Consider the following 67,859-nt stretch of genomic DNA (forward strand, 5'->3'; position numbering starts at 1 on the left):
AAACTGCAGGGAAGACAAATCCTGGTTCTTGCTGGATCCAGAGCACCACGTAAAACGAGGCAGCAAGCCTGGAGGTTTGATTGGCCCATTGCATTTCTGCACAAACATGGGGTATTGGTTTATTTCTGTTACTTTCGGCATGAAATCCACTGGGTTCCTTCTTCAGGGGGGGACTGGTGACAGGGACCTCCTGCCTGTGACTTCTGCTCTCCCTGGTCAACAGCCATCAGCTCCTCCAGGTCCTGGATGAGTTCATCAGGAGAGGTGAGGAGCTCTCTGCCTCTCACCCATCCTGCAGAACCTTTGGCCATTTCATAGAAGACAAGATTTAACCAGGGGGAGGGTGGAGCAGCAGCAGCAACTAAAAAAAATAATAATAATAAATCCTTTGGGGTTCAGGTTAACATTCATCTGAGAGATGGAAAAAAGGGGGTTTCCTGACAGCAGGAAAATGCATGTTAGAGTTTTATAACAAGCTGCCCTTCCAGTTCTCTAACCACGTGGAAACAGCCTTGGTTGACCTCTTAGAGGGCTCTTTGCTCACTCTGTGAAGATCTTCAGGGTTTGGGAGCCCAGCTCTGCCACACTCCTGACTTGCTTGTCAGCACTTGCCTGCTCCAGAGGCAAAAAAACCCCAGCAGAGCTTCTGGGGCAGTGACAGGAGGGGAGTCCCCAGTGTCCCCAGCCATGGCTGTGGCTCTGGGTGCTGTGGGGCTGCTGGCTGCTGGGTCAGGGAACCAGAAAAGGGGTTTGGGGTTAAGGGTTTGGGATTTCCCATTCCCCACCTCTGCCAGAAGGAAAATTCCCGAGCAGCATTTCAGTGCAAAGGGCAGGAGGAGAGCAGACAGGTCCATGATGGCATTGGTGGGCAGGAACCCTGGAAAAAGAAGGAAGAGCTTCAATCTAGCCTGGGAAAAGAGGAATACCTGCAGTGGGCACCCAGCTGGGGTCCTGGCTGTGGGACACTGGGGCTGCCTGGCACTGCCAGGGGCCACCTCTGTGGCACAGGGGCCAGGCAGGGTGACAGCAGTGACAGCACTTCCTTCCTCCCCATGCTGTCAGCTCCTCCCTGGGGATGGCTGAGCTGAACCCTGCTGCCTTGCTTCCCCTTTGGTCGGGTTTTATAATCAACACAGATGGGCTTGGAGGAGTTGTGTGCATTGCTCACAGAGCTCCTGAGTGTTTGGCATGGCTGGGACAGGGCAGAGAACACAACAAGGGGCACCTGTGTCCTTTGGGATGCTCCAGAGCTGGGACAGGGTTCCAGGCCACCAAATCCCCCTTATCCTGGGGATTTGCCTGCAGAACTCCTGGGGGACTTCTCCTGCAGTCCCTCACTGCTTTAACACGGAACCAAAGTCTGATGTAGGAGGACATTTTCTTCCTGGTGCAAGTGACAGCCTGGCTCTGCCAGCTGAGGTGCAGAGACTGGGTCAGGGCTTAGGGGACATCCCAGACTTTGGTCCTCACCAGTGATGTGTGACACCCACTGGAAGCCAGACCCCCAGGTGCATCCCTCAGGCTGCCCAGGTGAATAAACCCCAGTGTGACAATGTCCCTAGGGTACAGCCTCTGGGAGTTGATCCCCATGTCCCCAGCCGTGGTGCTGGTTGGTGTAAGGCCAGCCCAGGCTGTCCCAGCACTGGTTGAGCTGGGACTCAGCCCTGTCCTGACCACATCAATGCCAGACTTGGGGCAGGGAGCGTGGCTGGAGAGCAGGGCCAGACCTGTCCTCGACGTGGCTGGACCCTCCTCCCACTGGGCTGGTGCCAACTCTGGGCTCCCAGACATCCTCCCCTGCCCTGCCAGGTCCCTGGATGCAGCTGATGGGGTTTGGTCTCGTGCCAGGGCTGGAGGGGAAAATCACCCTTTGGCCACATCAGGAATCACTCAGAGCAACCCTGCTGATCCAGCATCTCCCTCTGATTCAGGCTCCCTCCTTTCCATCCTCCAGCTCAGGTTGATTCTCTGCTGGCTGCTTGTTTTCTTGTGGGAAGCAAATCCTTACTCTTGATCCCCCACCCCCAAATTACCCCTGATGCCCCCTCCTCTGCTCCGTGATCCCTGGGGGTACAGGGTGCTGCCCACACTGGGATGGGGATGCTTGGATGATGAGGAGCACCCTGACACCCACCCAGCTCAGCTCCCCCCCCCCCTGCCATGCCCGTGCCATATCCCTCCCTTTCCTTTTTCCCTTCCCTCCCAGCAGCCTCCAGGCTCCATCCATGGTCCGTGCAGTTTAATCCCTGCTGTGTATTGATCTTTCTCCTCCTCTCCCATGGATCATTACCAAATGCTTAACCCGAGTGTGCCTCAGCGCTGCCGTGATACCTCTGCTGGCAGCAGCACAAATCCCCCAGCTGATTGTTGTGGGTGCTATTTTTATGCTATGAAATAATTAACCCCGTTTCAGTGTGAGAGCCAGGGCCAGAGGGACAGGGTGCTGGCAGTGCTGTGCCCATTGTGCCACCTGGGGGTGGCCGTGCAGGGACAGAGCCATGGGTCTACTTGCCTCTTTCCAGCAGGTGTTGGAGAGGTTCTTGTGGTCCTTTCAGGAGAGCTTGGAGGATGCTCAGGGCAGAAATCCATCCTGACTGCAAGCAAGGCGAGGGGCAGGGAGCAGAGGAGGTGGCTGCTCTCTGGAGAAGGACCTCAGCACCATCCTTATCCTGGCAGGAGAGGTGCCCACAGACTGCTGGCCCTCGAGGTGCACAGGAGCCCTGTTCCCATCACCCCCTCCCTCTTCCCATCACCCTCTCCCATGCTGCAGCATCTCCCTGTTCCCATCACCAGGACCTGCCCTTGGAGGCTGAGGGGATGGGAAAAAAAAAAATCACAGCCAGGCAGAGAAACTCCCCCCGAGGTGCCCACTCACTGCCACCACGTGCTGGGACACATCTGCTGCTCTTATCATCAGCAGCACAGGCTCAGCAGGGTGGTGGGGACACAGCTGGCATGCAGCCACCTGGGTATTGTCACCTCCTTGTTCTGGTGGGACCAGGGGAACCTCACCCAGCTGGTGCCTCCGTGCTGGTAGCATCGAGGTCAGCCCAGCCCCAGCCCCAGAGGGTGGGGGGGTTGAGCATCACCTCTTCAGGCTTTTTTTCTAGGAGATTGCTAAAGAGGGAGGGGGAAGGGGGGGAAGCAAGGTCTAAAAATAGCTCCCAAAACTTCCTGTGCCTCTGGCAGGTGGCTGGGTGGCTGCGGGGGCAGGAGGCAGCTGCGGGGCTGGGTGTTTGCCCATTGCCCATGGGGTGACCCCAGCAGAGGGAGGTCCTGGGGGGGTTGCTGGCCCCTCTGCCCTCTTCTGAGTGCATTCGGTGGCACTGGCTTTCAGCCAAATTTTGCCCCAGTCAGAGGTGCTGGGTCCTTCCCAGGAGAAAGGCAGGGAGGAGGCAGAGAAGCTGAAGGCTGGGCTCAACCCTTATTAGCCACTGGAGAATCCAGCAGCGGTGCAGAGGCAGCTGGGGCTGCTGCTCTCTGCTCACAGGGATCCAGCAGGGCCGGTCCTACAGGTGATGGGGGTTTTGCAGGTCCTGCAAGGCATGGAGAGGGGGGGTGGGTTCAGTGCTGGTCCCCACCGAGGCATTGCTGGTGTGTGGTGGGGACCATCCCTGGGGGTGCTTTGGACAGGGGGGGTCTCTCTGCCAACACCAGGGGGGTTTGGGCATCACCCACAGCTGAGCAATCCCCGTGGGGGTCTGTGATGGGCATCAGAGCTGCTGCCCTTTCAGTTTTGCCCCATGAAATCTGACAGGAAGGTCTCTCCTGGAGCAGAGAGCTTGTAGGATGGCTGGAGAGTAAAAATCCCAGTGGGTGCCATGGGAGCACGGCCACATCCTGGCATCCCCTCAGAGCTGGCCCTACCTGGCCGTGGCAAAAGAAATCCTGGAAATCCATCTATTTACCAGAATCCTGGAAAAATCATCTGGAAAATAAAGCAGGTTCAGGTGACCAGAGCTGCAGAGCAGTGCTGGGCACCCAGGTGGGGTGCCAAGGTGGGGTGGGTACCAGCAGCCACACCAGAGAGGGGGGGAGGACACTTTTGGGTGAGGAGGGGAAGGTTTGGGATGGGGTTGGGGATGGCAGTGCCGTGACTGGGTTTGGTTTGGGGTGTTGAGAAGAGAGGAGATAAGAGCTGAGGGTCCTCGGGGGTGGCAGGGGAAGTGGCTGCGTCCGGGTGATAACGGGCACGTGCCGTGGATGGGCACCCGGCCAAGCCCCACGGGACCGAGCGGGGGTAGGGGGGGGAGTGAGGGGGGTGCTGGCATCCTCCCCTTTCCTCTTCATCCCCTTTTCTCCCCTTTTCCACCCGGGCAGCCGGCAGAGACCACAAGCTGGTTTCAGTCTCCGGTGCGATGCTGAGCCCGGAGCTCCCTCTGCCCGCAGCGCTGCTGAGGGAGAATTGAATCAAGGAGACGGAGGTTGGGCACCTGATTGCGCTCTATCACCTTTTTTTTTTCTTCTTTTTAAGCGTGTTTTATTTCTTGTTTTTTAGTTTTTTCTTTCCTGAAGAAGTTTTAAAAAAAAAACAAGAAAAAAAACCCAAACCAAACAACTTTGTGAGTCCCTGCAGCCGGGCAGGCAGGGCTGCCACATCCATCCCTGACTGGCAGCACCGGTGCTGTGGGGGGCTCTGCCTCAGCCCAGCCCTGAGCACACACCCCCTGCCCACTCCCTCACCCCCCTGGTGTCCACGGCCCCGGGGACACGCGTGGCAGGGAGTCACCGGCTCTTTAAAGTGGCCGCAGCTGGGTGCCGGGGACTCATCCCCTCATCCCTCCCGGGCAGAGCCGCTTCCTCCTGGCCCCGCAGCCCTGACCCACGGGCCCTGGTTCCTGTGGCTGCTGCTGGGTCCTGCCGAGGGGTGGGCAGCAGGAGAATGGACCCAGCCGAACCGCGGTGGGATCCGCTCCTCTCCTGCCGGCCCCGCGGCGGGGAGAGCAGCCGGGCCCTGCCGGGGCTTTCCCAAAAAAGGTCTGAACTCTTCGGTTGAGTTTGCCACTTCCCTCACCACTCCCTTTCCTGTGAGAGGATGTGTTCGGACGCTTTTCTTTTCTCTTTCTTTTTCTTTCCTCTCCCACCTCCCTGACCTCAGACCCGGGGATGCTGCCCACCCCCTGAGCCAACCGGGGTCACCCTGGCAGGGTCCCTGCCATGGCCAGGCTGCAGGTATGGACACTCCGATGGTGGCCCCCCAAGTGTCCCCTCCCCTCCTCCGGGTCCCCTTGGCACAGGGGGGGGTGGGCACGGGCTGTGCCGGGGTTGCCCCACTCGGGGTGGTTTGTGCTCCCAACTCCGGGTGGCCAGAGGGGGATGCCAGGCTGCTGGGGACATTGTCCTGGTGCTTGGGGACAGGGGGGTGCATGGAGGATGTGGCATCTCCAGGGCTGGTGTTTGCCAGCACCTCTGCTGAAGCTCCTGCTCTGCCAGGGGTGAGCATGGCACAGGGTGCTTGTGACCCAGAGCCCCAGCAAGGAGCACTCTGGTGGAAGGGGACCTTTCCCTTCCAAAGCCATTTTGGGGAGCACTTCTCCTGTCCTCCCCACTCTCTGTTTGGGGAGGAGATGAGGCAGGGATGTCACCCAGTGGCCAGAGACTGCCAGGATGGATGCTGCAGCCACCAGGCAGCCATGGCAAAGGCACCTGGGGGGAGCTCACAGGGTTCAGACAAGGGTAGCCTTTTGGGGTGTCTCTTCTCTGTGCTGGTGAAACGTCCCCTTTTCTGTGAGCCTTCCTCTTTTCTCAGCCACACACTCCTGGCCTTGCCTTCCCCCCAGTGCTTGAAGGCTCCGCCACCCATCAGGACTTCCTTATCTGCTGGCCCTGGGGCAGCTGACCCTGCCCCAGACACAGCCAGGGGAGTGGGATGGGGTGCTGAGGGGTGGTAAGGGGTGCATGGGGCTGGGAAACAAGCTCTGTGAACCCAGAAGGCAATGGCATCACTCTTGGGTGCCAATCTGGAACACACCGACTTTGCCCTTCAGTGCCACGTGCTGGAGGGATCCTTTGGAGCCCCCACAACTTCCTTCTCCTCCCCATGCCCCTGGGTGCAGCCCATCGAGCCAAGGTGTCCCCAGGTGGGTGCTGCAGCACCCAGGCTGGGCAGGGAGCTGATCCTGCTTCCTGAACGGGTGCTGAATGCACCCCACAGGCTGCTCTGTGCTGGGGATGCTGCTCCATTCTGCTGCCTCCCCAGGGCTGGTTTGGGCTGAGGTTAAGCACGGGAGCAAAGTGCCTGGAAGACTCCCAGAATGATGCCCATGGTGCTGTCACCATGTCCCCTCATGCCACCCCTCATCTCCTGCTTCCACACCCCCTTTGCTTTGGGGTTTTCCTCCTGCTCACCCCGTTCCTGCAGCATCGTCACCGGTTGCACCAGTATGACACTGGGGTGGGCCAGGGGATGTCACTGTGGTGGGACTGGGGATGTCACCGTGGTGGGACAGGGGATGTCACCGTGGTGGGAAGATTAGGAGCCAGGAGAGGAAGGTGATAGGGCTGGGGGATGCAGAGGAAAGGGCAAAAAGCAGGGTGTTAAATGGACCTGAGGGCAGTTGGGTGCAAGAGAGAGTGGAGCCCTGCTGCTGCTGGGGTGGGTGACAAGGTTGCAGCCATCGTGCCAGCACTGGGAGCTATAAATAGGGACATTTGGGAGTGAAAGGCAAGCTCTCTCCTTTTTCATTCCTGCAGAAGTGATGGGAGCCAGCAGGAGTCTTTGGTAGAGCCCAGGCAAGGAGCTGATGGAAAGCACTGCTGGGTGATGGCTGGGGACAGGGTGGGCTGCGCCCATGGGCTCAGAGGGGCTCTGGGTACAGCCCTGTCCCCATCTGGCACCCACTCCCTGGCTCTGTCCCTCTTGCTGTGTCTCAGACTCAGGGTGGTGAGACCCAGAGCATCCTGAGACAGTGCTGCTGGTTGCTGGGGGGGTCCAGGGGCTCTGCAGCACCTTGCCCAGAGGTGGGTGCTGAGCCTCAGGAGCATCCCTGCTCCAGGCTGGGACAGGCAGGGACAGGCAGGCATAGAGGGGTCCATTCTGCAGCAGAGTGCCAGACTCAGCCAACACTGGCACAGGGGGAGTTTTGGTTCAGCACCAAAGCTCTGAAACTCCCCGTCCCACCCACTCCATTTCCTCCCACTCACATGGTGCCCTGGAGTGGCTCCAACTTCCCCATCCCGGGCTCCAAACGCTTCCCCACAGCACAGGGCATGGCATGGGGGGGTTGGGGAGGGGGCAATGGACCGGTGCTGAGCCCTGTGCCCTGTCCAGAGGGATGTCCCCAAGGGATGTGTGGGGTTGGTGAAGGTTTCAAGGTGCCAATCCTCTCCCTTCCTGCAGGCTCCACCCAAGAGGCGGCAGGGACATTAACCGGGGGGTCCCAGCAGGGCTCACCCCGAGGCTGGGAGGAGAGGAGAGCAGGAGGAGACCCCCTGGAACACGACTCAACCCCCTCCACCGTGTATGAGGCTGGGACGCAGGTGAGGTGGTGACAAGTGACTAAAAGGAGACAAAAGTAAATCCCAGCAAGTCACTCACCGGGATCCCATGGTTACCTCCGGGTGTTTCACCAGGACTTTTTACCAGGGTGTGTGGTGATGGGACAGAGGGGGATGGTTTAAGCTGGATTTAGATTGGAAATTAAGAAGAAATTCTTCACTAGGAGGATGGGGAGACCCTGGTTGCCCAGGGTGGCAGTGTTGGATGGGACTTGGAGCAACCTGGTGGGAGGTGTCCACCAGGAGCAACCTGGTGGGAGGCAGGGGAGTGGCACCGGTTGAGCTTTACAGTCCCTTCCAACCCTTCCATTCTGTGATTTTCCACGTGGGGGGAGGATAACTGTCTCCAGGCTGCTCACCCCCTCCCTGCCCTGCTGCTTTTCAGAACGCAGGACCCGCGTCCTCGGTGCCACCCCTTCCGATGTCCCGGCATGAGACTTCACCGACATCCCTGCCACCCGCCAGCAACCACCGCCCCAACGCCTGCTGCTTCTGCTGGTGCTGCTGCTGCAGCTGCTCCTGGTATGTCCCCAACACCCCCCAGCCCTCCTGCCACCTCCCCTCCCTCTGCTTGGGACAGCACCAAGTGCTCCTGGCACCCGTGGGCTGCCCAAACAGGGCTCCCGGTACAGCTCCCACCCTTGGGGGCTCCACAGCCCTTTGGTGCTGATGCTGGGTTGGGATTTGAGAGTAAAACAGTTAGGAAGGGTGTAACTGGTGTTCTGGAGCAGATGGCAGCAAATTCAACCTCTGCATCCCCAGTTTACCCTCCCTGGGTGCTGTGCAAGAGCAGGCAGTGGGGTCCCTGGGCAGGAGGAGTTTGGTGCCAGTGTCAGGCAGGGCAGGGAAGGGCAGGGCAGGAGGAGAGCTGGGTTTCCCTGCCCAGTGTCACAGCTCAGTGCCCCAGAGCAGGAGGAGGGCTGGGTTTCCCTGCCCAGTGTCACAGCTCAGTGCCCATCCCTTGTCCAGGGTGCCCTCCTGGGAAGCTCTGCCCTGGAGCAGCAGGTGCTGCCAAAGCCAAGGACATAACCAGCCACATTCCACGTATCCCAGACTCACTGAGCATCCCCTTATTCTCTGGATAGCTCAGGTTTTGAAGACCCTGGCTGCTCTTCTCCATCCTCAGCATCAACCCACTCCAAGGTTGCTGATGGCTTCAAGCTTGCAGCAGCTTTGGGCTTTACAGCCACCAGCAGTGCTTGGAGGAGCAAACAGCATCCAAACCCATCCAAACCCATCCAAACACACAGAGCAGCCCCAGCACCCACCTCATGCAACCCCCCCAGAGCATCCTTGGACCTCCCCCATCATCTGATGCTGTCTTCTCCCCTTGCATTTGCAAGGGAGCAGCTCCCACCATCACCTGCCCCAAACCTCTCCCTCCTGGCCACTGCCCCAGGCTGGGTCACCCTTCCCTGGGTCCTTCCTCCATCTCTCCAGGAGCCTTTGAGCAGAGATGGGACAGAAATCCCTCCTGAACCCTACTCCTGGAGGAAGCTCTGCTCAGTGCCAACCATTTTTAGGGCTCAGGCATGGTGGGCAGTGAGCCCTGGGGGTGACAGGGACAGGGACATGGCCACAGCTTCACCCACACCACTTTGCACATTCAATTTTGGGTGAGTGGCCAGGGAGGGTGTTGCAAGCAGGAAGCTCTGTGGTCAGTGCCAGGAGCTGAAATTTGAGGGAAGTTGGCTGGAGGGAGCTCTTCCCTTGTGCCACCAGCACCCCTGGGGGTGAGGGACAGGGGGGACAGGAGGGGACATGGGAACCCCCAGGTTGTGGTGCCACCATCCTGCATTCAGCAGCACCAGGAGCTGGGGTGGCACCAGGGTGTCACAGGGGACAGGATGCTGAGGAGGGGATGGAGATTACGGGGGGCAGGGCTTGGGGAGGTCTGGGGGGGTCCCCAACACCCCTGACTACCTTTCCATCTCCTCGTTAGGAACGAGGACAGGGAGAGAGCGTGGAGGGCACCCCGGGAGACCAAACTGGAGACCATCCCAAACTGTGAAGCTTGGTGAGTGCAAGGGCAGCACCATGGGGACAGCTGGTGGGCACCAGCATGGCACAGCATGGCACAGTCCCCTCTGTCACCCTCCGTGACTCCCAGGCCTGATCCTGCCCGTTGGTGCACAACTGGGCAGTGGGATCGGGGTGCCAGGGCTTGGTTCCCAGTTCCCACCAAGAAACAGGGAGCCTGGAGCCACCTCTGCCAATCTGGCTCTTGGACCAGGGAAACTGAGGCACACAAGGACCTCAGCAGCTTGCAGACCATGGCCCAAGGGCCAAACCTCATCACAGGGAGTGGGTGCTCCCTGCAGAGCATCCCCAGAGCAGGGAGCCTGAGGGATGGGTCCAGCTGTGGGTGCTCCCTGCAGTGCCTGGCATAGCCAGGTCAGGGGTGAAAAGTGCTAATTAGATAATGACTGCTAATTAGATAATGATTAGGTAATGAGTATTTGCTGGGAGCAGCCTCCCTCCCTCCCCAGCTGAAAGGGATGCTGCAGCCATCTCAGCCTCTCCCAGCAGCTCAGAGCTGCTGCTCCACAAGGGAAAGGACTTTTGGTCCTGTTTGCACCAAAAGAACATATCAACTGGGGAAATTCAGCAGAAAACCAAGCCCACACTCCAGCCTGGCTGAGCAGAGCCAGGACAGACCCCAGGAGTGACCTCCCAAAGGCTTCACGAGGCTGGAACCTGAGCAGGAACCACCTTGGTGTGAGCACAGGGAACATCTTTGGGATCAGCACGGCCAAGCTGCCCAGGGAGGGAGCCCACAGTCCCCCCCGGGTCTGGTCATTAACTCTGTCCCTTTGCCTTCTCCCCTGGGACCTGGCAGCACCAAACCCAGCCCGGAGGAGGTGCGGGGCTGGGCACAATCCTTTGACAAGCTGATGAAGAGCCCGGCGGGGCGCAACGTCTTCCGAGAGTTTTTGAGGACTGAGTACAGTGAGGAGAACATGCTCTTCTGGCTGGCCTGTGAGGAGCTGAAAACTGAGTGCAACAAGCACACCATCGATGAGAAGGCCAGGGTGATCTATGAGGACTACATCTCCATCCTCTCACCCAAGGAGGTAGGAGGCAGAGCCCCTCTGGTGGCTCCTGGGGGTGTAGCTCGGGCTAAGATTGGTTGGATGGGTCTTGAGCAACCTGGCCCAGAGGAAGGTGTCCCTGCTCAGGGCAGGAGGGTTGTAATTCAGTCATCTTTAAGGTCCCTTCCAGCCCAAACCATTCTGTGGTTCTATAAAAATAGGGCTGGGGGTGTTTTGTAGGGGAATGGCTCTGTCCTGGCTGCACTGATTTGGGGATGGGGTGGGTGGGGATCCAGGGTGACAGGTTTGCTTCATGCTTGTGGGTGGTGGTGAGGAGAACATCCCCAGTCCCTCCCTAGAAGCAGCAGGACCCTGGGATGTGTTGTGCTGTGGGGACAAAACCTGAGGAGGGCACCAGTGGGCTGAGGAGCTGCTGCATCCCAGCTCTGCATCCCCAGGCTGGGAACATCCCAACCCACCTCCCCCTGCCCAGCCAGGGGATGCAGGACCAGACCCTGAGACCTCCCCAGTTCCCAAACATCCTGACTCTGGTGCAGGTAGTGACAGGAGAGGAAAGTGACCTCAAGCTGTGTCAGAGGAGTTTTAGATTGGGTATCTGCAGAAACTTCTTCCCTGAAAGGGTTTGCCAGGCCCTGACACAGCCTGCCCAGGCCAGTGGTGGCATCACCATCCCTGGAGGGATCTCAAAGCCATTTAGATGTGGTGCTGAGGGCCATGGGTTAGTGGTGAGCTTGGCAGTGCTGGGTTAATGGTTGGAGCCTTGGTGATCTTAAGGATCTTTCCCAACCAGAACAATTCCAGGATTCTCTGAACCTCCAGGCTGGAACGTGCTGTGGTCTCCCTGTGTCTGACCACCCTACCTCGCCCAGGGGTGGGTTCTGGGGGGCTCAGCCTTGGGGGGGGGCTCAGCCCTGGGGATCCTTCAGCCCTTCCTGTTTGTCTCCCTGCCCCCCAGGTGAGCCTGGACTCTCGGGTACGGGAGGTGATCAACAGGAAGATGCAGGAGCCCTCCTCGCACACCTTCGACGATGCTCAGCTCCAGATCTACACCCTCATGCACAGAGACTCCTACCCCCGCTTCCTGAACTCTGCCATATACAAATCCCTGCTCCAGAGCATCTCCCGCTCCTCCTCCGAGTCCTAAGGACACCCACAGACCGTGGGGACACTGCTGGGGACACCAGTGGGGACACCAGTGGCCAAGGGTGGATTGGTTGGGGGTTTGGTGCCTGCCACTGCCTCCTCCTCCTCCTCTCCACCACCCTCCCTGCCAGCTCACCCTCAAGTTTTTAGCTTTTTATCCTATGAACTCTCACCCTACGTTCTGGGCCACCCTCCAGGACTGTCCCCAGGGCTGGTGGCACAGCTCGGGGTGGCTCATACTACTGAACCCCTGCCCTGTCCCCACTGCTGGCTGGGGATGCTCCTGGGAACGTGCTGGGACCCAGCACCCCCCAGCTCCACCTGCACCCCCATTTGAAGAGGTCACTTTATCCCCTCTCCCCTATACCTGGGGACTTGGCACATCCCCCTGTCCCACCAGAGACCCAGTTGGGGACTGGTTTGGGGTTGGGGAGGTTGACAGTAATTGAGTTTGTTTTGTTTGCTTTTTTTTTTACTTATTTTAAATGCTTTTTTTTTTTGGTTGTTGTTGGCTTTTACTGGAGGGGTGGGAGGGGGGTTTGACAAGTGTCTCTGTACATATAAAAACTCATCAGGTTTACATTGCTCTGTCTGGTTGAAGCAGCCCAAGGGGCAGGGGGAGGCAATGCTGCTGCTGCCTCTTTGCATTCCCAGTGGATCCAGGGTGGGCAGCAGCTTCCCTAGGACCTCAGCACCCTCCTCTCCAAAGCTGCCTGAGGGACCTCTGGAAGGGCCAGAAGGGACCATGAGGATGTCCTGGGAGGGTGGGCAGGGGGTACCCTCCAGCTGCCCCCTCAACCCATCCCCATTGTATACTTGTCACCCCAACCCCAGAGCATCCTCAGCTCCTGGACCTCAGGGAAGGAGAAAACTCCTCTGCCCTCTGCAGAACCTCACAGACACCAGGAGCCCTGGAAGCAAAACCTCTCCACTGCTCTCCCACCAGTGAGGAAGAAGCCCAGGATTTGCCCTGGTCCCTGAGGGGCAGCTTGGCACCAAGCAGGGCTCTGTGGAGGATGGGGAACATCACAGGGAGGTTATTTTATCTCTAATGTATGGCTTGAGGAATGGTTTACTGGAGCCCCAGCACCCAGAATCAAAACATTCCTGCTTACAGCCCCTGCCTTCAAATGAAACCAACACCAGGGTCCTGCCACCCAGCAGAAAAACAACTGAAGTCTTGGCTTTTCCTGTCCCAGAGCTGTCCCTGGTTTCCTATTCCTCCTTCTCTCTTTATCCCTTTCAAAGAGAAGAGCAGCACTGATTCTTTTTATTCAAGATACTTTTTTAAACAAACAAACAAAAAAATTCTCAGCTTTTTTATATTTGTTTCCTTCCTTCCTCATGGCACAACTGGGTGGAAATTCCTGTCAGTGAATTCAGTTTTGTGGTTGTCAAGCTGGAAATGCAGCTCAAGAAAATGTATGTTTGAGAGAGACCAGAGATAGTTCCTTTGCTCAGGAATGTTGGTATTGTTGTTATTTGGCTGTTACTGGCAGGTTTTCCCACCACGAGTGCCAAACCTGCACTGGGGAGGTTTCAAGTTCTGGATGAGGGGTTTGCTCTGGGGGTCTCTCCCATGGCCTTGGAGGTTGAGCATCCCTGAAGCTGTTCAAGACCCCAGCAAGCTGGTCCAAGCCTCTCTGCACACCATGGAGGTCTCTACCCAGTGAAGACCCCACTCTCACCAGTTCATTCACTCTCTTGCTCTACTCCCATCACCTTTCAACACCTCACAAGTGAATTTTAACCTCTGAGCCACACTTTTCCCCAGTGCCTTTCCCCTTACTAGCTCTGCTTGCTGTTATCCTAGCAAAGAGCACAGGAAGGTGCCCTGAGTCACTTTTCCCTCTCTTCCAAGGGTTTCCTGCTGCTTGGAACCCTTCATCCCCAACTCAGGATTCTCAGCAAACTGCACCCAAACCCCACTCCCCTCCTTAGAGGAACCCAAGAGAAGAAAGGCAACAGCAACTGGTAATGAGCTGGCTCCTGCTCCCAGCACACAAGCCAGAGGGCCTTGGCCAACTCTGGTTTCAGATCCTGAAGCTTTTTTTAAGCATTAGGACACTGTTCCCTCCTCAGCCTGGTTTGAATAATCCTATTTGCCACAAGACTCATGAGGCTTAAACAAACTTGTCAGCGTCTTTGAGTCTTTTCCTTCTTGGGAGATTTGGCTGCACCCCATAACGTGCAAGCCCCAAGCAAAGGATCCTGTTTGGGATCTCTGCCTCTGGAGGAGCTCAGCCCTCAAAGGGGCTGGGAGCACATTTCCTGCTGCTTTCATGTGGCTGCTTCCTCCCCTCCAAGGTCTCTGCTGAATGCCTGCTCTCTGGCATGCTGAAAAGCCACTGGAAATACTTGGATTTTTGCTCAGGAAGTGGGGAATGATGCCATGGGAGAGGGGACTGCCAATGCCCCAGCACAAGAGCTGCAGTGCACAGCACTGTCCCCCAGATGCTGCATCACCCAGTTTAAGGCTAGGAAAAGGAAAGCAGGAGGATTTTAAGTTTTAGGCTGAAAGCTGTTGTGAGGACAGGCAGGATTTTCCATTAAATTGCAGTTACTTCCCAGCAAGAGCCTGACCCTGCAGGTCCCACTCAGTCAAGTTGGCAGCTCTGGGACCCCAAGTCTTGCCCTGCTCTTGGTCAAAACTCAAGTTCAACCTCAGAGCTAAGTGCTAACAGGTCCCACCAATACCTGTAAATCCCTACCTGTCTCCTCCAGGTCCAAACCTCTGAAAAATTTTTTTTTTTGCAGCATTTCACCTCCTCCTGAGCTTCTCCAGAAAATTCAGGCTGCCTTTCAGCTGTCAAGCTAAGAGCAGAGCATAGACAAGCAGAAAAGTGCCTGAGATTCCCTTTTAACACTCCCACCAGCCAGTGGAATCCCTCCTCCTCCTCTATGGATAGCTTCTCCCTGTATTGGAGAAGCTCCCTACTCCCCCAGATCAACAGTTTGGGGGTTTTCTTTTTATATGTCACCCTGTCCCTGCACAGCTCATGCTGGTGACAACATGAGGCATCACTGCAAAACCAAATGAACACTGCCAAGCATCTGCTCTGTGCCCCAAAAGCTGTGTTCCATCATCAGGACCCCACAACCAGGGGGGGGAAACCAACACTGCCCACCCTAGGACTTGACCCAGGAACCAGCATCCCAGGACCTACAAATGGTTTCTCTCTTTCTGGTGCTCCAGGCACTGCTCAGTCCTCATCCACCTGGACATTAACCATCCATCAAGCTCCCATCCAGTTCCACACCATAAAAAAAAATAATAAATGCAAAGTGCTGCCCACACCCAGCTCAAATAAAAGTCAGAAACTGACAAAAACATTTAATTAGTTTAGAAGGAAAAAAAAATAAAAAATAAAAAAAAGTGACCTTACTTGCTTAGATGAGAAAAATAATGACTAAAAACGTGTTTAGTGAGCCCTCCTGCCAACCTGTCAGCCCTCAGCTGGGGCTCTCCTGTGGGGCCCAGGCAGGGACTGCTCTCTCAGCTGGTGACAATGCAAACTCACAGGGACACAGTTAAGACAAATGCCGTGGGAGCTGCTGGAGGGAGGTGCACTCTGAGCTGTGTTTGGCTGCTGCTCTCAGGCCATGGCACATATCAGCAGAACTGCAAGAGAAGGGAGTTTAAACCCCAATTAGAAAAAAAAAAAAAAAAAAAGAATTAACTGGCTGCCAAAGGAGTTTGTGGATCATGCACGTGCTGGCCTAGAAGAAGAGTGGGATCCAGGTGATGGTTTTGTTTCTGCAGCTGGCAAGGGCTTGGGGACCCTGCAGAGGCAAGGCTCAGCCCCTTGGGGCAGGGGCCAAGCTCAGCTCCTCTTTGAATCTCTCAACTGTGGCTCTTTGGCACTTGGGAGCTCTGCCACTTCTGCTCACCATGGACCAGAGATCTCTGCTCACCCCGAGCTCTGTGTGCAGTGTGAAAACAGCTGGTTTAAAATCCTGACTGATGAGAGAGGGGGACAGAGGGAGGATGGAAAGCACTGTGAAGCTGGTGATGGCAGAAGAGAGGATGTGAGGAAGAAGGAGGCAGGGAATGCACAAGTGAGCCTCGACCCCAAGCTGGTCTGCAGAGATGGGATGAACCCAGGAGCTCTCTCTCTCCTCTGTGCTGGGAGGAAAGGTGACTTGCTAGAGCTTTTGGCAAGCACCCCGTGAGGGCAGCAGCTCTAAGGGCCTGCAGCAGCCTGGGTGCAGCCACCCTAACACCCCTCAGTGCCAGTAATATCCTTGGTGTGCTACCTTCCAGCGATTCCCACACTCGTTGCACACGACGAAGGTGGTCATGGGCTCATCCGAGCTGCGGGTCTGCACCTGGGGGAGACAGGAGGGAAATGAGAGCTCAGCATCCTCCATGGCCCCAGGAAAAGGGTTACAGGGAGCTCCTGCTGCCTCTTGGCCACCAGGGATTGGCGCTGGGGTGCTGCTGTTCAGAAAAAAAAAAACCAGGGAGAGACATGGGAGGGCAAGAGGAGCTTCCCTGGGAAGGAGTTTGGTTGTTGTTCCATGAGCTGAGATTTCCTGCACACCTCTCAGCACCTCACTGCAGTCTGAGGATACCAGAGGGAGGTGGTTTGGAGCATCTCCCCGCCCACAGTGTTCCCAGGAAGGGACAGAGCCTGCAGTGAGATGATGACAAAACCCTCAGCACACCAAGCACCTGCAGCACCACTAAAAAAAAAAAGCACTCAAGAGCAGTCCTATGTCCTGGCCTCCCAGGAGCATGATAAATCCCAGGAGTTATCAGGTTCTGCACATTTCCAGTCTGGTTTAGATTTGAGCCATTAAGGAACTCTGGTATTCAGCCCAGATGTGACTGCTGCCTCTGACTGGTTCTTGCCAGAAACAGTTTCACAGCATTTGAATACCACAAGGCAGATCCACACTGAAAATACTGGTACCCCCTGTGCAAGCCAGACAACAGAACTATGTCAAGGGGTAATTATGGTGATCTACATGTGTAATTACCCAATATGCAAGAGTCACAGCATTTGCAAGATGCAAATGAAGCATGTTTTGCAAACAGGCTGGTGGCTGAATTCTGTAATTCTCACCCAGTGTTACTGCCCAGCTTCCTATGCTTCCACAAACATCAGTTCCTCCGCTTGGAACTCGCAACACCTCAGTCACCAAACAGTGATTTCACTGGAAAACTAATAATAAAAACCAGAAAACCTCCTGAGATTTCCATTCACTGTCATCACCTACCCTGATTCCAAGCAGTTGGCTTCCACTCTGCTGCAGGTGGAGACCAAAGTCCCACACGCTGCAGAGAGGAAAAAGTGCAGTGTTTCCAGCTGTCTTCCTGGGATGCCTCTGGCCCCATCCAGCCTGTGGGATGTGAGGCTGCTGCTGAGCCAAAGGAAAATCCCAGCCCAGCTGCCTGGCTCTCAGCTGCCTTTGTACGTCACGTCCAGGAGTACAAAAGAGTTTCACTCCTCTGTGTCTGCACATCCAGTTTGTGTGCACCCACCCAGCAGCAACTGCCTGTTTGCTTGGTGCATTTTTGGGTATCTGTGCATTCTAATCCACTGACTCACAGCTAAGGCACATTGATCTCCAGATGCTCTGCCCCAAACACAGGAGCTGAAAGGCACTGGGAATGCACGAGGCTGCCAGCAGCTGTCCACTGAGGAGAAAAATCCCCTCTGCCTGCTCCCATCACACTGCTCTGCTTATTCCCCAGCTTTCACCTTTTCCACTTTATTTTAAGTAAGTTGGGATCTGTCCAGCTGCAGCTTATCTGCATTCTTCATTTGCACTTTTAATGCCACCAAGGTGCCTGACTCAGTTTCTGCAGTCTCTCTCCTCTGCACCACTCACCTCCTTTCTTGTCTGGATCCCCACGTTCCCAGCACCTGCTTTCAGCATGCAGGTTGAACATGCCTGCTGTGCAGCAAACAAGGAAACTTCCTTGCTCTGCACAACCCTTCTCTTGTACAAATGAGCCAAGTTACACAAACTCCCAGGGAAGATGGGTGCAAAACCACTGTGCACGTTTTAGAGAGCCACAAGTGGACAAAAAGCAGTAAGAGCTCCTGAAAGTCCTGTGCAGGGCTCAACAAGGCAGAGGTTTTAGGAGCTAGAAAACTAACCTGGGTGTAGGTGCAGTTCTTCTTCTTGCATTTCCCACAGGTGAAGAGATCAGTCTGTGTCCCTCCTGTCTTGGCCATCTGGTGCTCCCGGATTGCTTCTTTCGTCATGGCTTTCCTGATCTCCTTCAGCTCATTACTGGCCATTTCCTTTCAAAAAAGCAAAAAGCAATAAAATGACATCTGTCCCACTCCAGTGGAAACTCAACAGGACAGATGGGTATTACCACAGAAAGCCTTTCATTCCTGGTTCATGGAATACCAACAGATCACTCTCCACACTGCAAACCCCATCCCTACCTCCTTCTCCACGCACTCTGCTGAGACATCTGCAACCCTGGCAGATCAGCCCCTGGCTTCAGGCTAAACCACAGGACACTGTAAAAAGCTTCCTTACCTCTGAGGTCATCACTGCAATCTGCTCAGGAGTGATGGCCCCACACAGCACATTCTTTTTCAGCTCAGGATTTTTGGAGTCCTTCAGGTTGGAGATGCGGCTCCTCACGCGGTTTTTGTATTTCATGTCAGTGTTCTTCACGTCCTGGTATATGCGTGCGTGGCAGTCAAGGAGTCTGAAAACCAGCCCAGAGGCCCCCAAGCACTTTCTGCACTACTCAGGAAAAGCAGGGAATGCTCCCTGATGCCAGGACACAGCTGAGGGTGGAGGAACCCAAGAGCAGTGCCTGCTCTGAGAGGTTGGTGCTGACCCCAGAGCACAGAAGATTTAATTTTCACTGTGCTGGAAGTAATGTTTCTTTTCAGCTATGCTCAGGTTCTTCATCCTCTTTTTCTCAGCAAAGCTGCCACAAAACTCTCCTCTAAGAAATCCTCCTACCCCACAACCCCCTCACCAAGCAACCTCCTGGCTCATCTCAAGCCAACATGCAATTTCATCCTTGTTTCTCCACCATTCCCATTGGTTTTGCCTCCACCAGCACACCCTCCTCAACAGGGAGGCAGAGGGAAGCTTCATGCATTTGGAAGCAGAGATAAGGGCAGGACAATCTCTTTATGAGAAGGACAAACTGGGGATTATGGTCCAGTATGGTGCAATAACCATGTTCATCAGACCAGCAAGGGGTCTGCCCTCAGCTCCCAACTCTGCACTGGTGGCTCCGTAGTGACCCAGAACTCATCCAAGCAGAGCTGAAACCAGAGCCAGAACCCTGGCAAGCAGAGCTAGAGCAGAACACTGATGCCAAGACATTAAATTCATGGCCTGGAGGCAGGCAGGGCCTGTGCAGTAAGGATATATTCTTCAATCTGAGCTGCTATGTGCTCACAGTCAGCACCAATGGCAATATAGTCATCTGGAAGACAAGAGAAACACAAGGTCAGTGCCTTCCAACCAGGCAAGGGGTCCCCAAGCTCAGCATTTCTGAGACAGAAATCTAGATAGTTTGCTGTTTTGATGCTTTGACACCAAAGAGCAGCCCTTCAACCTTTAGAAAAGGGCAGGGATGCAAATGGATCAATCCAGCCTGCCTTGGCCCTTTCTCTCTGGGAGATGGACTGCACTAGACAAAGCCAACAAGAATCTGGTTCCCAGAAGTTTTTCCACTACCTTCTTGGTAGAGTTGGAATCAAAAATGGATCAGCAGGAATTCCCAGGAGATCCTGGGGGCTGTGGGAAGTAGCTCTCCCCAAACCAACAATCTGGCAAGGCCCAAAAGCATTTGGGGCTAAAAGCTTTCCTTGTTCTTCTCAGCTCAGGACTCTGCTCCTCCCCTCTTCTTTCAGACCCCAATCCATCAGCACCATGTAGAGTGCAGTAACTGGGTATGGTAACCAAGGCCACAGAGCAGGGCTGAGCTTAGGGAAAGACCTGAGGGGACCATTTCCCAGGCTTCAGATGGAAAGTTTCTTTTTCTAAGAGTTAAATAAAGCATTTAAATGCAGCCTCCATGCATGCAGAGGAAGGCAAGCAATAAAGACTTTGTGAACTTCTCCATCTGCCACCTCCATTCCTTGGCTCTAAATTAATAAAACTCTGTAGTTCTTAAACCCCAGTTTTCCAGAGGGATCTGCAGGTTGGACACAAGCATGTGTTCAGCTTGAGGGGTTTAAAACCTGGCTGAGCACCTGCAGGTGCCTCATTTGAGATGGCACAGCCTGAGCACAAGAGAGCCCTGTTCCACCCCAGGGCCAGACGACCACAGTGCAGGGGAGGCTAAGAGCAGATGGATGGCAATAATCCTTTGAACAAAGGTGCTGAGCTCCAGACAGAGGACTCTCAGGACACAGGAGGAGCTGGGGAGGACTTCAGGGAGCCCAGGGTTAACCTCAGCACTCACCATCAGCCTGCAGAGCTGTTGTCAGCATTTCTCTGCATTTGTTTCGGACAGCATCACAGGTGATGGGTGCTGGGGGGAACGTGGTGATCTTGGGGGTGGTCGGAGTCTTTGGAGGCTCCTGCCTTTTGTTGGAGCTAAAAGAGAAACTTCAGAGGTCAGAATGGCTCCAGTTGAGGTCACTGAGAGAAAGGCTCAGATGATTGTGTTGCACAGGGCAGTTTGGAAAAATGAGACTTCCCAAAGGACAAAAGGCAGGAACCTAGAAAACATACGTACAAGAGGCAAGACTGAAGGAATTGCAGGGGTTTGCAGCAAGAAGACTTAGAGGAGACAAGACCTGAAATACCCAAAAATTGTTACAAAACAAGACAGTAAAAAAAAAAAAACTCCTCCATACTTGCTAGGGACAAAAGCAACTCTTACTCTTTGATTGAGAGTAAGTTTCAAACTGGAAAAGTGAATTATGAATTAGAAACTGTGGAAATGTTTTATCCTGAGGTTTTTATAAGGTGGTCATAGAAGATCCTAGAGAAAGGTCTCTTGAGGACAGCTTGGGCAGAGGTTGTGCTGTCCTGGGGAAGAGGAAAAGCTTTCCTGAGAGCTCTTCCAGCTTTAACTCCTGTCTCATTTTGGAAGCAAGGTGACATTAAGGTCTCCCAGAGCAAAACACTTCAAGTGAACTCAACACTCAACTTCACCACATTCCATCCTTAGTGTCAGATCTTGAAACTGATATTTGCACATGAAATACTTGATTTTCAGAAAGGTTCTATCTGCAAATGCTATTGACTTAAGTATTTAGATGTTTATTCCCTGGAGGTGGAAAAAAGCTGAAGAAGATACATGGTTTTCTTACTTCTGATAAGTAAAGAATTATTTGCCTAGAGATGCATGCCCAGAGATGACAACTGCTGACCCACTGATTACATCAAACAGACTTCTCAGCCATTCCAAAGCCTGCACAGAAAGTTGCTGGGCTTTAGAAGTTAGTTTATAATTAGAATAGTTGGGAAATAAGTCCTCAAACACACCTAGAAGACTGATTTCAGGAAATCCTTGTGGTCCACACTGTTCCTGATGAACAGGAGAAAGAGCTTGTGAGTCTATCCAGGCAACAAAAGTTTATACATAAAAAAAATAAGGCTATGCTGGAACAAAATGGTGGCAAAGCAACAGCCAGGGACTGCAAACAGAATGGGAAGAAAATCCCACAGAAGAGCCAAATCCCAAACCTCCTGATAAAAGCAGTTTAGAGACTCCTGGAAAAGAAAAGGCTCCTGTTGCCAAAGACAGAGAAATATTAGGCAGAGCCCATTAAAAAGTACTACACTAAGAGTGTAAAGTACCCCAGCACAACAGAATCTGCTTTGGATCAGAGTAATGCAGCATGGAACTTCCCAGGTGCCAGCTCCATGCTCAGAGCCCTCAGGTCTCACAGCTCCCCACTCCCTACAGAGAATCATAGAATGGGCTGGGTTGGAAGGGACCTCAGAGCTCATCAAGTCCAACCCTTGATCCACTCCCCCCGTGGTTCCCAGCCCATGGCACTCAGTGCCACATCCAGGCTCTTTGGAAAGATCTCCAGACACGGAGAATCCACTACTTCCCTGGGCAGCCCATTCCAATGCCTGATCACCCTCTCCAGAAAGAAATTCTTTCTCATCTCCAACCTAAACCTCCCCTGGCACAACTTGAGACCCTTTGTGCCCTCTTGTCTTGCTGAGAGTTGCCTGGGAAAAGAGCCCAACCCCCCCCAGCTCCAACCTCCTTTCAGGGAGTTGGAGAGAGTGATGAGGTCTCCCCTGAGCCTCCTCTTCTCCAGCCTCAACACCCCCAGCTCCCTCAGCCTCTCCTCACAGGATCTGTGCTGGATCCCTTCACCAGCTCAGTTGCCTCCTTTGGACCTGCTCCAGCACCTCAATCTCCTTCCTGAGCTGAGGGGCCCAGAACTGGACACAGGACTCAAGCTGTGGCCTCCCCAGAGCTGAGCACAGGGGCAGAATCCCTTCCCTGGACCTGCTGGCCACACTGTTCCTGAGCCAGCCCAGGATGCCATTGGCCTTCTTGGCCACCTGGGCAAGAAGGGAGGGATTTCTACATCTGTGCTCCAGAGAGCAAGGCAAGTTTCAGGCCAAGAGCTATTCAAGTATTTCTCCCTGAGAGCAGAGAAAAGCCTAGCCAAAATCTATCAGACTAAGTGGCTGAAATAGCTGGATACAAGATGACCTCTGCTGTCCTGCTCTGAACCAGCTATCACACCCTGAGCCTCCCTGCAGCACAGCCTTGGCTTCCAAGACTCTCCACTGCTAGTAAATTACTTCTCTTTTCAAGGCAGATTAAGTAGTTTATTCTGCAGCACTGGAAAATAAACACTCCTGTCTCTAGCAAGAGAGCCTGGCTCAACAAACTCCTGCTGGTCCATGCTGCTCTGATCCCTTTGCTTCTGTTCACTCTGCTCCAAAGGGATGCTTTGCCACCCAGAAAATGGAGGCTGAATATGTGTAAAGAGCATCAAGAAGGAGAAAAAGGCCCTGCAGGAGCTGCAGCACATCCTCAAAGCCCAGGGGAGCACAAGCAGAAAGCTCCACTCCACACACCCCCTGCTAACTGTCTGACAAAGCAAGGAGTCTGGGGTTTGCCTCTCCACCTCCAGCCAGGATCTTGTTCTGAGTGGAATTATCACCAGGTTCTGCCTCCACACCAGACATCCCAGCAGGCTCAGCTCATTTTGCTCATGGAGAAAATGCCCTTATGCTCAGAGAATGTCTGACACTTGTTCCCTCCAGGCTCTGTCTTCCCTAGGGGCAATTTTCCAAAGATTAAATCACAATTAATACATAATTCCTGCATTAATACACATAAATCAGAATTAACACACACTAAATCAGAATTTCCCATTCTCTTTGAACTGGAATAGTGCTTCCTGGCTTGAGCAGTCCCAGCCAAGTGGGTAATCCCTGCCTTCCCCTTTTCCCATCAGGAAGAGCTGGGATCTGATGCTGAGAGGAGTCTGCAGCCCCTGGGACAAAGCTTTAAATCACATTTACCCCCTCCCCTTTGATCCCTGACTTGGCAAGTGCAGCCACAGATCCTGGAAGCAGGATGAAAAGTTCAAAAGGTGGCAAAAAGCAAGTGTGCAGCAGAGGTTCTGATGGGTGGACATCAGGCCAGAGTGAGCAGGGGACTTCTGCTGGGACTTGTCAAGGACAAAGAAATGGAAGTTTTACTCTAATGAGGTAGGAATCCATCTCATCCATCACCTGGGATTGCAAAGGCCAAAAATAAATCTTCATTCTAAGGAGCTCAAAGTTAGAAATAAGCAAAAATATATAAGAAGGTAAGACACAAAAAAAAAGAATGTTTTACAAATAGAAAAACTGACACATAAGAGTAGAAAACCAGGAAATAAGATTAAAGAAAACAGAAACCTCACTAACCCCAGTGTATTTTGGAAAGGTATTTTTCTGCATTACAGTTTGCTAACACCACCACACAGATCATCTCTGAAGAAGTCTACACTTCCCTTGTTTGTGACCAGGAATGTGCTCATGCCTTATTGACAGCTCAAAACACTTGGAAACAAAAACTGATGTGAGGTGCCTTAAGAAAATTCAAGTTCAGCATCATCTTTGGCTACAGGGAAGCATTACCTTTGCTCTCTTGAGTTACCAGTCTCCTTTGAGGAAGATGTTGGCAAGGACAGGCTTTTCTTCTTCTCCTCACTCTTCTCCTCAGAAGCATCTGTGTCCAAAAGAAGAGAAGGGAATACTGAAGGGTTCAGAAAGGTTCTGATGCTGCCACCCTGCAGACACTCATCAATGTCTTCTCTGCACAGTGCTGGCCTAAGGAAAGTTCCTATTCTCCAAAAAGAATCAGAAGAACCTGGTGATCCTCCAAGACCTTTTGCTCCCTCCTAAGTAGAGACTAATTCAAACAAAAGCTTCCCTCACCAACCCAAAGAGCAATCCCTTCCCTGCCCAGGAGATCAGCCTCCTCACAAGACATGCCTCATCACAAGTGTTGCTTTCAGACACTCTGCCTGCTGAGGACAGATTAGATCAAAGTTCCCTAAAGCACCATTAAAAGCAGCATTTCCAGCCAACACCACCTCAAGGGCCAGCACTGGCTCATCCTTCAGGGAATTCAGTCCTTCTGGGAATCCAGCCTCTCTGTTTCTCATGTGCTGCTGAAAGCCAAGAGCACAGCTCTGGAGAGGACTTGCCTTTTACTGCTGACCCAGAGGGAAACTGTCTCAGCCTGGCCAATACACATCAGGCCTGAGGTGTCCATCAGGACAGGAACACAGTGCTCCAAACACCCCTGTACTCTGTTAGGAACTGGAGAGTCCTGGGGTGCAGGCTAAAACCAGCTGCACATTTCACTGCCCCTCACAGACCATGTCCCTCTTGGCTTTTTTTCTTTTTTTCTTTTTACACACAGCTGCCCAAAAGATCTGTTTGAAAAATAAGGAATTTGGATTTCACATTGGGGTACACAGAGGAAAACACAGGTTTGCTGGAAGGGTACAGGAGAGCTATCTCAGGAGCACAGGTGCCCCATTCTTTTATCACAAAGGTAACCATAAAGACCATATTTGTAATCCCTCCATCTGTAATTCTGACATTTATTGGTGCTATAGAAGTGTTAAGATTTCTCACAGAGAATCACAGCCTTCTGCTTATCTCCATCCATCACCCTGAAAGCCCCTCCACCAGGATTTGTCCACATGGATTTGTCTACAAGGTGTTAAACTAAGGTCCTTCTCCACCCTGTCACCCAAAATCATTCCAACTTTCCCTTTCCAAGCTGCTGCAGGTGTTGTATTAATGCCACACAGCACCAGTGGGGCTGGAGGGGCCAGATATTGCTTCTACAAATAATGCTGCTAATTATTATGTGGACAGGTACATGTTAAAAAGAGTTTTGAAGCTTTCAGTTCACTTCCAAGGCAGAGCCAGCTGGTGGGTTGACAGCAGGAGCTAAATGTAGCTGAATGCATGCTCAGAGACAAAAGCTGAAAGACAGAGGCTTGGAAAGGCTGATTTGCTGGAATATTCCATGTAGGGCAATAGAGAAGCTCTCCTGAGAAACCCAGCCAGCTCCTTCACAAGTTGAATCTGACAGGAAGGGGCTGATTTCCTTACCTAGAAGTTTTTTCCAAGATTTGATGAGGGATTTGGCAAGTGATATCACTTCTTCATCTGTGCTCTGCTTCCTCAGTGCATTTACTGACATCCCAATGCGGGTGGACTGCAAAGTGAGCATTCAAATCAATCATTCCAGAACAGAATCATGAGTTGTTACTGACTGAAACAACCAAAAATCAGCATGACAAAGTCATCAGTGCCCAAGGATCTGCAGAATGATTATCTCCTTACAGCTCTGGATGGGTGAGATAACACTCTGCAAATTCCTGAAGCCTCCCAGAAGACATCCCATCCCCTCCAAATACCTCCCAGTGACATTCAAGCTGAGGGTGAAAGATTCCAGACACCCATCTGAATTGTAATTCTCTTCACACCTTCCCAATGTCCTGAATATCACCATTACAAAGACCTAAGAAACTTCTCCCACCACTGCTCCCTTTTTTTTCTTTTGCTACTTTAATCTCCTCTCCCTTCTCTTTGAAACCTAAGACAGGATTGGAGCAGTTACCCACATTTGCCTGATCAGCTGTGCACAAGTTTCAAGCAGCAAATGGTGGCCCAGAGCTCTTCAGTCCAAAACTGAAGCTCAGTAATTTTTTTTATATGTTTTTTTTAATACTTTGAGGCAAGAAGTGAAAGGAAATCAACTGAGACAACATTTTAGACTCCTGCAGATGCAGACTGCAGCTTTCTGCCCTAACCCTGCAACTTACCTGCAGTAAGTCCAAAGTCATAGGCATAGTTTTCAGTTCTTTCAGTAAATCCATTGCACCATCCTGGGGGGGAAAAAAAGAGAGAATGAGTGCCCCAGCTTTTAGTAAAGAAATCCAACAGCTTGGGAATAAATTCAGAAAGTAGAATTCAAAGGGGAAAACACCAACAAACCTCATTTAACACATGAGCAAGATTACTGCAGGGATTGCTGTTCCAGACAGAAAATAGATCCTGCAATCTGGAGGCACCCAAGATGTTGGAATGGGCAAACCAGAAGAGCTCTGGAAGGCTACAGATCTTTGCCAGTGTGTTGTACAACTGCAGCATGAGCTAATTATCCTTACCTGGCCAGGTTAACATTTTTAACACCTGAAAAATGCACTCTGAATCACAACTGTTTCCCCAGCACACCACGTAGCTTCCAGGAGCACTTATCAAACTCTTATCAATCATTGCCAAGAGCCAAAGCTAAAAGTATCCTCTTTCTACAGCATGAAACTTCAGGTGGTTGTTCCCTGGTTTTCATCTTGATACCTCCCTCTGCTCAGGACAAGAGCTGAGAGTAAGAGCAAAGCCATCAATCAGTGAAGCTGAAGGGTTGGTCACTTGAAACTCATCACATGAAGTTTCCTTATATCAGCTATACATCCCAGGACCCAGAAAAACCAGAATTCTGCCTAGGCAATCTGTAGATACCCAAAATTGGCAGTGACCCAAGACAAATGGCAGGGAGAAGAGCACTGGCCCAATCTCCCTCCAGCATCCCCCAGCCTGGATTGTGCCCATCTCCATCCAGGGGGCTCTTTCCTCCCATCCCCCTGCTACCAAACCTTCTGGTGGTCACACATCAAGCAGCTCTTTTCAAACACCAAACCACTCCAAGCACCAAACCCTACAGATCCCAGGGAAGCAGAGCAGCCTGCCCTGTCCCAACCCTGCCCTCAGATCCAGCTGAAAAAGCCCAAACCAAAGCAGAGTCACAGCCAAGCAGCTCACACCAGTGGAAACCACACATTACCATACCCAGAAGGAGGGCCATCCCACTCGGGCAGTTTCCCACCTTTCCTGTTCCTCCAAAGGAGCTCCATCAAATCCAGCCCTGCACATCCAAACCCAGCGGGGCGGTTCCTGCCTCTGTTATCAGAGCCACTGGGGACAAAAAGGGGGGAGGGAGGATCCAGACAAAAACTAGAAATATAAACAGGTGCTCCAGGCAACCATCCTGCAGGAAGAGGTGACAAATTAGCCACAGCTCGAGCTGCTGGGGTGCAGTCCCACCCCAAATGCCACCCCAGAGGAAAGGTGTCGTACCGCTGGGCTCAGAAGCTCTTTCTCAATGGAGCTGGGAAGCAAATCCTGCCAAGCTGCTCCTTTCCTATTTCAACAGTGGCGTTGCACACCTGGCACCGAGGGGAAGAGACAGCACACAGGCTCTGGTTGAACCCAAGCACACAGCCCCGGGTTGTCACAACAGCTCCAAGTGCCACCGCTCACCCCTCACTCCACCCACGGCTGCCAGAGCGGGGCCAGCACCCCAGCACCCACACACCATGTGCCCCTAAACCCTTCCCCTCCTCACCCCATCACCTCCCACACACACACCCACCCCCCCAAAAAAACCCCTCACTCCAAACCTCCATAACAAGCCCTTGTCACCCAGCTTGCTGCCTTGGGTGCTGTCATCTGTCCTCATCCAGACACAAGCTGATCGGTCCCCATCAGGTCCCCACTCGCTCCTGGCCCCCCTATTTATAACCAATCCCTCCCCCAAGACCCCCAGGGTGAAATCCATAGCCTGGTCAGCCCTTCCCATACCCAGCAAGAGGGAGAAGTGGTGTTGGAATGGGATGGGGATGCAGGAGGTAAAGAGAGAAGCATTGGAGGGTTTCTCTGGGGGCAAAGCAGAGCCCCAGGGCAGTGCTGGTGGGAAGGGGGGGAATTGCACCAGAATTCCCTTTCCCAAGGAAAGGGATGAGGGTTAAGGATAACCCCCATGGACCAGCCCAGCAGGCAGCAGAGGGTGAGCCCCAGGAGGGTAAGATGGGGGGCAGGGTGTGGGGAAAAAGGGGGAATCCCCCAGCAGCAGAGGGGGAACATGGAGCATCCCCACTAAAACAAATAAAAATAATTCCAGGCAGTGGGATGGAAGATCCCACAGCACCAAAACAAATGGGGAAGGGTGAGGGAGAGCACCCGCTGCTCCCAGACCTGAGAGAGGGGGGAAACTGCTCCTTCCCAGCGGGAGGAAAGGGGGGACACAAGGGCTGCACGGCCCCGGTACCGAATATTCACGGAGAGAGTCCCGAAAGGGCTGTTTGCTGCCCCAAAATGGGGGCTGGGGAAAGGGGGACGCGGGGGTCCCTACAGCACGGCCGAGAAGCCGGGGACCCCGCGGGGAGAGGAGCTCCGGTTCCTTACGGCAGAAACCGGGCACGGGGGAGGCCCCTTCACCCCAACCGGGCTGCGGGGAACCGAACCGAACCGGGCCGCCGCCGCCACTCACCGCGCTCTTCTTGGCCACCATCTTGTCCAGCCGCCTGGCGATGCGCACGATCTCCTCCTCCCCGCCCATGGCGGCGGCCGCTCCCGGGAGCCCGGGCGGGGGCTACGGGGATGGGAGGGGGGGGGGGGTTCGGCGGTTGCTGCCGGTGCCCACCAGAACCCCCGGTACCGCAGTCCGGGCGGGCGGCGCGCGGGGCACTGTGGGAGTTGTAGTCCTGCGGGCGCCCTCCCGCCTCTTCTCGCGGCGCAGCCGAGCGGCGGGACTACAACTCCCGGCATGCCCCGCGCACTTCAGCCCTGCCGCGCCGCGGGGCACTGTGGGAGTTGTAGTCCGCTCACTCAGGGCCGCCGCGTCAGCGTCCCGGAGTGGAATGCGGCGTGGGAGCCCCCCCCCGTGGTCCTTCGCTCCCGATTCAGGGTCTTCCCGAGCCAGTAGAGAGCACACGCGTGTCCCACTCTGTTGTCATGGGGCAGTGGCAGCTCAGCCAGGCCCCCTCCACCCAGCACAGCATCACCCACAGCCCCCCCCATCTCTCAGGAGCCCCCCCGAGGACTCAGCCCCGTGTGGTTCCGCAGCGGGGAGAGCTGAGCACTGCTGCAACCCCCCAGAGCTCACACAGGGTGGGTGGAGGGAGTTCCTGCCCTTTATAAACTGCCTGGCCCCTGCCACAGGTGAGCCCCGCATCACCTCCTGCAGGTGAGCTGATGGCTATCAGTGTCATCAGCCCCGGGGGGATCGGGGTCAGGGAAGGGGCTCCAGCTGCGACAGAGGACCAAAAGGATGTCACCTATGGCTGCAGCCCCACAGAGGGTCACCTTCAAGCACCGGCGTTACCCCCAATATTTGGCCATCCCCCCCCCCCCGAGGTCGTGCAGCCAACCCTGCACAGCCCCAGGGACAGGGGAGTGATGAGGAGAAGGGTGCAGAGGGGACGGGTGGGTTTTGGGGTGGGTTTTGGGGTGTCGGGGCGCGGAGCCCCCCTGTAGATGGCACTCGTACACTGTGCGAGGACGGGGACGTCCCCCGGGAGCTGCTCCTGGGACTGGCTGCAGAACTGGGTTTTGTTCTCTCCAGCTGGGACCTGGCAGGGGGAGAACTTCGCTGCCTCCTCCGGCACAGACGGCTCTGTAGGATCTGTCAGAGAGGGCCCTGCCCGTGCTGGTAAAGAGCAGCTGGGTCCTGCGAGGCAGGGCTGAAGATGGAGAGAAAAAGTGGAGATGTGGGGATGGAGGGATGTGGGAATGTGGGGATGTGGGGATGTGGTGATAAAGGGATAGAGGGTTGTGGGGATGTGGGGATGTGCTACGGGTGGCCTCGGGCTGCAGAAGGAGGTGTTGGGAACCAGGGCTCTCTGAGCTCAGCTCCAACCAACCCTGCTCTGGCAGCTGAGTGTCAGAGGGCAGAGATTTTAGCTTTACCAGCGTGCTGAAAGAGCTGAACAGGTGGGTGCTAAACCTCTGCAGGGTGGCTATCTCCCAAAACTCCCCATTAAGTACCCAGTGCTGCCAGCTCACTCTTCTCCATGGCACAGAGCTCACACAGAGCAGGCATCTGGGATCCCCTCAAGCAGAAACTTATCTCCAGATGTGTAAGACACGTTTCGATTCACCCCCTGAACCAGCAGAGGTGGCCCCAGACCAAACCTGTCTCTCTCGTCCTTGGCATGACACTTGGAGCTACCTTGAAACTTCTTGCCTTGGTTTGCAAACACATCTTCTCTCCAACCCCTTGCCTGCAGCCTCTGCAGCATCTTGGGAAGCCTCCATCCCTTGGCAGGCTCTGGCTGTGAAGTGAGGGGGTTGCCATTTTGGAGAGGGACTGGGAAAGAAAGAAATCCCAACAAAAGGCCCTTCGAAGAGGAAAGTCCTTTATGGAAGCGGGCAGCTGCCTGTCCTGTGTGTGCGGTCGGGTCACGCCGGTCCTTGGCGTCAGAGGCTCCCTGGAGCAGCCCCGCTGCCACCGTGCATGTGGTTTGTGTCTCTGCAACACCAGGATGGTTCCTGACCACAAGTATGGCCAGGGACGTGTCTCAGATTCCAGAGCTCACAGTCACCCACGCCGAGCTCCGTCACCCCCGTCGCTCCCTGCCCCCGAGCCAGAATCCCCCTCACCCCACCAACTCCGGGCCGCCCGTTGCCCCAAACCCCCCTCACCCCAGCCCCAGCACTGCTTGCTTGGCAGCAGATCCATCCTGGCACCCAGCAGAGGAAAATCCCAGCCTGAAATCCTCACGCCTCCAGCCCCCTCCACTGCCTGCTGGGTGGCACAGGACAATGTCCCATCCCCTGGGATGCCAGCTCTGGAGCTTAACCCCCTCTCCAGGCCTGTGGCTCTGCTCTTCCCAAGGGTTAACAGGGCAGGAGAGGCTTTGGTGGAGCAGGGAGGATTTCTGGATGACCTTGGCTGGGAAGCGGAGTCGCTCAGCTCAGCCCAACCCCCCCGAGCCTGGAGCCCGAGTGCTCCCCGAGCCTGGGTGGAGGTAGATCCAGAGGAAACTCCACCTCCGCGGGAGCCAACCTGCTATTGCAGGAATTCCCAGAGAAATTCCCGCCTGGGCCCATCTGTCAGCAGATCTGTGAACTTTCTTTTACCTCTTTTGAGAGCAGCCACTTCGCGTGTGCTAAAAACGGAGCAGGGGAGAGGCTGCTGCTGGAAGGGGGGAGAGGTTGGGAGGGGGTTTTAGCTGATCCCAGCACATTCAGAGGCACCAGGAAAACCTCTGTGCATGGTGCCTGGCTGGCAGCTCCCCTGGGCAGGCAGACCTGCTGGAGACAGGAGAGTTTTCTGCAAAATAAAACCCCACAAACCCTCACCTGGCTTTCCCAGTGGCCCACAGTGCTCCCCAAGTGACTCTCTGCTGATTCAGACCTGATGGATGGGCTGGATCAGGTCAGAGGAGCTTTCCTTCCTTCCAGCATACCAAACAGATCCAAGCCACCATCATTCACTCAGAGATCAACCCTTGCTCTTGCTCCCAACCTCTGGAGGCTCGGGATGGTCCATTTTTGGAGAAGGCAGAGACAAGGTGAGCCCAGCCTTGCCCACCATGAGACCTCCAGGGAAGCTCTGTCCTGGGACACCCTCTAACTTCAGGTGTGCCCAGGTCCCAAGGACCTCAGCCTTAGGGTGCCAGCTTGTAGGGCCAGGCAGGGTGGTTGTTGGTGGGTGACACACTTCCTGGCTGGTAGCAAAGGGCCCCATCCAGGGAACGATGGACAGTCAGTAGCTGGTAGAGCCCAACCCCTCATCAGCACCAGAAATGCCAGCCAGGAGAGAGGAGCAGCTGCCAGAGGCTTGGCCAAAGCATCTCATCTTGTGGAGGGGTTATGATGCATCTCCCTTCCTTTTCACCCTCATGAGCCTGCCCTGGCAAGAGCAAAAAGTTCCTGGCTCTGCAGGGTGGTTCAGTTTTGGCTCTTGGCCATCTCCAGCTGGCATGGCAGCTGCCACTGTGGGGCTTCTGCACATTGCTGGCCACCTGCCTGCACTGATGGTGAAGCCATTCCTGGTTCTGAGCACCCTGGGGATGGTTGTGCTGCTGCCTCTCTCTGCTCAGACCTGGGAGAGGAGGAGGAGGAGAGAGAGCTGGGCACTGACCCCCTGTCCCTTCACTTGTGCCAGCCCTAGCCTGGCAGCAGGGATGTGCCTTTTGTCCCCCTCCTTGCTTCAGCTGTTTGATGACCTTCATCCCCTACCCTGGCACCAGGGTCATTTAAGAAGGGAGGCAAAATTCCTCCATCCAAACACTTAATAAACCTGGAGAATTTGGTGCAATGGGGACTTGTCTTGCTGACCATCCTCTCCTCTCCCCTGAAGAACCCCTCCACCCCTCACCTCATGGCACAGACCCCCCTAACACAACAGGAACCATCCCAGCTGTCTCAGGCCCTCATTCCTGCTCCATCCCAGCAGAGCATCTCACAGAGGCTCCATGCCCTCCACTCCCCACAGCCTCCCCCTGCATCTGTCCTGGAGCTGCTGGGGATCAGCCCGTGCCTGGGGACACTGCCATCTGGACCTCTGGGGACAAATCCTGCACCAAGGAGAGCTGCAAAATGTGGCTGTGGCGGGCAGCAGACGTGGAGAGGAACGTGGCCAGGACCACCCTGTGTGGTAGCTCAGCATCTGCCACCCTACAAAATGGAAGGAGGAGACAACAGTTCCCCTGGGCCCTGCTCGTTGGAAGCACGAGGGTGGAGTTTGGACCTCCAGCTCTGCAGATGCTGTTCTGAGACTCTCTGGATGTTCCCTAAACCTCCTCCTTTTAGCAACTTGAACTCTACCGACTGCTGCTCAAGAGAATAATGACAGGGGGGAGGAATAAGTGCTGAGCAGCAGCCTCTCCTGCTTCTCGAGGTGTTCTCAGGGCCAGACAAGCAGCTGGCCCTGAGCTCTGCCAGCCAAGAAGTGGCCACATTGGCCACCAAGGGGCTCTGGACCCGTGAGAGCGTGTGAGAGTGCTCGGGTCTCCTTTTTCTCCCCCTCTCTGTCTCCTTTTATTCATCTCCATAAAACATAGGAAGTCCAAGCCATTCATTTTGCTATTTGTGTCTCCCTCCCCATGCCCCGGTCTCCTCCCTTGCCCCCTGCAGCCTCTCAGCTCATTGCTTGCCCAGCATCCTTGACCCCGAGAAGTCTGGTGTGTCTGCACTTCCCTTTTGGCCCATGGAAAGCACCACTCTGAACTGGTGCCTTGATAACTCTGCTGTGGGAAGGCAGGGGCTCCTGGGCTCTCACACAGGGCTTTCCCATCCAGCATTTCCTATGCTGTCCCTGCTCACCGGGGCCGTGGGGAAGCTCTCTAGATGGCAGCAGGTCTGTCCTTCTCAGGCTCTTGTTTCTGGGTCTGTGTCAAAAGCCATGGCACGTGGAGGAAGGTGTCCTCCCGAGGAGGAGGGTGGGTTCCTTCTCATGGGCCTCTCAGCCACAGCAAAGGATTGCAAAGGGCTTTGAGCCCCTTCCTCACTGAGGTTTTGCAAGCAAAGCTCTGAGAAAGTCTCCCACAGAGTTTGGGATGGATGGGACCTGTGTCCTGCCTACCAAAGAGCTGGCACTGAGGCTTCAGAAGTGCTGGAGATAGGGATCAAAAGGCAGAGAGGAAGGAGATGCTCAGTCAGGAGGGCTGGGGCAGCACAGAAGGGTTTTTCCTCTAAAATCCCACCCCCCCAAGTGGCCCTGCCATAGCACAAGGCCCCCAGTGTTCCAACCATGGGCTGAAGCCCTTGCTGGTCCCTCCATCACCACCACCCTGGGGACAGGAGAGTGACTGCATGGACACACACCTCCCAGCAGCAGAGCAGAGCTGAAATTCAGAAATTCAGGCAGTGGATGGGCAGTGCTTGGCCTCCTCCATCCATAGCTGGAGCCACGGATGCTCTGGCAGGGAGGATGCAGGCAGCCTGCTCCCTGCCTCCATCACCCCCTTTGGAACCACCCAGAGAAGAACCAGACCACCAGAGCTTCACCAAGCTCTCCTTGCAGCACTGGGAGCCCAGACCAGAGGGGTTTTCTCCTCCTTATCACCCCAGGAGCAGCCCTGCCTGCAGCCCAGCACCGAGCCCTGATCTCATCGGCCCCGCCGCACACTTGCAGCTGGAACAATAACCTCCTTCCCTGCTCCACACAATTCCCAGAAATGTACAGCCTCCCTCCAAAGCCTCCCTGGGGGGAAACATGCCAGCCGGGCTGTCGGCACCAGAGCAGAGGTGGCTGCCAGCCCCTGGCAAGCAGAGCCTCCTGCCAACCCGGCCAGGAGGCACCTCTGCAAAAACAAGGGTGTGCTGGGTGGGGTGAGGGAGAGGCTGAGCCGGAGTCCTTGAGGCCATCCTTTAGCTGGCTGTGCTCAGGAAGTCCCTCTCCCTCTGGGTGTTCACCACCCCAGCCCAGATGCCCTCTTTGTAGCCTCCCACTTGGGTGCTCTCACCTTGCCTGCTCCTCAAGCCCACGGAGGGGCTGCCCATGGGCTCAGGATTTAAAAACAAACTTCATAGGGCAGAGGTGGGGCTCGTGCTGTCCCTCATCCCACCAGACCCCCAGCTTAGGGAGGTTCTTCTGCATCTCATAGCATCACTCAGCTCCTCGGTCTGTCAGAGGGGACTTTGGCATCTCCTCAGCACACAGAAACATGGAATCATTTGGGTTGGAAAAGACCCAGCATTGCCAAAGCCACCACGAAACCACAGCCCTCAGCACCACATCTCCAGGGCTCTGAAACACCTCCAGGGATGGGGACTCCAGCCCTGCCCTGGGTGGAGTGACAGCCCATTCCTGGGAGAAGTTGTTCCCATCTAAACCCCCCCTGGTGCAATTTGAGGCTATTTCCTCTTGTTTTATCACTTGTTCCTTCAGGGAAGAGACTGACCCCCATCTCACCACAACCTCCCCTCAGGGAGCTGGAGGGAGTCAGCTCTCAGCCTCCCCTCCACCTTCTTTTCTCCAGGCTGAACATCCCCAGCTCCCTCATCTGCTCCTCCTGAGATCTGTGTTCCAGACCCTTCCCCAGCTCTCTTACCCTTCTCTGGACACACCCCAACCCCTCAACATCCTTCTCATCACCAGGAGCAGCCAACCCACACCTCTGCACCTCACAGCCACGCAGCAAACACACCAAACCCCCGTGCAAGAGGCAGGAGGCCCCTGCACCATCCCACAGCCCACCTGGACGGGGCACCCACGATGCCACCCTGGGTGCAAGCTGTCCCTGAGGGTCAGCTGGCACTGCTGGAGCACCAGCCTCACAGGAATCCCCCCACGGGGTGCATTGTTCACAGAAACACAGAGGGAAGGCTGAGCAGGACAGACTCTCTGGCTGCACCGGGCTTCCTGCCTCCCGGCTGCGGCCGCCGCCTGACATCATTGCTCCCAGTGGGAACAGCCATCCCGGCCCCTGCCAGCAGCAGATAAATTCCTGACCTCCTGCCTGGCTTTCCAACGCCCTGGGGTGTGGGGGTGTTGGTGGTCACTGTCCCCCTGCCACTGTGGCACAGCAGCTGGCAAAGCTCCAGCCTCTTCCTCACCACCCGGGCGATGCTCCCTGGCACTGTCACCTCCCCATCCAGCTGAGGGCTGGCACCCTGCCTGGCTCCAGGTGCCCCTTCTGCTGATCACCCCGTCCCTGCCCTCTGCCAGCTGGGTGGCTGGAGACTCTCCATCTTCTGCTGTGGGTCCTGCATCCCTTAAACCCCTTCTCTGTGCCCTTGTGGGTGTGTGGCTCCATGGAGCAGGACCTTGCCCGCATCCCAGGAGCACGGCAGCACACCTGAGGCAGGCTGAGCCTTGGGGATGTGCCCTCAGCCCACTCCTCCTCCCATCCCACTCCTCCACCCCTAAAATTTAAAAAAAAAATCCCCTTGTTAGATTGACAGAGGCCCAGGCAAGCTGAGGAGAAACATTTTGGAGGGCACAACCACAGGGGTTGGAAGGATGCTACCCAACCCCCTCACCCTCTATCCCTGCTCAACCACGAGGGTTTTATTTCACCCTGGGTGACTTCCCAGGTGCTGGCAGAGCAGGACTTCAGGCTGCCACGCTGCAAACCTCCCTCCTGCCCTTGCCCAAACCCGCTGCCATCAGCACTTTGCTGCAGCTGCTTCCAATGCAGCTTGAAGAGTTTTCCCTTGCAGCCTAAACCCCCCCAACAAACACACCCCCACCCTCCACCCCCTCCCTGGCTCCATCCTCCTGGCTCCATCCCACTGGGGATGGAAGGTTTCTCCTTCCCGAATACAAATATAACTGTAATCTGCTAAACCCTGCTGTTGATCCCGACTGCATCCTCCTGTCCCCAGCTTTCCTACAGCGAACCTTTTATACCGGTAATAGCACCAGGCTCCTTCTCCCATCATTGTTGACTCGACAATGAAAACTGTTTGTATTATTGTGTCCCCGAAGCTCTGCCAATAGCACATGTGTCCCGAGCTGATAGCAACAGGCTTTGGCAAGGCTGCGGCTCCATCAGATAAGAGCCTTTAACCTTATTTCTCCAGCTCCAGCACAGCCACGAAGGGCTCTGCAGTCGGGAGAGCCTTTGCTTATCCTTCCCCAGCACTTCCAGCTCCCAGCCAGGTTGTGTCCTAGGGAAGAGGGGTGGTTAGGAGGAGGAGGAGGAGGAGGAGGGCTGAAGTGGAGGTGTTTGGGGCCAAGCAGCCTGGGGAAAAAAAAAAAAAAAAAAGAAAGAAAGGAAAAAAAAGCTTTTCTTGCCGGGAGAGGAGAGCCCTGGAGGGGAGATGGAAAGATAGAGCCGTTTTTCCCAGGCAATTTCAGGGCTAAACTCGCGGCCATCCCTTTGCCTTCCTCGGGGACCCGCTCCACCCCGCCGCGCTCCACCTTGGCCCCGCTCCCACGCACAGCAGGAGCGAAGTGGAGGAGAAACCCTGGAGCCCGGAGGCCCTCACACGCTCCCGCCTGGCCCACGAACAAAGCTTTTCCCTAGGAGCCCTTCCCCGCTGCCTGCCCCCCGGCCCCCTGCGTCCCAGGACCCGCGGGGATCCCCGGCATGGGCGCATCCTTCATCCCTGGGCACCCACCCCATCCTCCCAGCCCCTCGCAGCATCCCTGCCCCCCAGCTCTGCTCTGGGGGGTTTCGCTGAGGTTTGCCCCGAGCTGCAGCGCTAAGAGGTGCTCAGGAATCACAAAGTGAAGACAAAGGTGCTGCCCGGGGCAAGCATTTAAATCTCATCTTTAGGGCCATTTATGGGGAGGATGTTGCCCGTTCTTGGGGTTTTGAGCTGCAAATGCAGCATGTCCCTGCTCGTTTCCTTTCCCTGAACGTCCCCAGCACAGCATAAAAAAGCAAAAGTTGTTCCTCTTCCTGCAGGGAGGGATACCTCACAGGCCCTCTTCTTTATTCTTAGTTTTATTAATGTAATTATTATTATTATTGTTCCCTCGCAGGAAAGAAGCACTTTGTCAAAACTACCCTGATACATCCTGCCCTTTGCCACAGAGATTATTGTCTCTAAAGGCCTGGGGAGAGCCTGGCTTGCCCCATGCCCTGCACAGCACTTGGGGAAACTGAGGCACAGAGCTCATGGCATCTACCTTCTCTTCCACTCCGGTTTGGTGCTGAGGGTCTCCTTGCCTCTAGAGAGATGAAGGTGCCCTCAGCATCATCCTCACCTTTTCTGTTGGGCTATGGTGGCCTCAGCAAAGCAGAGAGCTGCAAGAAGAGGGGCTGTTAGCTTTAGTGAGGGTTGTCAGCGCCAGGGATTCTGCAAAGCACTCCCCTTCCTTCAGGCATGCTGCAAAAATACTCTTCTTCCTCAAAAGATGCTGCCAAAGGACTCCTCTTCTTCCCAGGATGCTGTAATGTGTTCCCCTTCATCCAAAGGTGATGCAAAGGCTTCCCCAATTCTTCCCAAGATGCTACAAAGTGTTCACCTTCCTCCAGGGATGCTGCAAAGGGCTCCTCTTCCTCCAGGCCTGTCTGGGATGATGCTCAGGAAGCAGCAGCCTCTTCCCCAGGCTCCTGTGAGCAAACTGGCCGGTGGCTGGAAAACCCAAGGTGAAAGAGCTGGGTTGGGGGGCTGGTGGGGTGCAGCCAGCAGCTGGGGAGGTAATGAATGTCTCATGCTAAGCTGAAACATGCCAGGAGCCACAGCAGCTCTGGAGAGCAAACCTTTCCCAGATGGAGATCTCCTGCCCTGCTGGATCAGCTCTGCCTATGAGGGAGAGGCCGGGAGATCCTCCTGCTGCCAGCCACCCCCCTGCCCTGCTCCCCTCCTGCTGGAGTTGCAATTCAAGGAGCAGAGTGGCAAAAATCAGCTCGTGATGAGCTCCAGAGGGCTGAGATGCAAAGCGGTGGAGGTGTGATTGCTGCGGTGTGTTCTGTAATTCCCTTCCTCTCCCCTGCTTGGAAGTGGCATCATCACCCACCCATTTATCCACCCCACTGTCAGCAAAAAGGAGAGCAAAGAGCCAGGGGAGCACTGAGGTCAGGAACCCAGAGAGAAAGGTGACAGCAAAAAGGGGGGGCTGCACCTTTTTCAAGGGGGGGTGGGCACATCCTGGCAGCCCCCAGCATGGCAGAGTGGTTGGTGATGGAGGGAAGCAGGGGACAGGGTCACCAAGACCCTGTGAGGGGACACGGTGAGGTGGCACCATGGGCGTGCACAATTGCAGGGCCACAGAAAGGCATCCCCGAGCCACCTCCCCCCAAAAAGCCAGGCTCAGAAATCCACCTCATTGCAGTTTTCCTTCCTCCAGCACCCAGGAGGAGGTTGGGTGGCCGGGAGCAGTGAGCCTGGGCACGCAAGAAGGGGAAGATCCTGGGATTTGGCTGCATCTCCTGCAGAGCCAGCAGCCAGCAGCCTCTGCTGCCAATTCCAGTGATGGAAGCAGCAAATACCACCGAGGTGCCTGGGCTCTGCACAGCCCAAGTGTCAGCCAGCTGCCTGTTCCTGGGAGGACGTGGTGCCACGGGCAGGGAGCGTTTTCCTCTTAGAAAGGAGAAAAGAAATCGTGTGGATGGGGGCAGCTGAACGGCAGCCAAAGCTGCTGCTCAGAGGCTTTGCTGCACTCTGTGTTCATGTGTTTGGCATGAGCAGCCCCACATTGAGGTAATTCATTAATGCTGAACCAAAAAATGTGTTTATGGGAGGCTTGGAGTTGTTGGGAGAAGTGTAAGGCTTGCCTTCCTAAAAGCCTGGGGCTCTCTTGGTGATGGGAAGTGGGGATGAAAGGAAGGATTGTGGCTGCCTGGGGAGCATCTCCAGTGCCCCGAGCACCCCGGTGTGCTCAGCCCTCCTTGGGCACTGGGCTGAAGCCTTTCCCTGGCATTAACCCATCCGTAAGAACTGCTGGGGGTGGGATTTGCAGCAGCTTCACACACACTCAGGCCATGGGGCCTGCACCCTGGATTTCAAGGGGTGCAAACCCAGGGGGGGAGGAAGAATGTGGCTGAAAATGCAGCTCCCCAAGCTGCTGGGACCGTCACCAGGGTCTCAGGGCTGCCGAGAATGGGCCTGGGCAAGGCAAAGCAGGAGAAGAGAAGGCAGGATGGAACTGGTGAGGACCAAAGGCTCTGGCCACCCCCTGGGAAGCTGTGGCAGCTGCACCTGCCTGGAGCTAACATCTTTTTTGGGTTAGCTGTGGGTTTTGCTGCTCGTGCTGTGGGTATCGCTGCTGTTGTTCCAGTTGTAATCCTCTGCAAACAAGGCTGGCTCCTGGCTATGGAAAAGAGCTGGAAAAGAAAGACAGCTTTCTGAGTTGCCTGGGATGTGGCGCCTTGATCTCCAGGCTGGGATGCCCTGGTCTGCACCGTGCTCCCAGCTCAGCCCTGCAGCCACCAGGGACCTGCTGGTGGGGGTGACCATGAGGACCTGGGGCAGAGAGCCACGGGGGCCCAGGGCACATTTCCCGAGTTCCCTTCACTTGTCAGATGGAGCTGGAAGCCAATAAAAAGAGCAGATGAGCAGAAAACAGCTGAGCCAGCCATTCCTGAGGCTGGGGCTGACCGTGACCACCCATCCTCAAGCCACCGCCCTGCCTCGGGTGGCAGAGAGTCCATTCCCCAGCTGGGGACACAGGGGACATGTCATCCTTGCACAGGGATGCTCCTCACAGGGATGCTGCTGCCCAGCAGCCCCTGGCTTGCCAGCTCTGCCCGACCCACTGAACTCTGTGTCCAGCAGGAAGCCAGGAGCTGGAAAATGGATGGCTCCAGCAAAAGGCAGGGAGTTTCCCAGCAGATGACTTCAGCCTGCCAGCAGGACTCACACACAGCCCCAGCTCCCAGTCCTTTGCTCTCCAGGAAGTGCCTTTCTTTGGGAAGCCTTTGTTCCAGCAAGGCTGCAGTGACCCCAGCCCCGGGGGAGCTGGTGGGACCTGGGGGCACCTCTTAGGGTCTGGCACCATCCATGCCCTGCAGGGTCCCCTCCATCATTCCTGGTAAAGAGCATCTCCTTGGGGATGGGGGACTGAGGGTGGGGATGGGTCTCATCCATCCCACCTGGCCGTGGGTACCTGTGCAGTGTGGGCTAAAGATAATAAATACCCAGAATGAATATGAAATCTGCCTGTGAAGTCTGTCCTTCACCCAGCTGGATGCACCACGGCACCAGCCCCACAAATAAATTCATTATTTCCTCAGTGGCACAAACCCCCTGGCTGGTGTGGGGCCGTGGGAGTGGGTGCTGGTCCCATCCACCGCTCCCCTTGTGCCTCCCACCCTCTGCAAAACAAGAGCAAAAAGCCATTTTCCCACCACAGCTCAGGGGTTTCCTGCAGGGCCCAGCATCCACCTGCTGCTTCTGTTGCCAGGATGCAAATTTGGGGATTAAATCCCTTAAGATTCGGTCCCACGGCCCCTGGGGCTCTGGCACCCACCCGCGGCAGGAATAACCACGGGGCTCAGCCAGCAGCGCTCGCTCTTACCTTCTGACCACCCCTACCAACCCCCTTTGAGCCTCCCAAATCCCTGAGATCCCTCGGGATGCTCCAGGTGGTGTGGAGTCTATTTTTAGGCGGGTGGGAGCTCGGCGTCTGACCTGGCTGGGAGGGAAAACCGGGAGCGGGAGGCTCGGGCTGGGGGCAGGGAGGGAAGATGCCTTTGTGCTGCCGTCCCAGCCACGCTTCCTCTCTTAGGTGTGGTGTGGGATGCTAGGAAGGGAAGCCAGAGGGGCCGGGGTGGGGGCTGTGAGCTGCCAGCCCAATAAAAAACGGAGGGAGGAGAGGGGAAATAAAAAAATTAAAAAAATTTAAAAAAAAGGAAGAAAAAAAATTTGGGAATAAAAAAAAAATATGGGAAGAAAAAGGAATGGGAAGAAAAATGGGAAGAAAAAAATGGGAAGAAAAAAATGGGGAAAAAATGGGAAGAAAAAGGAATGGGAAGAAAAAAGAAATAGGGAAAAAATGGGAGGGGAAAAAAACCAACAAGCAAAAAAAACCAAACCACAAACCCAAACCTTAAAAAACCCCAAAACCTGCTATACAACTCCTGAAGTTGTGTGCTGGGCTGGGGTCCAGGTCACCCGACGCCAGGCCCGGCAAGGAGGGGTCACCCAGCTGGGCGCTCGCCGATCTTATCTCTGCCCAGGGATATCCAGAGCTTCCTCCTCTCCCTGTGGCAGGCGAGGAGCAGGGACTGGCCAGTCCTCAGCCCCCCCTCTCATTGTGCCCTCTGTGCCCCCGGGGGCAGCGGGGTGAAAGGAGGGGTTGTGCTGCAAGGGGTTGATGTGTGTCCCCCCTCCCAGGAAAGCTGAGCCGGGCAGGGTTCCCCTGAGCTGCACCCCGGCTGGGTCAGGGTGCTCTTTGTCTCCGGAGAGAGGGGTAGGAAAGTATTGCCACCCCTGTGCTCCTGCTGGGATGGTTCCAGCAGTTCTGGCTGCTTTACACAGGTATTTTTTTCACCCAGACATTTTTGGGGTGTTTTCAAGCTGCTGCAGCCCCCCTCCCAGCTCGCTTTCCTCTGTCTCCCTGTTTCACAGCTCCCATCCCTCCTCCAGCAGCCCACCCCAGAGCTGCTGGCTTTTCCAGGGGGCACAGGCAGGAGGGTGAGACCCTTAGGGCATCAGGAGGGTGAGACCCTTAGGGCATCAGGAGGTTGGGTCCCTCAGGGCAGCAGGAGCCCAAGGCTGTGGGATAAGGAGGATCTGTCCCAGCTCTTAGCACCATTTCCAGGTCTGGGAAAATCTCAGCTTCCCCCTCTTCCACCCCACCACATCCCAAATGCCAGCTGGTGGCACCAGGTCCAACCACAGCTCCAGGGCAGCCCTGAACCCACCCGGAGGCCAAGGATGTTGCTGGGACCATGTGGGAGGCACCCAGGATGGATGCGGCCAGGGAAAGCACCTGGTGAAGCACCCTGAAAGCTTCTGACTTCACCCCAGGAGAGCCACAGGGTCTGGGCTGAGGACCCCCAGCTCCCCTCAGCACCCACCTTGCTGCTTCCAGGCCAGGGACAAAGAGCCAAAGCCTCCAGCAGCTCCGGGGCTCAGCTCTGGCTGGTGGCACAGGGCAGCTCCTCCAGCAGGGCAAAGCTCCAGCACCTTCCTCAGCTCCACGGCCAGGGCAGGAGGGAGGAGAGGAGGTTCCTTGCAGCTGTGTGGGCTCCCCCGTGGACTGGTGCTGATTTCTCTTGCAAAATATTAATAAGAAGCTCCAGGAACATGAAGGAAACGTAGCCCGAAACCTCTTGGTGAGCAACTGAAGAAGAAGTGAGACAAGATTTTTTTATTTTCTTCTTTTTTTTTTTTTTTTTTTTTTTTTTTGGCCTTTGTTTTGTTTAGGGTTAACAGCAGATTGGCTTTTTTTTTTTTTTTTTTTTAAATCACTTCCAGACACACAGAAACCATGGCATGCAATACCCCACGGCTGCAGGGAGCCTGGGAGCTGGGCTCTTGCACAACCCCGTGCCCCAAGACTTCCTAAAGCTTCACTTCACATTTGGGGCTGGGGGCTCGGGCAGAGGGAGATACCCAGAGCTGGGACATCCCCATCCCCTGAGAGGTGGCATGGAGCAGGGACAGCATGCCAGCAGAGCTCCTTGCTTGTAAGGACTGTTCCTGACTCCTCCATCCCAAGGGGAAGGATGGACCTTGGGACCACCTCACCTGCACATCCCTGCCGGGTGGCAGCCAAGCCAGCAGAGCAGTGACCTGGTGGCAGCTTCTCGATGGCATCGTGCCATGGGGACACTGCCACTGCCATGCCCATGGCACCTGCAGCAATGCCACGGCCCTGCCAGCCCCAGCAGTGCAGCTTTTATCACCCAGCTGCTGGGGAACCCGTCATTCCTCAACAGTTCCTACTCTCCAAACATGTTGTTTTGGCTTTTTTTTTTTTTTTTTTTTCCATGTGAACGGCACTTAAAAGCAAGAAGATGGATTTTTTTCCCCTGCTCCTGGCACTGAAAGTCCCACCAGAAAACTGCCAGGAGAAGAGGGCTTGCCCCGGCCATCACCCCAGAGCTGCTCTTGTCCCCAGATGGGGAAGGCTGGCCAAGACACACACATGAAATAAGGCATAAAGAAAAATAAACGTGAAGCCTCAGGCATCATCCCTGTCTGACTGCAAACAAGCAGCCTGGCAGGCAAAGCTAAACACTGTCCTGCCCAGCCTGGAGGGGCCACACTGCAAGTAGCCAGAAGAAGGGTTTCAAAAGCCCCCTCCCCCTCATTTACTCCCCCCTTCCCCCCCCCCAAAAAAAAAAAAAAAAAAAAAAAGGCAGAAAAATTAACATCCCTCCTCCTTGGAGGGAAGGGAACTGGGCAGCAGCATCCACACCGCTCCCAGCCCGGCCCTCCCCGGGTGGCTTTTCCTTCTGGTGCCTGGGGACGCCCCCTTCCTCCTCCCTCTCGTCTCCTCCTCCTCCTTCTCCTCCTCCTCCTCCTCCTTCTCCTCCTCCTCATCATCTCCTCCTCCTCTACTCCCTCGTCCTCCTCCTCTTTCTTCTCCTCCTCCTCCTCCTCCTCCCCTGCGTCCCTCTGATTGGTCCAGCCCGGCTATATTTTGCCCCTTCCAGCCCAGCATCATCCCAAAAGTTTTTTTTTTGGGGGGAAAGGGGGGTAAAAAAAAAAAAAAAAAAAAAAGAGAGAGAGAGAGGAAAAAAACCCAACAACAAAAAAACAAGAAAAAGAAAAGAAACCAAAACAAAGCAAGCCGACCCCAAATCCCCCCGAAGCGCAGGCGAGGGAGGTGAGCGGCGGAGCTGCTGCTCGGCGGCTGCGGGACTCGGCGGGACGCGGCGGGACACGGTTCTTTCTCCGGCACCCGGTCGGGTCGGACACAAAGTGCCGTCCAGCTGGAATGAATATATCTGAGTCTAACTACTGCCGAGAGGAGATATCGCAACCCCGGGGCGACTGTTCATGGGTCACCGCCGCCGTGCCGGCCGCTGAGCCCGGGCTCGCCTTCCCCGCGCCCCCGGGAGCCGCCTCCCCCGCCAGCCGCACGCCCAGCCCCGAGCCCGGCTTCGCTTTCGGCCCCGGCCCCGGAGCGGCCCCCGGTGCGGCCCCCGGCGCGGCCCCCAGCCGCACGCCCAGCCCCGAGCCGGGCTATGGATACAGCCCCCCGGCTGGCCGCGCCGAGGGCAAGGCTGGAGAGGATTCCCGCATCCGCCGGCCCATGAACGCATTCATGGTCTGGGCCAAGGATGAGCGCAAGAGGCTGGCTCAGCAGAACCCCGACCTGCACAACGCCGTGCTCAGCAAGATGCTGGGTGAGCGGGACGAGCTGCGGGAGGAGGAGGGGGGGGGGGGGAGAGGGAAGAAAAAGGGGTAAGGGGGCTGGGGATGCGGGCTGCGAGAGTGCGAGGGTGTGGGATGCGGGGGTAAGGAGCTGAGGAGGCAGGGATAAGGGGCATGGGGATGGGGGGATAAGGAGTGAGGGATGCGGGGGTACGGGGATGTGAGGCTGCAGGGCTGTGGGATGAGGGTGTAGGGGTTGAGGAGGTAGGGATGGGAGGATATGGAGCTAGGGATGCGGGGATGTAGGGTGACAGGGGTGGGGATGAGGGCTGCGAGAGTGCGGGGCTGTGGGGTGCAGGGTTATAGGGCGAGGGATGCAGGGATACAGGGCTATGGGACTGGGAATGTGAGGGTAAGGAGCTGGGGAGTGAGGTGCGGAGTACGGAGCTGAGATTGCGGGGGAAGGGGGCTGGGGATGAGAGGGTGAGGAGCTGGGAATGTGGGGATGTGGGGGTACAGGACTGGGGGTGACGACTGCGAGAGTGCTGAGCTTTGGGATGTGGGGATACAGAGCTGAGGAGGCAGGAGAGGGGAGGGATATGGGGCTGGGGATGTGGGGGTACGGGTTTGGGGTTGTGGGGGTATGGAGGTGAGGGATGCAGGCTGCAAGACTACAGGGCTATGGGATGCAGGGGTATGGAGCTGAGGAGGCAGGGATGTGGGGCTGTGGAGCTGGTAATACAGCTGGGGAGTACAAGGCTGAGGATGTATGGATATGGAGCTATGGGGCTGGGGATGCAGGCTGCAAGCGTATAGGGGAGTGGGATGCAGGGATATGGATATGGGGGGGAGTCCAGGGCAGAGGGATGCGGGGATACACAGCTGGAGGTGTGGGCTGCAGGCAAATGGGGTATTGGGATGTGGAGTTACAAAGTTTGGGATGTAGCCTGCAGGGATGTGGAGCACTGGGGATATAAGGCCAGGGATGGAAGTTGTGGGGCAGCAGAAGGCAGGGATATGGGGCTGGGAATGTGGATTGCTGGGGTATGGGTTTGGGGATGCAGGGATACAGGGCTGGGAGCATGGGATGTAGGGTATGGGGATGTGTACTGGGAGGACGTAGGGCTGCGGGCTGCAGGAGCTGGGTTACAAACATGGGGTGTTGTGGGGTGTGGGGATAGGGTGCTGTGGGATATGGGGCTAGGGGAGATAGGGTTGGGGATCCGGGGTTAGAGGGCTGTGAGGTGTGAGCTGTAGGGATATGCAACCAAGGGATGCTGGCTGCAGGCTGTGAGGAGACAGGGCTGTGGGATATGGGATTAGAGGATGTGGGAATGTGGGGCTGTGGGATGGGAGGACAGTGAGCTGCCTGTGCGCAGGCAAATAGGGCTGCGGGGTGCAGAGAGACAGGGCTGTGGGGGACACAGCTGTGGGACGCAGGATATGGGAAGAGAGGGCTGCAGGATGCGGGACACACGACTGTAGGATGCGGGATGTGGGAACACGGGAAGCAGGATATGGGCCGGTGGAGTTGCAGGATGCGGGACGATGGGAAGCAGGATATGGGGAGGCAGAGCAGCAGGATGCAGAGACACAGAGCTGCGGGGACGTGGGATTCGGGATGCAGCGCTGCAGGGTCTGGGGATGGGCTGCAGAGGGACGGGGCTGTGGGTACGGGATGCAGGGAAGCAGGAGCCCCCTGAGCCTGGGCTGTGCTGGGAGGCAGAATTCCCTGTCCTGGCAGAGGGGTTCCCACAGCCCCCCAGGGCTTTGCACCCCCATTCTCCCGCTGTGCAGAAGCACTGGGCACGATCCCAGGACCTTCCCCAGGTGCTGAACGGGCCAAGGGAGCCCTTCCCAACCCATGGGTGCCCTCTCCCCAGGTGTCCCCATCCCCTGGCCAGCTCCTGGTGGCCAAGCTTGTGTCACAGAGCTTTTGCTTTCCCCTTCCAGGCCAGTCATGGAAAGCCCTGAGCGCCAGTGACAAACGTCCCTTTGTGGAAGAGGCCGAGCGGCTGCGAATCCAACACCTCCAGGATCACCCCAACTACAAGTACCGCCCAAGGAGAAAGAAGCAAGCCAAGAAAATCAAGAGGATGGAACCCAATATCCTCCTGCATAACCTTTCCCAGCCTTGCAGTGACAACTTCAGCATGAGTCACCATGGCAGCAGCCAGCCGGGCCACCCCCAGCCTCCCCCACTTAACCACTTCAGAGAACTCCACTCCATGGGGTCGGATATTGAAAACTATGGCTTGCCAACTCCCGAGATGTCTCCCTTGGATGTCTTGGAACAGACCGAGCCGGCCTTTTTCCCTCCTCACATGCAGGATGACTGCAACATGATGCCCTTTCGAGGCTACCACCACCATCACCAGATGGAGTTTCCCCAGGAGAAGTGCATGGGGCGGGACGTGGCGGTGCCCTACGCGCAGACCCCCTCGCACTTGGCCGACGCCATGAGGACTCCCCATCCCTCCAGCCTATACTACAACCAGATGTGCTCGGGAACTCAGAACGGGCTTTCAGCCCACCTGGGCCAACTCTCCCCCCCCCCAGAAGCCCACCACATGGAGAGCGTGGATCACTTGAACCAAACCGAGCTGTGGACGGACGTTGACCGCAACGAGTTTGACCAATATTTGAACATGAGCAGGACTCGTCCCGAAGCCTCGGGACTTCCTTATCATGTCTCCCTCTCCAAAGTGACTCCTAGAAGCATCTCCTGTGAGGAGAGCAGCTTGATATCTGCCCTGTCCGACGCCAGCAGCGCCGTTTACTATAGCCCCTGCATCACCGGTTAGGTTGGCCCCGAGGTCCTTGCACCAGGAGAGTCCTGACTCTCCTCTGGAAAAAAAAGGCAGAAAAAGAAAAAAAAAAAAGAAAAAAAAAAAAAAAAGCCATCCTCCTTTAACCACGAGCTCCATAATATTTAGAGTATCTCATTAAATGCATCGCTTTCTTTGGGTTTTGTTCGGTTTGGGGTTTGTTTTGGGTTTCTTTTTGGTTTTGTTTTTAGAGAACAAACATGCTGAACTCACTGATATACCATATACCTATAACCACAGATAGACGCCTTTTCCCACCCCCCTCTCCATCCAGCCCCCCCTGGAGCTGCAGCTCCCACCACCTCCAAGGGGATTTTTGAAGCCCATTTGAATAAATCCTGCCTGAAACAACCAGCACCAAGAAGAGGCAAAGCAAACTGCCCCCCCCTGCTTAACCCGAGGGCAGGAGAACTTGTGGGGAGGGGGAAATAATTTAGGAAGACTTTGCCAGGGCTGTTAAAGAGTTGGCACCCTATAGGGGTGGGTTTTAGGACAGTTTTTACTGTATTCTCAGCAATATATTTTAATTGGGCAACAAAACTATATTTTTACTAAGCATTTTTATATATAAAATGGTATTTAATGTCTTTCGGGGTTGTTTTTTGGTTTTGTTTTTTTTTTATTAGACTTTTTAAAAATAAATCAAGGGATATCCATGAGATCTAAAGCATTTATGTAGCAAAGCTGGATTTTAAGGAAAAAAAAAACAAAAAAACAAACAAAAAAAAAAAACCAAGGGGGAGGGGGAAGGGGATATTTTGTGAAAAGGGAATGACAATGTAAATATTGTGGCACAATTGACTGGAATTTTGTACAAAAGAAAAATATGACTGCAAACACTTTTATTGTCTAGAACTGTACGGAGAGCAAACTGTTTTATACTGGTTAATTATTAAAACATCTTCATATAATTGCTCCCATCTTGTGTGCTTGTTGTGTGAACACATATTTTCCGCAAATACATGTTGTCCCAACCATTTCCAGATTTCTGTATCCGTTGATTAATGTTTTGACAACCTGGCAAATGGATTCATTTCCAGGCTGCCTCCTGCCCATCCCGCCAGCCGCCTGGGGCTGGGCCGGTTGCCTCCGGGAGCAGGATGGGATGGATGCTGGTGGCCACCCCACCGTCTCATGCTGCCCAGAGAGCCCTGCTTTTCTGCAGAAAAAGCAGCTGTCCAGAGCTTCAAAAATTATAATAAACCATGGCATCTCCTCCTCTGAACCCAGCCTCGGTGTGGTTATTACTTTGCCCGCGCATCGGTGCGCGGTGGCCTGCAGGTCACCCCCTTTTCCCTATGAAAACCCCTCAAAAATAAAAGCTTGGGTGCTCCCTTCTCTCCAGACCTCAGAACTGGAAGGAAAACCCATGTGGAGGAGCCCTTCCACCTCCCAGCCCTGGCTGGTTGGTTCCTGGCGGGTCTGGCTGAGGCATCGCCGTGCCCGGCCGGATCCCACTCGGAGCCGCCGGTGCTTTGCCGGAGTTTCATCCCCCTCCTGTGAAGCCCTTCATGATTTACAGGATTTTTGTGCTGAGTTTGAAAAGAAGAAACAACAAGCTGCTGCATAAAACCCCGGTGGCATCCGTTCCTTGAACGCCGAGTGACTTAAACCAGGCTGATATGGCCAAAAAAGGCTATTTATAAAAAAAAAAAAAAAAAAAAATTAAATAAATTTTGAATAGAAGAAGGGGGCTTTTTTGCTGTTGTTGTTGGCAAAGAATTGCCTTTTAGGGGAAATGGATATTTAACAAATGACATTAATTTTCAAGCTTCTCCTAAATTAAATTCACATTAGTGTTAACAGGACCGAATCCTGACTCACTTCTCTTTTTTTATTTCATTTTTTTTCTCTCTCTTTTGGTGCCGTTCAACGCTCGGCGCTCAGAACCGGGACCACTTTGGGGGCTGGCAACGCCTCCCCATTGAACGCCAGCGAGGCGCTCCATTGTCTTTCCATATACAGTCTGTAAAAAGGGGGGAATACATGGAAAAATGACCTCACTACCTACACGGGAGGGCTGGAGGGCGCCCGGCGGGTGCCAGAACTCCGCCGCAGCAAACAAACACAACACCAAATGAGAAGCATCCTGTGCCTGGGCCGACGATGACTATGAAAGGAAGCAGCCGGCTATGGGCTCTGTCCCCAAAGCAGCCCGGGAGGAAAGAGAGGAGGGGGTGGGGGAAAGAAAGCCCTGACTTTATTATTTCCCAGCTCCCAGGTAGGTTCCAGGCGAGGATGCCATCATTTCCCTCCCCTCCGAGGAGCCACGCGCCCGCCAGCCCTGGTGCCAGGGGAAGCCGGCCCTGGATTGCATCCCCGAGGAAATGTGAAGTCATTATTTTAGCAGCAGCAGAAATTCCCTTCTTCCCCCGTGGCTCGGGCCGTGCCAGCTCACCTCTGATCTCAGGAGATGCTTAGAAATCCTCGGGGTGCTCTGTTTCTGCCCACGGTTCTTATCACTCCGGAGAGGTTTGGGTCAGGAGTGCCCAGGTGCTTGCAGCCACACCTGGAGTGTGTGTGTGTCTGAGGCTGGGCATGGCAGGAGCTTCCCCAAAGCACATGGATGGCAAAGCTCCCAAAAACAGAGCTCTGCTGGGTGGGTGGGTGGCAGGGATGTCCTCAAATCACATCCAAGGATGCTGTTGCAGGTACCCTGGGTACCCAGCCTGTACGCAGGGGTGAGGGATGGTAGCTCCGATCCATTAATGCCACCAGGGACACCACGAGTGGCAACCGTGGCTGTGGAAGCACTGAGGGACCATGGGAGGATCTGCAGGGACCTGATGTGACCACCAAAATCCAGGTTGTCACCAAGACCCAGCACTGGACTTTGTCTCTGCAGGTCCCCATTGCTGGCTCCTACACAGAAGCAGGCAGAGCCCCCCCCCCCCCCCCCAAAATTCCCAGCCTGCAGCTCACTCAGCCCCAGGTGTTTTTATCAGTAATCAAGCCTAATTGCAATTAATGCTGTGAACAATGTGCAGCTGCCCCAGATCCCTGGCCAGCCCTCCCCTGGGTCACAGGGACAGGAGGAAGAAGGAAAAGGAGAGAGGAAGAAAACAGGAGTTGAGGTTGGGGTCAGATAGCAGCAAATGGGAGGACCCTGGGGATGGCACCTCCTCCCATCACCCAGTGTTTGGCACAGCCTTTTTCACCTGAACTTGATGGTTTGATGTAAAATTGATGTAAAATTGAGCACAAAGTGTCTTAAAGTGGGGATGGGATGGGATGGGATGGGATGGGGTGGGATGGGGTGGGATGGGATGGGATGGGATGGGATGGGATGGGATGGGATGGGATGGGATGGGATGGGATGGGATGGGATGGGATGGGATGGGATGGGAGCTCAGCCATCCCCCTGCCCATCAGGACACATCCAGCACCATTCAGGCACCAGCACCAGCAGGGACACCCTGTGCACCATCAGAGCCTTTTTCTTCCCAACACCCCTCTTTTCTCTGGGAACCCACCCACCCACCAGTGTTTTATTCCCCTGCCTGTTCAGGTGTGATGCAGGGCTGGGAATGGATGGGGCTGGAATAGTTTGGGGATGATTTCACCACCATTCTGGCTCAGGCCAGGGCTGTTACCACGCAGCCCCTTCTGAATTTTATGACTTAATCTCTCCAAAGCTCAAGACCTGATGGGTTTGGACTGGGGAGGAGGAGCCTGGGGCTCTTAGCAGGTCGTTACGGCAGGAATATGGAGGAGGGATTTGGCAAGCAGATGTAAATCCTGACAGATCCATCCCACCGGGGTGGCTGCAGGGGCAGGGAGAGGGGGAGAGGCACCCCCGGGACCTGCCTGGGGGTCTGGGGCAGTGGATCCCCTCCAGGCTGTGCTGCCTCACACACCGAGGCTGCTCCTACAGAGGTCCCCACGCACCGTGACACTTGAGAGTGCCACTGGGGACAGTGTGCACCCACCCTGCCCTTCATGTGCCACCCACCACGGCTGTCACCAGGATGGGCACCAGGGAGAGGCTGGAGGAGCAGGAAGGGTGCACGTGTGTGAGTGTGCATCCGTGTGTGAGTGTGCATCCGTGTGTACAGCCCTAGGCATCCGTGTGCACACCTGGGTTGGGGGTATCAACACGTGGGGGGGGGTGTGTGCACCCCTGCATGCATCTGAGTGTGTTCACGTGTGTTCACGTGTGTTCATGTGTGTGTCTGCATCTCTGCGTGTGCATGTTCCACGTGTGCACGTTCCATGTGTGGGCCACTTTTTTGTGTGTTTGCACGCTCAGGAGTCTGCACACACACCTCCCCACATGTGCACTAGTGTGTAGCCACGTGTGCATCTGCCTGCACACACACACACACACACACCTGTGTGCACACACACACCCCCCTCTCCACTTGTGCACGCACACGCGTGTGCGCCCGCCTGCTTGCACGTGTGTGTTCTGCCGGCAGCTCTCTGCACAGGTTTACAGACGTTTGGGGTTGGGTTTTTTTTTTATTATTTTATGATTTTTTTTTCCCTTTTTTTCCAGCATTATGGAGTGCTGGATGACATCACCCCAATATTAAAACAACATGTGCCAGCCGGCCCGGCCCGGCCACGCGCAGCTCCCGAGGCCGGAGCCGTCCTGGCCCGGAGCACACTGGAGAGAGGGGAGGGAACATGAAGTCATCCCAGCTGGGATGATGTTCTGGGGGAACTGGGGCTGCTGGGTTTGTGTATTTCGGGTGCTTGGCATCACCCAGGACAGCAGTGGGGACACTGGTGGGGAGGGGAAGGTGGTGCTGGTGCTGGTTCTCCCTCTACCCGTGGCAGTAGGCAGCTGCTCTGCAGCTTTCACCCCCCCAAAACAAAAAAAAGTAATAAAATTATGAAGACTTATCAAAACAAAACCTGTTTGTGGGAAGTGGCTCCAAAAAAAAAAACAACACCCCAAACATTTCCTGACTTGAGAAAAAGAGCACTGGAAAAGAAAACAAAACAAAATACCCAAAAGAACACCAAAGTTTCCAGGTTTTTGTCGGTATGCAACAAACCCCTCTGGAGATGTCCCAGTGATGGGGGTTGGTGAGGTGAACCCCAGGGAAAAGGCTGAACTGCAAAGTTTCAGATGTTCCCGGCCCAACTTTTCCTGACCCAGCAGAAGAAAAGTTCCCAAACCTTCCTCAACTTTCTTTTTTGCAGCCGGCGTTGGGAAAGGAAATGTTTGGCAAGCTCGGGTCTCCTGGTGGGACAGGAAAGGCTCCACTTCCACCACTGTGGTGCCCAGAGCAGCAGAGGAAGATGGGGCAGTGGTGGATGCCCTCCCCAGTTCCATTCCTGAACTGGTTCCCACCAGCTGCTCCCTGCCTGGACCCGGGGCTGTGGAACTGTAAATATTACAGGTTTTGTGAAAGGAAAAGGAAACAAGCCAGCAAGGAGTCCTTAATCTGCCCTGGAAAGTCTCAGCAGCCTGAAATTCATTTTTTTAAAGCATTTTCTTTGCTGAAAAATTCAGCCTCTCCATCTCTGGTGGAGTTCTGGCTGTGGGCTCCCAGCCTTTAAATTCTTTCCCTGCCCTAGGGCCACCACCGACCCTCAGCACCCAAACCTCTCCCCTGGCACCCACCTGGGGTCCTCTCCAGGCTATAGGGAGGAAGGTTTGGTGGGCACTGTGTGAGTCGTGGGGGGGTTTGGTCTCCCCAGTGGCTCTCAGTCAAGTTCAGACTGAGAAAGCCATCAGGAGCTCTTTGTGCTGTTGGTCTGAGCCCAACCAGCACCACTGAGATGCACACAGAGGCCACAGAACCATGGAATGGTCAGAAGTGCTCTCCAGAGGTCATTTGATTCAACCCAACTCAATGCAAGATAACCAACACAACACAAACTAAGCCAACACACCCCAGCACAACCCAGTATAACCCAGTTCAGCCAACTCAACCCTAAAGAAGCCAACCCAACCCAAAAGAAGCCAACCCATCCCAAAAGAAGCCAACCCAACCCAACCCAGACAACCCAGCCAAGCCTAACCAACCAAACCCACCTAACTCATCCTAACCAACCCACCTAACTCATTCTAACCAGCCTTACCCAATGCCACACAGCCAACCTAACCCAACACAACCCAACCAGCCCAACCCAACCCAACCCAACCAACTTGACCCAACCTCCCACACAAAGCACATCCCCGGTCACCTCCCCGCGCAGCCCTTCTGGGAGACACCACGGGGGTCTCAGTGGAAACCTTTCCTTCCTCCCATGCTCAGCAGCCCCCAGGGGGGGTGATCCCAGCAGGGAGATGAATCACGTCCCCCCTCGGCGTCGCGGGAGCGTCACAGACTGTCTGAGGCTCTTCAGGAGAGTCAGGCCAGGCCGCGCGGGGCCGTTCTGGGAAGCCATCCAGCCATCCGCTGGAGAGAGGAGCCTGCCTAAAAATGACTCTCCTGGCTCCCCTCCACGGTCCGACCATCCCATATGGAACAAATGTACATTTTCCATCGATTGTTTGTATTTTGCATTTAAAGAAAGAAGGGAGAGGGGGAGAAAAAAAAAAAAAAAAAAAAAAAAAAAGAAGGAAAAAGAGGGGGCTGCACATCCATCCGAAGCGCCGGTGACAGCAGATAGGCCCCAGCCTGGAGAGAGAGAAACACTGGCTGGTGTTCAAGAGACTCAAACGTATGGTATGAAACAATAAATTTTAAGTGTGTTTTGACATATTTGGTGGTCTCTGCCTCGCGCTTAATGAGCGTTGGTCCATGTTATGGGGGAACGGGGCGGCTCGAGGTGGTTGGCAGAGTGTGCTGGAGAGTTGGGGGGGTTGGTGACCAGTGAGGCTGGAGGTAGCCATCGAGGTGGTCCCAGCATCTGAGCCCCGAGGGGATGGGACATGAGGACGTGGCACGGGGGACTGTGGTGGCATGCTGGGAGGAAGGGATGCTGTGGGCACCGCGGCGCCTCGGCACCCGCAGGGGATGAGCTGTGGCAGTGGTGATGCCAACTTTGAGGAAGAAGCCTCAGGAGGTGGAGTTGGGTGGAAGTCAATGGTGGGGGATGCTCTGGTGCTGTCCCAGGGCAGCATCCCTCCCAGTCACAGGGCTTAGGCAACCTGTGCTGGCATCTCCAGGCTGGGTCCTGGCTGAGGGGTGACCACGGGCTCCCATGTCCCCGTCACCGTGGGGGGACAGCCCAGGAGGATGGGAGAAGCAGCAGGAGAGGAGATCACAACCCTCCTGCATCCCCCACATCCCCCATGTCCCCCACGCCGTGCCAGGCTGCCCGGCTCCCCCCATCTGACAGGGCTTGATCAGAAAGATGGACATGAAAGTGGAGCTTGGCTCTGGTTTCTCTCTCATTCAGAACATTCAAAAACTATTAACTGTGGTGGGGGTAAGGGAGCAGCTGGTTTTAATATCGTGCTCTTCCAATTGTGTTGGGTTGTGTGTGTGGTTTGTTTTTTTTTTTTTTTTTTTCTTTCCCCCTGCTTTTCGCGAGCACTTTAAGTGACATGGTTACATGTATTTGATTAAAAAGCTGTAATTCAACGAGTGCATTTTCTTGTACTGTACCAAACGGCTTAAAGACACAGGATTTATTTATGGTGGCCTCCTGGTTTTCCAGCTCTGCCGAGAGAGAAGATGGCAGGGGACTCATGGAAGAGGGGATGGTTAGTGGCAGAGGGGGACGTGAGATCCCGCCTGGTGTTCCCAGCACAGGGACCACAACCGGATCCTTTCTTCTGCTGTAAAGCTCAGCCTGTTCCCACCAGCCCGGTCCTTGGGGCCACCCACTGGTCCTGAAGTCACAAACCGTTTTTTCAGTGTCCCCAAGGTCGGGTCTCATCTCCCAAAAGCTGGGGACAGTGAGGAGAGGACACCTGGGTTTATCCGAGCTGGTCCCCGTCTTGTCTGCAGCAAGATGCTGCAGGATTTGATGAGGGGGGAGATGTTTTCTGCCTGTGCCCACCCCCTGCCCCTGCGGGGATGCTGCCAGCTCCAAGGAGCTCGTCCCAAGACAGCAGCTCCTTTTCCTAAGGAGGAAAAAGCATTTATGAGATCCCAGCAAGGAGTCGTGGCCTGGTGCCGCCCAGAACTCTGGATCCTCTCCCATTAACCCCAGCACTTCCCGCAGCACAACCAGGGTTTAGAGTTCCTCCCCGGCTTGACCTCTCCAAAAGTGATGTGTTTCACCCCAAAAGGCAGGCAGGGAGGTGATGAGAGAGCTGGGGGTTTGCTCTGCACCCCAATAACCCCATCTGCCCCCCGAGGGACCACGGCAGGGACACTGTGCCCTGTCCTTGGGCTGGCTTTGACCCCTCTGTGTGTTCCTGGCCTGGGGGACAGTGGTGTCTGTGCACACGTGTGAGTGTGCACATGCACAGACCCACACCAGCCCCACAATGGAAAGCAGCTCCACCAGCACAGTTTCACCCCTCTCACCCCGGTTTGCTGATAAATAACCAAAAAACTGAACCCAGCCACATCTCCACCTCACCTGCCCCCATCTGCAGCCCCAGGGGACCAGGACCCTGAGCCCAGCATCACGCAGAACACCCCCTGCAGAACATCCCGGCTGTCCCCCTGTCCCTGCCGTGTCCTTCCCCGGGCTCTCTCCTGCCCGGGGATCACCTGCAGTTCAGTTGATTTATGAACGGAGAATTTTTCAGGCACCGTTTCCTTTTCATTGTTGTTTCAGTTGCCGTTCTGGCTTCCGCCCGCCTTTGAATAACTCCTGCAGCGCTGCGAGCGGTGAGAAAGGCAGGGGATAAACACTCACACTCAGCCCAGGAGCTGGGGGGCGAGAGCCTTCATCCCACCACCCCGGGACCAGGCGTGGAGCTGCCCACGGGCCGGTCCCACCTGTGGTTGGTGGATGCAAAGCCCCAAAGCGGGTCCTTCTTTTCCTGCAGCTGCGGTTTGGGATAAGGAGCAGCGACAGAAACACCTCCCCTGCCCCCTACCCCCCCCTCCCCGCCCCCCGGCGCAGCCCCTGGGTGGTGGGAGTCCCGTGGGGATGCTGATCTCCCACGCTGTGGCTGCGGGGGGTTTGCTGTGGGTGGTTTTACTGGAGGGACCCTAAAAAGAGTCTCTGGGGGGTGGGTGAGTTCATCTCGCCGGGGAGGGCAGGGTTGGTCGACCCCCTCCAGGGCTGGGCTGAGCGGTGGTACCCGGCTCCATCCCTGTTCTCACGCTGGGGTGATGCCCGGGAAGGAAGAAATGGGGGGGGGGGGGAAGGGAGAGGGGAACTTCTCCAGCTGGTAGAGCAGAAAGGATGCTCCGGAGGGGAGCTTGCCTTAATTTACAGCAAACCCTTAAAAAAAACAAAAAATCCATCCACAATCTCAGCTCAGCCCAGCTCCCGTGTCCCCACCACTGCCACCTGCCACCCTCCAGCCCAAGACACCACAGAACCCCCCCACCCCCCTGCAGACCCCCATAGGGGCAGCTGCCTTGTGCCCATTGTCCTGCCTTCCTCACGCCCCCCGCAGCCCCCGCAGCCCCCGCAGCCCCCCGCAGCCCCCCGCAGCCCCCCGCCCCCACCCCCGGGGCCGCTTTGGGGGGGAAAACAGGAAGCTCCCCCCAGCACGGAAATGAGACAAGCGGGCTGGAGCGGCGGCGAGGACGGCGGGAGGAAGCGGACGGGATATTTGGAACCGAGGGCGAATTCTTGGGCTTATCTCTGCTCCGCAGAGGCCCAGGAGCCCTTTACAAAACAGCGCCCAGCTGGAGCGAGGCCCGCGGCTGCGGACGCGTCCTCGGCCCGGTGTCGCCGCCCCCGGTACCCGGCTCGGAGGTGGGGATGCTGGTGGCCGAGAGGTGACACCCGCCCGGCCTGCTGGGTGGCACTTGAGTCCTTTCTGGTGGTGGCAGAAGGGACCTGATGCCTTGCTGCAGCCCCTGGACTGAGTGGTCCCCAGGTTCTACACCTACATCGTGGTCCTGGGGACAGGGACACCTCCCCAGCATCCCTAAAGGATGCTGAGCAAAGAGACAGTTGGTTTGTAAGTCGCCAGGGCACAACTCCCCCCCTTGCCCATGGGGAATTGTTCCCCATCCTGTCACCAGTCTGTCCCAGTGCTGCCCGTGGTCTGCACTGGGATACTTCGAGCCTGTCACCTCCCCTTCCTCTCCCGCAGGCACCGGGGGCAGAGTTGGGATGCAGGATTCCTGTCCCCTGCCCGCCCTGCCTACTTTTCCCTGCCCATCCTACCTTCTTCCCTGCCCGTCCTCCCTTCCCTGCCTGCTCCACACGCCTCAACTCCTGCCCGGGAAGGGTTCGGGCCAGCCCAGTTTGCTCCGAATCAGCCCTTCCAGCTGCTTCTCGCCTTTTTTTTTTTTTTTTTCCTGGGTTTTAATTCTTTTCCCTAACAATGCCGCCCTACTTTATATTCAGCACATCGGGACGGGGAATAGAAAGCAGCTCCGGGCTGGGAGCGCCCTGACCCGAAGGCAAAGGTTTCTGCAACACTTCCTAAAAGCAGGCAGCTGCCCGCTGCAGGCAGGGGATGGTGGTGGCATCATCCCAGGGGAGCCACCAGCGCCCGGAGATGCCCAATTGGGCTTTGGTGAGGAGGGGGTCAACCCCTCGTTTGCTAAAGGGCTGTGGAAATCAGGCAGCCCCACACTGGGGGAAGCTCGAGGTGGGCATCACCTTCATGGGGTGTCCCCAACCACCACCACCCCCCAGCCAAGGGCACCCGGTGTGGTGGAACAAGGAGGCACCTCTTGGTGGTGGGAGCCGGCGGGCAGGGCTGCTGCAGCCAGCAGAGCTCAGTTTGGTGGCTTTGCGGGGACGGGGGGAAAGCAACAGGGTGGGACGGGTCACCCTGGCAGAGGCTGAGACTCCTCCTCTGCGGGGAGGAGGACAAAGGATGGAAGCGGCTGCCCCGTTGCAACACATCCCCGGCGAGCACAATGGAAATGCCATCCTCCGTCTTGTGAAACAGGAACCTCATATGATCTCGCTGAAGGCTGGGGACACTCTTGTAGGTCTGAGCGTGACGGTCCCTGGGGCTCCTTTCTCCACCCGCAGGGGACAAGGGACTCTGGGGACTCCCCCAGAGCATCCCTGCCCCAGGGAGGACAGAGCTGCCACTACCATCCCCGGCAAGAGGAGGGGACCGGGGGTGACCCCAAAGCGATGCCCTGCAACCCACTCCAAAGCCAAAATCCCCCCCCGGTCCCCTCTCAGCCCCCCTGAAACCTCATCCATGGGGTCACACACAGCCCTGGCGAGCACCCCCCCCCTCCCCGGCCCTGCTCAAGGGCTCTTAAATAAACTTTGTTCTCCCTTTATATTCTTGACCCCAGATTTCATTCGACCCCCGGCTTCCTGCTGAGCTGAAAAATCACTTCCCCGAGCAGGTGGCTGCGAGATGGCCGGGGCTGTTGTTGTTGTTTGCTTCGGGGGGGAAGGTGGTAAATGGGGGGAAGAGTTTGTTGTTTATTTTTGTATTTACAAAGCGCAGCTTTTTCCTGGTGCCGGGCATCGGAAGAGTGGCAGGATGTGACCTTCATCCAGCTCCTCCTCGCTCACACAATGCAGCCCCCAGCACCGCGGGGATGTCACCGACATTCTGGGGGTGTTTGTGAGTGTGTGAGTGTGTTTGTGTGTGAGTGTGTGTGTGTGAGTGTCTGTGTGTGTGTGTGTGTGTGTTTGTGTGTGTGTGTGTGTGTGCTTGTGTGTCTGTGTGTGTGTCTGTGTGTGTGTTTGTGTGAGGGTGTCTGTGTGTGTGTGTCTGTGTGAATGAGTGTGAGTGTTTCTGTGTGTGTGTGAGGGTGTCTGTGTGTGTCTGTGTGTTGGTCTGTCTGTCTGTGTGTGTGTTTGTGTGTATGAGTGTCTCTGTGTGTGTGTTTGTGTGTGTCTGTGTGTTTATGTGTGTGAATGAGTGTGAGTGAGTGTGTGAGAATGAGTGTGAGTGTTTGTGTCTGGGTGTGTCCCCTCCCCGTGGCCATCAGGGCCACCTCCCGCCCCATCCCACTGTCCCCCGGCATCCCTGCCCCCCAGCTGGGCCCTGACCCCCCCACATGGACAGGGGGAAAAGAGACAAAAAAATAGGGGGGAAAAAATAGAAAATAAAAATAAATAACAATAATAATAGTGAGGTTGCTGGTTTCCTCTCTGGAAAACATGGGAAGAAGAGGGCAGGGGCTCATGGAGCCTCCCCTTCTCTGTAGGACTTGTGGGGTGGTCAGGACACGCTGCCCCCTCCTTCACCCTCTGCATGGGGTAAATGAGACCTTTTCCCCTTGCACATGGGCCGAACGAGCCCTTTTTCTCCCTTGCACAGAGCAAAAACCCCTTCAGCCCCATCCTGCTGCATCCCTGGCAGCAGCAGGGGCAGCAGGCACTGAGGGGGGGAGGACAACATTTAGTTCATACACCCCCTGAGGTCCTGGGGAGCACCCAGCAGGGAGGAACCCCCCCAAAACACCATCACGGGCTGGCAGAGAGGGTGCTGCTCCCCATCCCCATCCCATGGGGCTCCTCTGGAGTATCCTGGTCCTCACACACAAGGCAGAGCTGGCCCTGTGTAGGGTGGATGAAGATGAAATGAAGTGCACTCTGTTTGGTTTTTTCTTTTTCTTCTCCAGAAGCACCATGCTCCAGAGAGCTGTGCTGATGCTCTGTGGGGGCAGAGACACAATCCCACCCCAAAACCAACCATTTTTGTGAATTAAGCATCTGTGGTGACAATGCATCAAATAAGTGGTGTGACCCCAAACCTAACACTGATCCTCACTGCTCCAAGCAAGGAAGAGTTTGCTTCTGTGTTCTACACAACCAGAGGGTCTCTCACTCAAGAGCATCTTCTCTGATGCCAGCAGGCTGGCACATCCCAGTGCTCTGCTCAAAGCCTGGCCCAGTGGCACCAAAATGGGGCTGTTCCTGGAGCAGAGAGTGGTGCCCGTGGGGGCAGAGCACAGAGCATGGGATGGTTTGGAACAGCACATGGCATGGCAGAGCACTGCACCAGGACAAGCCTTGTGCTTACAGGAATTCCCCCCAGGGACACCAGGACCTCAGGCCACTTCCCTCTCACCCCAGCCAAGCAGAGCCACAGATTTACCCTGCTTTATTCTGCTTTATCCTTCAATTCCCCAGCATCTCCCCACCCCACGAGTTGGTCAGGACCCATCCTGCCCTGGAGCACCCAGAGGAGCAGGTGCAGCACCCATCACCTAACTCCCACCCCTGGACCCCCAAGGCCCAGAACCTCCATGATGGGCTCCCCAGGGTGGGTTTGGGGCTGGGGGTGCCCACCTGGGCTCCGGGCAGGCAGTTCTGGCCCTGCTGCTCAGCACAGTTGGTTATGGTTACGTTTGGCATCAGTCGCTTCCATTGGGCTCAATAGGGGAGGGAGAGAGAAAAAGGAAAACTCAGCTCAGGGCAATTTAATAAGTTCAGTGTTACGAGCTGGGGAAAAGCTGTGGAACACACAAGTGGTAACGCAGGATTAATCTTTCCTTTAGTCTTGGGAATTATGTTTTCATTAATCCTAATTTTTCCAGATGTTTCACTCCTTATACCACGCTCTTCAAAGCCTCTGTGGCTGTGAATTCTAATGAAGCCATGAGAACATTTTAAAGAGAAAGATTCAAAGCTTAAATTGCTTCCTTTTTTTTTTTTTTTTTTAATTTTTTTGTGTGTGTGTCTTTTTTTTTTTTTCTTTTTTTTCTTTTTTTTTTTTCCCCCCTTCTCTTTCTCCCTCCCTCCTCCTTTTCCCCCCGGTGGGGCTGTCGGGGAGTGCATGTGTGTGCGGTCCCAGTGCCTCCACATGTTGTGTTACACAATGTGCTAACAAGATGGAGAAGGCCACCGGACCCCGTGATGCCTCTGTGACGTCTGTTCAGCTTTCTGTGTCCCCCCCCCTCCTCCTCCTCCTCCTCTCCTTCCCTTCCCTTCCCTTCCCCTCCCCAGCTGCCAGGGGCTGGAGCAGGAGGAGGGGGCCTGGCCCCTCGCCCACTCCCTGCCAGCCACCATCCCGGGCTCTGAGCTGGTTCAGGGTGTTTAAAACCCTCCTGGATGGTTTAACCACCAGTCAGGGTTGGGGTGGGATCTACAGAGGGCTTGGAGCAAAAGGTAGGAGTAGGGAATGAGGATTTGTGGGGTGCTCCACGCTCAGCTGGTGCCAGCAGAGCCACCCCAAGGTGGGAGCATCCCTCCCCACCACCCCCTGGATGCCTTGGGTCTCACCTCTCAACCCCATGAGGACAAAGCCGGAGCTGCCACCCCCCCAGCACCCATCCCTGGGTGCCAGCACATCGTCACAGCACGGGGGCACCCGGCCACCCCCCCTCTGTGCCACCCAAACCTTCTGCCACCAACCCCAGCCTGGTGTGGCCACAGGATCCGGATGCTGCCACCCCCATGGTCTGAGCATCCATCCCCTCCTGGCCAGGAGGTCAGGAAAAAGGATCAGAACAAAATCCTCCTGCTCCCCAGCACCCGGGCTTCAGATCCATGGACTTATATGGCCTGCAAAAAAAACAGGGCCGGGAGCATGACCAACGTCTGGAAATCCAGATATGACTAGATCCCTTCATTAGTAATTTCTTGTACATGACTTTCGAGACCATAGGGATTTGTTAAATTTGCAGGAGTGTTTTCTCACAGTGCCATGGACTGGCTCTTGCCAGCATATATTGGCTCGGATCTGTCAGATCCTGTTGCCTTATATGACCCTCAGTTAATTCAGCTTTTCTTTGTATCCAGCCCTCAGCGGGGAACTCCTCGAGCAGTCTCAGCGTGGATCATGCTAAAATGGTTCCCCCAGCCCTCCTGCCATAAAACAACTGCCCACACAGTGAAAGGGGGACGTGGGGGGTGGAATTCAATGGTCCCCTCCCCGCCGTCCCAGCCCTCGCCAGATGCTTCCTCCATCCCTGCTCCTCCAGTGCCCAAAGAAAACTCTGCGTGCCTGGGAAATGTGACAGGAGGGATTGGACCTTCCCCACCCTGGTGCTGGATCATCCTGGTGAGGATGGTGGCATCCCAGCAGAGCACCCTGCACCCCGGGGTTAATCATTTCCCACCCTCAGGGATGCTCCTGGACCATGGAAGGGGGGGGGGGTGGGACTTCCACCTTCCCCACGACCTCTTGAAACTTTGACCTTCTTTTATGGGTGCCATAAAGGTTATTTTTTAATCTGTGCCCTGGTAGGGGGTCCTCCCCTTGCTGCAGCAGGGAGAGCTCTTTGCACCTCGTCTGGTTTGGGAAGTGAGGAGTCTGAAGTAGGTGGTCTTGTTCCCAAGGGAAGGGGCTGGTGGTACCCAACAGCTTGGCAAAGGAGCATGGTGGTGGTTGGCCCCAGTCTCCAGGACAGATCAGGCCCATGTTGGATGCAGCAGATCCAGGGGTGATGGTGGGAGGGATGTGGGTCATGAAGGAACCCCTCTTTTTTCATCCCAAACCTCTCAAGGTGATGCTCATCCTCTCCAGCAGACCTGGAAGCTCCAGAAGAACACATCTCCTCAGCATCCTCCTTCTCCAGGACCTCTTCCTCCTCCTTGCAGGAGGTGCTGAGCCCTAATTTTGCAATCCTTGAAGCACTCTGCTTCTAAAGAACTGTTATTTTTTAATTTCTTTTTTTTTTTTCAGCGTTTTGTTTAGCCTCACCTTGCTCTCATGTGGTTCCCTTGCTCAGCCAGGGCCAAAGCACTGCCCCAGCTCCTTAAGATCATCCCAGCTCCTCCATTCCAGGAGCACTGCTGCTCTGAGCATCATCCTGGGGCTGCATCCCACCCACAGAGGTTTTACTGGCCAGGTTGTCCCCTTGAAAAAGTGAAGGGCTATGGGTGAGGGCTTGAGGGGCTGAAATCACCTTTCTTTGCCTTTTTTTTTTTTAATGGTGTAGGCAGAGGCAGGAGCAATGGGAGCATCCTCACCATGCATCCCATCTCATCCATCTCCAGCCACCTCAAGGACACCAGAATGTTCTGCAGGGCACCCCCTGCACCCCAGCCCAGTGGTCCCTTGGTGATGGATCCTCCTCTTCATCCATCAGCACCTCCAGTCGTGTGGCTTACGGGCAGAGGAAGCATCCCAGATCCCATCCCAGACCCCATCCCAAGCCCCATCCCACCAACCCCCAGAGCTCCCACCACTTCTCCTCTGCCCAACCCAACCCAACCCAACCTCTTCCTCACCCGCCACGGGCGCTGCCTTCACAGCACCTCCTTCTCCTCCTCTTCATCCCCCCCACTTCCAGCATCTCGGGGTTGAGAAATGGCCGGGGAGGGTTTGGCAGAGGAGCCTGATGCAGATTATCCAACAATTGTTTCCCATTTTGCGCCCTCGCCTGCCTCATCCTCAGTAACAATGACGAAGAGCGGCGCGGAGCCAGCGCCCGCAGCAGGGGTGTTGAGATCAGGGACAGCACAAAAATATCTTCTCTCTGGAACAAATATTTACCAACCCTTCTGCCTTTTGTTCTTGTGGTTCTCATATATTTTTTTCTCTTTTTTTTTTTTTTTTTTTTTTTTCTCTTTTTTTTCTTTCTTTTTTTTTTTTTTCTTTCTTTTTCCCTCCTTTTTTTCCCCCCCTTTTTTTCTTTTTTCTTTTCTTTTTTTTTTTTTTTTTTTTTTTTTTCCAGACATTCACTGGCAAAATGTCACACTGAGCAGCAACCCAGAAACTTCGGGGTAGCTGCTTGGCTGCTCTGGGCTTTGTTTTTCTCGTGTGCTTAATTGTTAATGAATTTCCAGCCATTCAAGCCAAGGCAAACCTGTGAGAAAATGATCTGCTGGGCCCTGACTTCAGGGCTCCAGAGGGTTTTGCAAAAATCCCAACGGCTGCCGAGCAAAACCTTCCTCCCCCTGGGCCTGGGGTGGTGGAAAAGCCATCTCCAGGTGGGATGTGGGCAGAGCAGGAGCTGCAGGGCTCTGAGCTCCCAGCATCACTTCTGGGGCTCCACTGGTTCAGGATGGGGTGCAGAGGGGTGCTGGTGGTGGTTCCTCCTCCCTGGAATGGTCCTCACGTGTTGCCCTTCTCCCCTCTCTCCCCCACTGCAAGGTTTTCTTGATTCTCTTCAAAATCCCAAACCTCCTCAGGGCCACGTTTTATGGTGGCCAAACAAGAGCACGTGGGAGATTTATGGATGTTCTGTTTGAAGAAGGGAGGAGGGGCCAAATAAAAACCCCCAAAACTCTTCTGCTGGCACAGAAACTTTTATCTTTGGTTGAATATTAACCCTGGCCATAAAACCCTGATGTAGGAGCCAGCAGAGCTCCACCACGGGTCCATTCCTATCCCCCCAGGATGGCTGCAGTGTCCCCTGCCTGTCCCCACCGCCTCCTGCCCCTCTCTCTGGGGCTCTTCCAGGCTGCCCTGCTCCTCTTCTTCGCCCTCTTCATCACCTACAACAAGCCCTCAGCACAGCTGGAGGATGCCAACCATCTCTACAGCATCTTTCCCTTCTTCCAGGACATCCAGGTGATGCTGGTGGTGGGGCTGGGGCTCCTCCTGGCATTCCTGCCCCGCTACGGCCTCAGTGCCCTCACCCACAACTTTCTCCTGCTCAACTTCTCCACGCAGTGGGCTCTGGTGCTCCAGGGCTTGCTCCAGCACCTCCACCATGGGCAGGAGATCCCCCTGGAGCTCCACAACCTCCTCAGGGCTGAGTTTGCCGGGGTCACGGTGCTCATCTCAGTGGGGGCTGTCCTGGGGAGGGCCACCCCCTGCCAGCTCCTTCTGGTGGCCTCCTGTGAGGTCCCTGCCTACCTTGCCAGTGAGTGGGTGATCACCACCCACCTGGGTGTCCTCGACGTGGGGGGCACCATCACCATCCACGTCTTCTCCTGCTACTTTGGCCTCGGTGTGTCCAAGGCTCTGTTTGGGGCAGTGCAGCATCCAGAGAACCCCAAGGAGACCCCAACACCTCGCTCAGACCTCCTGTCCCTGACGGGGACACTCGTCCTCTGGGTTTTCTGGCCCAGCTTCGTGGCTGCTCTCTGCCAACCAGGAGGTGCTCAGCACCGTGCCATCCTCAACACCTACCTGGCCATGAGCTCCGGGGCTGTCACCACGGTGATGGGCTCCAGCCTGCTGCATAGGGATGGCAAACTCAGCCCTGGCCACCTGCAGAATGGCAGCCTGGCCGGGGGGGTGGCCATCGGCGTGGTGGCTGACATGGCAGTGCCACCAGTGGCCGCCCTTGCCCTGGGCACCCTCTCAGCCCTGACCTGTGTCCTGGGCTTCAGGTTTCTCACCCCATTCCTGGCCAGGAAATTTCTCCTCCAGGACCAGTGTGGCATCCACAACCTCCATGGCTTGCCCGGCATCCTGGGTGCCGTGGCCAGCGCCGTGGCCATCCTGCTGGTCCCTGAGGACACCTCGGGGTCCCTCTTCTCCCCAGTGTTCCCTGCTGGGGACAACATCACCGAGACAGCCAGGGGACAGCGGGGGGACCACCGAGCAGGCAGCCAAGCACTGTGCCAGGTGGCAGGGCTAGTGGTGGCCATGGGAGGCTCGCTGCTGGCTGGGCTGCTGGCTGGGGCTGTGCTCCACCTGCCCTGCCTGCCCCGGCCTCCTGCACCCCTCAGCTCTGATGATTCCCTTTATTTTAAGATCCAGGGTCAGGCCAGGAGCAGCACCACTGAGGAGGAAGCTCTGGCTCTGAGGGAGCAAGTGTAGGTGCCTGGGGTTCAGGAGATGATGCCTGCACCCCCTCTCTGCACCCCCTCTCTGCACCCCGTCTCTGCACCCCCTGCTTCCCCCCTGTCTGCACCCCCTGTCTGCACCCCCTTGTCTGCTCCCCCTTGCTTCCCCCCCTGTCTGCACCCCCTTGTCTGCCCCTCCTGTTTGCACCCCCTGCCTGCACCCCCTGTCTGACCCCCCCTGCCTGCACCCCCTGGTTCCCCCCCTGCCTGCCCCAGCCCTGGTTCTGATGCTGGCAGAACCACAGTGCTGGTTCCTCCTCTGTCCTCCCACCCCGTGGTTCTGAACCCCTTTCCTCCTTTGCCCCCCCACACCCCTTTTCCAGGGTTCCCTCCACCCCCAGCCAGCTCAGGTTGTGTCCCCCGGGCTGGGTGACAACCCCGGGTCACCCGGGTGGCCCCACTGCAGTGTGTGGCAGCACCCACAGCACCCTGGGGAGGTGAAAGGAGATGGGATGGTCCCAGGGGAGAGATTTTATAGGGTTTGTTGGGCAGCTCTCTCCCTGGGACACGCTGCAAAGGGAGCTGACAGCTTTTTCCACCACCACTTGGGATGAGGACCCAGCCTGAGCACGACGAGGACCTTCGCAGAGCTCTGGGATGCAGGAGGGACTTATCCCAGGAACTGGGAAAGCTGTGCCAGCATCCCAGGGTGCTGGAGAACCTCAAGGAAGAGCAGCAGCTCCATCCCATCCCGCCCCGGGCAGCAAATCTGCTTCCACCCCACGGAGGAGGACAAAGCCTGTGGTCCACGGCTGGCATGTGCTGAGCTGCGAGTGCGGGGACACATCCTGCCCGGGGAGCCAGGGCTATGAATCACATCCCCCCCCCGACTCACCCCAACCCCTGCACCCCACTGCTGCAGAGACAACTTCAGCCACGCTCAGGGACTCCCCGGGGGTCCGGGAACCAAACCCACCCCCCCTCCAGCACCGGCTGTGGGAGTGGGGGGCTGCGGGCACGGCTGGGGGTCCCCAACACCGAGCTGGGGAAGGGAATGAAGCTGGATCCCCTCTGCCCGGCATGGCCCCAGGCAGAGTCGGCCCCGAGAGGGAGCAAGGCTGGGGAATTCGCCCTCCAATAATGACAAACAGGCTCCGGGAGCCCGGGCGGGTTTGGTTAATTGTTCGAATAAAATATTGCCGAGCTCTGACAAAGGAATCCTGCCCCGCAGCCCGGCCACGCCAAACAATGGGCCCCGGCACAGGATGCCGATGGGCCGAGCAGCAGAGCCCGGGGGCCGTGTCCCCCTCCGTGCCCCTCGGTCCCCATCGGTCCCCAGCCCAACCCCGGGTGGCCCTGCAGCTCCTCGGCGTGGATGTGGGTGTGTCCCGGTGTGGGACCATCGGGCACGGGCAGGGAGGGGGAGTGGGGGCCAGGGTAGTTGGTTGAGAGCCACCAGAGCCAGCACCCACCCTGGGAGCCATCAGCAGCATCCCACTGGTGTCACAGCATCCCACTGGTGTCACTGCATCCCACTGGTGTCACAGCATCCTGTCCCTGCTGGTGTCCCCAGGCCTGGCCGGCTGCAGCATCCAGCTCTGGGTCTGGGTCTGGGGGTGGGCAGGAGGGTGCAGCCCACCCAAGCTGGGGAGAAGGGGGGCACACACACATACACACACACGTGTGCACACACACACATGCACACACGTACATGAACATGCACGTGTATGTGTGCACAGGCGTGTGCACACAGAAGGTGGCATGCAGGCATCCATGCACACACACACACACACACACACAGTCACTCACACACACTCACACACACTCACACTCACACACTCACACACACACACACACACAGTCACACTCACACACAGTCACACTCACACTCTCGCACACACACACA

The 67,859-nt window shown here is 55.8% G+C and overlaps 4 protein-coding genes across 8 annotated transcripts; 3 read left to right on the plus strand and 1 right to left on the minus strand.

Annotated features, from left to right (window-relative positions):
• The first annotated feature begins 5,087 nt into the window (after nt 1–5,087).
• RGS19 (regulator of G protein signaling 19) lies at nt 5,088–11,787 on the plus strand. Of its 2 annotated transcripts, XM_008497792.2 has the most exons (6): nt 5,088–5,172; nt 7,340–7,479; nt 7,883–8,019; nt 9,440–9,514; nt 10,337–10,571; nt 11,506–11,787. In XM_008497792.2, exons 3-6 carry the CDS (start codon nt 7,919–7,921, stop codon nt 11,692–11,694), a joined length of 600 nt encoding a protein of 199 aa, XP_008496014.1. In that variant the 5' UTR covers nt 5,088–5,172; nt 7,340–7,479; nt 7,883–7,918; the 3' UTR covers nt 11,695–11,787. The 2 variants fall into 2 exon arrangements, with proteins under 2 accessions (XP_008496014.1, XP_030318662.1); XM_030462802.1 differs by lacking the exon at nt 7,340–7,479.
• Nucleotides 11,788–14,996: 3,209 nt separating this feature from the next.
• TCEA2 (transcription elongation factor A2) lies at nt 14,997–28,649 on the minus strand. Of its 4 annotated transcripts, XM_030462801.1 has the most exons (12): nt 28,459–28,649; nt 27,267–27,355; nt 27,016–27,177; nt 25,955–26,017; nt 25,239–25,344; nt 23,745–23,835; nt 20,095–20,228; nt 19,054–19,110; nt 18,198–18,352; nt 17,804–17,950; nt 15,951–16,022; nt 14,997–15,315 (listed from the first exon to the last, which is right to left on the minus strand). In XM_030462801.1, exons 4-12 carry the CDS (start codon nt 26,006–26,008, stop codon nt 15,307–15,309), a joined length of 825 nt encoding a protein of 274 aa, XP_030318661.1. In that variant the 5' UTR covers nt 26,009–26,017; nt 27,016–27,177; nt 27,267–27,355; nt 28,459–28,649; the 3' UTR covers nt 14,997–15,306. The 4 variants fall into 4 exon arrangements, with proteins under 4 accessions (XP_030318661.1, XP_030318659.1, XP_030318660.1 ...); XM_030462800.1 differs by lacking the exon at nt 14,997–15,315 and having other exon boundaries at nt 15,662–16,022; nt 28,459–28,542; XM_030462799.1 differs by lacking the exons at nt 27,016–27,177; nt 27,267–27,355.
• Nucleotides 28,650–44,014: 15,365 nt separating this feature from the next.
• Nucleotides 44,015–48,389, plus strand: SOX18 (SRY-box transcription factor 18). Its single transcript, XM_030462796.1, has 2 exons — nt 44,015–44,614; nt 46,536–48,389. Exons 1-2 carry the CDS (start codon nt 44,203–44,205, stop codon nt 47,384–47,386), a joined length of 1,263 nt encoding a protein of 420 aa, XP_030318656.1. The 5' UTR covers nt 44,015–44,202; the 3' UTR covers nt 47,387–48,389.
• Nucleotides 48,390–64,613: 16,224 nt separating this feature from the next.
• On the plus strand, nt 64,614–65,987 carry LOC103532220 (ammonium transporter Rh type A-like). Its single transcript, XM_008497953.2, has 2 exons — nt 64,614–65,692; nt 65,747–65,987. The coding sequence occupies exons 1-2, from the start codon at nt 64,614–64,616 to the stop codon at nt 65,985–65,987; spliced, it is 1,320 nt and encodes a 439-aa protein (XP_008496175.2).
• Nucleotides 65,988–67,859: the final 1,872 nt, after the last annotated feature.

Source organism: Calypte anna, chromosome 20, assembly GCF_003957555.1.
Source record: "Calypte anna isolate BGI_N300 chromosome 20, bCalAnn1_v1.p, whole genome shotgun sequence".
Taxonomy (NCBI): domain Eukaryota; kingdom Metazoa; phylum Chordata; class Aves; order Apodiformes; family Trochilidae; genus Calypte; species Calypte anna.

Coding starts and splice junctions, on each gene's coding strand:
- RGS19 (XM_030462802.1), top strand. Junction 8,020..9,439: donor TGCTGCTGCAGCTGCTCCTG/GTATGTCCCCAA, acceptor TCTCCTCGTTAG/GAACGAGGACAGGGAGAGAG. Junction 9,515..10,336: donor ATCCCAAACTGTGAAGCTTG/GTGAGTGCAAGG, acceptor GGGACCTGGCAG/CACCAAACCCAGCCCGGAGG.
- TCEA2 (XM_030462797.1), bottom strand. CDS start 28,527: ATGGGCGGGGAGGAGGAGATCGTGCGCATCGCCAGGCGGCTGGACAAG. Junction 25,345..25,954: donor TGACTTTGGACTTACTGCAG/GTAAGTTGCAGG, acceptor CTCACTTTGCAG/TCCACCCGCATTGGGATGTC. Junction 23,836..25,238: donor ATCTTGGAAAAAACTTCTAG/GTAAGGAAATCA, acceptor TTTTGGACACAG/ATGCTTCTGAGGAGAAGAGT.
- SOX18 (XM_030462796.1), top strand. CDS start 44,203: ATGAATATATCTGAGTCTAACTACTGCCGAGAGGAGATATCGCAACCC. Junction 44,615..46,535: donor CGTGCTCAGCAAGATGCTGG/GTGAGCGGGACG, acceptor TTCCCCTTCCAG/GCCAGTCATGGAAAGCCCTG.
- LOC103532220 (XM_008497953.2), top strand. CDS start 64,614: ATGGCTGCAGTGTCCCCTGCCTGTCCCCACCGCCTCCTGCCCCTCTCT. Junction 65,693..65,746: donor GTCCCTGAGGACACCTCGGG/GTCCCTCTTCTC, acceptor CGAGACAGCCAG/GGGACAGCGGGGGGACCACC.